We start from the raw sequence: 60,606 nt of genomic DNA on the forward strand, positions 1-60,606 counted from the left end.
AATTTATCTATTGATTTGTGGTTAATATTGGTTCTCACGGTTACCACAAACTAATTAGTTCTCATTTGATTAGGCCCATATATATATATGGGCCCATTCAAGGGAGAACTGAGTTGTTTGTGGTAACTGTGAGAACCAATATCAACCAATCATTTTAATACATTAATTATTACATTTAAACAAATTTAAAAGGGCATTTCAGTCAATTCYTAAATTAAAATTAAACTTTAATTTTTAAATTAGAAGCGTTTCATAATATATAATTAATATTGATTTACATTCCAAAATTATACAATGATATTCAGAATGATATAAATCCAGGTTTTTTTCTCATCCATCTTTGTATACTGTGTTCAACCTCATTTGTATCACAGTGTGTTATCCAAATTTATTATCATCACAACGTTTAGTGTACTTACTTTGTATATGTATTAGTTGTTCAGCTTTGTAATATGTTTGTGGTACCCTGTGGTATTTAATTTATGAACCTACTTTTTTTTATCGCTATACCACCACGATAACTGCGGCTGCAAATCAAGGTCCTGACAGCATTTTCTGCAATCGACCATTAACTGCTTAAATATTTCATAATAACTACTCGCATGTGGCTTTTCATTATTTTTCTGGACCATTTCATTTGACTGATAATATGGCTGACACCCGGTAAGTAATGGCATTAGGTGGTCAACACAGAGAAGAATCCATGAAAAATAAAGTGGCAATTGACAAAAGCAAAGAGTTGCACCTGAAGAGTGGTCAGTATTCAACAAAATGAAGCACAAGGGGTTGAGCAAGTTGCACTTGTGGTGTGATACATTGTGGTACCCTAACAGTGTTTGTGTTTTCTCAGGCAACAATCGGTAGCACAGTTCTCATGTATTATAGATGTGGTTTCATGTGGTACCAATAACTGTTTTGTTTCATGTGATACATTACCATGCACAAGTAGTTCTAATTGGTTACATAYCACAATGTACCACACCACATGGTACCACAAACATGTTACACAGATGATCATAAGTTGTTGGTACAACAGTTCTTATGTATTACAACTGTGGTTTCATGTGGTACCAACAAAGTTCTCATGTATTACAACTNTGGTTTCATGTGGTACCAACAAAGTTCTCATGTATTACAACTGTGGTTTCATGTCAAAACACATTATATTTGTATCAAGAAATACAAATATTTATGTGTGATTATAATTACAATGTATGATATTGCTTCCAGTATGTTGTTTTATACATTATATTTGCATTAAACATATGCTTTACATCTAATTCAGATCATCTTATGTGATGTTGTTTCTCCTGTAGATACATTACCCATTTTAGAGAAAGCTAATGTTCCAGATGAAGAACAAATGAATGGAGGTCATTACAGAAGTAAAGCTGAGCTAAGAAAAAAAATAGAAGAATGAAAAATGGGCCTGGGAGAAACCAATCAACAGGTGGCAGGGTGGATAAATGTGAAGGGTTCTCATCCAAACAGTTTTGACCAAGTCCTTCTTGATGCTCCCTGTTCTGCTCTTGGATTGAGACCACGCTTATTTGCTGGAGAGGTAAGGCGGTTTTCTTAAACAAAGTGTATGATTCTAATTAGAATGTAGCACAACAAATGGTGCCCCAAACATTTCAATCACGCTAAAAAAATTACTTCAAAAGTTACTATCATACAATCCAACTCTCAACCAAATTGTCCTGAAACTACAAAAGTTTTAACTTGATCATGAATACAAAGCCATGTTTTGCAAGAAATTAAGAACCTAAACACAATTTAGCACACCATTTTCTGTCTAGACAAATATTATGACAAATGCTAAATGTTATCACAATGTATCACACCATTCCAACCTAAAACTGATGATTTAAACCTAAAATCGTGTTAGGGAATGTAATAAGATGATATCTGTTTTTTTGATAGCTATAATATCAACATCGTCTTCAACATCGTCGTCTAGGTCAATGGGTTGGTTTTCTTTATTTGAGAACTTAAACATCGACTTCGCCTTTAACCTATCGCTCCTTCTTCCTGTACCATTCCACATTACAGAAACAAGGGTTACTGTATTATTCATATTGAAAATGAAGAACATAAATCGATTATACCTATTCCTTCGTCATCCTCCATCGTTTATGTATATACTTGCATTTGCGATTACTCTTGCGATAGGAAAGTATCTTCACCATATTTGGATTAGAATTGAACGAGAATATTAACGGATTTGAGCGCGGGCTCAATAAAATAAAATACAAAAATGACCATCTTGCCCTTATTCATATAATATCATTAAATGACAATATTTATTTATAGAAATAGAATAATTAAGATTCTTTCTTAATCTTACCCATTGATTTTTTTAATATATGGTTGAGATTGGTTCTCACAGTTACCACAAACAATTTAGTTCTCATTTGATTAAGCCCCTATATATATATAATAGAGAGAGAGAGAGAGAGAGACTTGGGATAGGGTCAAATGATCGTAACCCGATTACAAATCAATACCTATGATTTGAGTCTTTTACAACTCGATTACACATCGGATGGTTTCGTATTGGGTTATTTTCGGTTGGGTTGGATGGTTGATCGGGTTGTTCGCGTTATTATTCACCCCTACTTAGTTCGACAACATTGTATAAGAATAACTTATAGTGAGTTTGCGATCAATTTAAGAGAATCACATTTTATTCTCTTCAGTAACATAAGTAAAACCCTAGAAAAAGAACAATGAGAAAGCCCGAGCTTTTGGACGTGAACGGAAGGAGGATAAAGGTAGGAAAGTCGTTGCAAGCTTGAGGAAGAATTAAAGGTACAATTAGACGCCAAACTCGTACTGTTTTTTATCAGTCTATAGCATACGTAGTCAAGGATGTGAGTAACGTGATAATGGGATCGAGACAGAGGCCAAAAGGCCGCTAATTCAACCATTTTGAGTGTTATCTATGTTGTTGAAAATAGAAGATGAAATCCACGATTAAAGCATGAATTGTTGGTTAAATCATTACTCACCCACTATTAAAGTCTAATTATTCGTTGGTTGACTCTTGATACCTCATAAATCAAAAGCGATCCAGAACGCGATGTCGCGTACACGATAGGGATAGTGATAGGTCATGCAACACTAGATGTGTTGAAAGTTGTATCCGAACAGAGATTAACCCGTCCCTTATGTTTGAGGGGTATTACAGTTACCCAATTATCAAATTATTAAATCCAAAACTAATAATAAATGAAAACTTGATTTCACATTGGATTTTGATGTCGTGTATGATCGCATGGGCCACACGAGACCAACTCGGGCCTGACTTGATCCTTGACACGCTTCCAAAATTGATTTTCCATATTCTAATTTGCCTTTGTTTAACATTCAATATAAACTAAATATGCCCGCAACAAACTCAACTTAGCCGCTAACAACGGTTATCAAAAATTAATCGGGTATGTCTCGGTTACTTTATTGAACGAGGATTTTAAAAATAAAAAAATAGCGAAAAACCGAGAATTTCATGAAGTTATTTCTTATGCATTACAAATCCTTCATCATTTTGAAAATTATTCTATATCCACCGTTGACTAAAAAATATTGTCCATTTGACCATGCAAATGCAATAGTAGTTTACCTTCCGCACCTAATTTCCAAACAGAAAAAACATTTATTCTTATTTTTTTACAAATTATTAAATGCTTTTTATTAATAAATATAATTAAAAGGTCCAAATGCAAGTTTATGTAGTAAAAAAGTGATGGACGTAGTTCTGGTATGAGATTTTCCTTAAAAAATAATAATATTATTCAAATAAAATATTTAATTTATTTAAACATGTAAATATGTTCCACCATGAATAACGTCCACGTGTCCAGTTTCTATTTTTTAAGACGTGTAAACTTTTCATATTAGGCGACGTTGGTCACCACCCTCCCTCTACTCACCACCATAAACACACACTCTTCTTCTCCATGGACTCTCAAATTTCTCCGAACAACTTCTTCCTTCTTCCTTCTTCCACATTTTCATCTCGTATCCGTTTTCCGATCGCCAGAGTGACGGTGGCTGTCGAACCATGCCTCGTATAGTGGCGGAGAACGTGGTGGATAGTATGGGGTCGTTTTATGAACGGGGACAAGTTGCGGCTTCTCGGTCTCTCGGAGAGCTTCTCAAGTACGTCGGAGACATAAGGAAGGAGGCGAATAGTGAAGAGACGCCGGCTCATCGTGTTTTGGAGATGAGCGAAACTAGCAGCGAGCCTAGATCGTTACCGTTTGTTTTGAAGTTCGATAATCTGACGTACAGTGTGAAACTTAAAAGGAAGATGGCGGTTCCGGCTTTATTTGGTCAACGGGAGAGGTTAGGTGGTTCGTCGATGGATCCGGTTGGAAGAGAGAATATGTTTTCGAGGAGTAAGGTTTTGTTGAATGATATCTCCGGTCAAGCCAGGGACGGCGAGTTAATGGCGGTGCTAGGTGCTAGTGGATCTGGAAAATCAACTTTGATCGATGCTTTGGCGAATCGGATCGCAAAAGGAAGCTTGAAAGGAACGGTGACGTTGAACGGCGAACAATTGGAATCCAGATTGCTGAAGGTGATTTCAGCTTACGTGATGCAGGATGATCTCTTATTTCCGATGTTAACCGTCGAAGAAACTTTGATGTTCGCCGCCGAGTTCCGCCTCCCTCGAACATTCTCGAAATCTAAAAAGAAGCTGAGAGTGCAAGCTCTCATCGATCAATTAGGGCTTCGAAACGCCGCCAAAACGGTCATAGGCGATGAAGGTCACAGAGGAGTTTCAGGCGGAGAACGCCGGCGAGTCTCGATCGGAATCGATATCATTCACGATCCGATTATCCTGTTTCTGGACGAACCGACGTCAGGGCTTGATTCAACCAGTGCTTACATGGTGGTGAAGGTTTTGCAACGGATTGCACAGAGCGGCAGCATTGTGATAATGTCCGTACACCAGCCGAGCTACCGTCTTCTCGGACTACTCGACCGCCTTTTGTTTCTTTCCCGTGGACAGACCGTCTACAATGGATCTCCGTCGGATCTCCCGTTATTCTTCTCCGATTTTGGCCATCCGATTCCCGATAAGGAGAACCGGACGGAGTTCGCACTCGATTTGATCAGAGAACTCGAAGGTACTCCCGGAGGAACCAGAAGCCTAGTCGAATTCAACAAAACATGGCAAAACCTGAAGCGATCTCACAACACCACAACCACCGGCAACGAAACCCCCACCCATGGCTTAACCCTCAAAGAAGCAATCAGCGCAAGCATATCGAGAGGGAAATTAGTCTCCGGCGCCGGCGCCAACAACGGCAATAACCCAACCTCTATGGTGCCAACATTTGCCAATCCAATGTGGATGGAAATGGCGGTTTTATCGAAACGATCTTTCACCAATTCACGGAGAATGCCGGAGCTATTCGGTATCCGATTGGCGGCGGTAACAGTTACCGGTTTCATATTAGCCACCGTGTTCTGGAACCTCGATAGTTCCCCAAGAGGCGTTCAAGAACGATTAGGGTTCTTCGCGTTCGCCATGTCCACAACATTCTACACCTGCGCCGACGCCTTGCCGGTCTTCCTCCAAGAACGTTACATTTTCATGAGAGAAACCGCCTACAACGCTTACCGGCGATCTTCATACGTACTTTCCCACTCACTCGTCGCTATCCCATCTCTCATTTTCCTCTCACTCGCATTCGCCGCCATCACTTTCTGGGCGGTGGGACTCGCCGGCGGTGTTTCTGGTTTCCTCTTCTACTTCTTTGTAATACTGGCCTCATTCTGGGCAGGCAGCTCATTCGTCACATTTCTCTCCGGCATCGTCCCTCACGTCATGCTCGGTTACACCATTGTCGTCGCGATTCTAGCTTACTTCCTTCTCTTCAGTGGATTCTTCATCACTCGTGATCGAATCCCCGGTTACTGGATTTGGTTTCACTACATGTCTCTGGTGAAATACCCTTACGAAGCTGTTCTACAAAACGAATTCGACGATCCCGTCAAATGTTTCGTTCGAGGAACTCAGATCTTCGACAACAGCCCTCTCGCCGCCGTGGATAACGCCGTGAAAGTGAAACTGCTACAAAGCATGAGCGGATCATTGGGAGTAAATATCAGCGGCAGCACTTGTCTGACCACCGGCGTCGATATACTGAAACAACAAGGGATTACCGATCTGAGCAAATGGAGTTGCCTGTGGGTGACAGTGGCTTGGGGATTCTTTTTCAGGATTCTGTTCTATTTCTCCTTGTTGCTAGGAAGCAAAAATAAAAGGACGTAAAGTGTAAGAACTTAAATCTTGGTGGACTTATATGTAACTTCTTTGCTTTTCTCTTTGGCGGGAAGGAAAAAACTTAAATAATTTATTTTTTTTGGTTTAATGTTGTAATATATAATGAGACTCTATATGATGATATAAATTGTTAATTTGAATGTTTATGTCATGATCAACGAAATTGATGCAAGAAATACTATGAATTAAGCATGTTTAAACATTAATATAGCATGTTATAAGGACCCCGCTGCAAAAATAGTTGAAGAAAACATGTTAGAATCGATCGAGAGTGGCCTAAAATGGCTACATACTGGAACTGGTTGACTCTCGATACACCATAAACGACATTCTCATACACAGGGACCAAAAGTCGTTATCTATTCTAACTTAATCTATTTATTATGAAAAAAAGTAAATTAAACCACAAGGGTGGTGCCTGATTGGTTTGAGCTTGGCTCCAAAGGTCAAAAGTACAAGGAGGTCTCATGTTCAAATTCAGTGAGGAATAAAAATCCTTTTGTGACCACGGAGGTTCAAATGCGATGACTCCGGGTTATCTACAAAACAGGTGGTCGCCCTGAGATTAGTCGGCTTACATAGCGGGTTGGATATCCAAGTTAATAAAAAAAGTAAATTATAGTGTCCATTCTTTGGATTCTGGTATTATGGTTTTTTTCTCGTTTATCAACTTCGTTTATAAAATAAATTGTGATACCCATTTTATTTTGATTTAGTCCCTCCCCTGACAACATCAATCTTTTTATAGTTGCATAAACGACATTTTTATGTTTTTATTTTCGATCTAATTTGTCATCGTACTTTTTACGCAACATCCCTTTTCTTCCTTTTTGCAATCCATTTTCACATATCATCTTTCTGATAATCTCTCCACAAAGTCGTTTCATTTACGTCATAAAAATAGATCGTTATATAAGCTACACTGTTTGTTGACTGCAAAGCTCATGATTTCATTGCAAAAACATAATACGAAGATGATGCAGTAAGGAGGGTTTTGTTGGTCGACAATTGCAAGGAAAATTTCATTCCCGACCGTGGATGAAAAAAACATAGCAAGAGTGGAAGACTTTAGAATTATAAATATTTAACTTAAATGCTAACCCGTCCCATACCGGATTGCGTTACAAATTTATTTGTCATAGATATTTGAACATGAATATTGAACTACCACACATTGTCTAATTAAATCAAATTCTCTCTCGATACGTTCCTCAAAAAATCCGAGTCGGATGGATTCTTCCCCAACTAACAAAAAGATCTTGGGGAAATTGCCACATATGAAATCGAGCACAATTTTGCTAAAATGGACTAGGCAAGTCTCTATGTGTGCCTTTTTTCTTTGTCCAACTTGAAACCTCCTGTCTCGGAAATGCATACTATAGTCAGCTTATAAAGCTCAGTGAGTTTTATGGTTTGTGTGAATAAAATAATTTCACGTCATTCATACCAACTTGTAAGCTTTGTACCAAATAATATGCATTTTCTAAAAACCATGCAACATTGAAACAAAAGATATCTCATAAACTGTCTATCGGGTATGGGTCATTTAGTCACCGCATTCACTGGGTTATTCGACCTGCACCTGTCTGGACGCCTATTATGGGGTCGTGCCACTTATCATGTGATTTACTGGTCAAATGTCCACCTGTTAAAACTAATCATAAAACTTTGATATGAAATATCATGTTAGAGTTATTTGAAAACAAAATAAACACATAATATGCAACTGATAATAAAATAACATACATGTAAAATATATTGTATCATGTATGTAAACTAAAACATCGTGCATACATTATACAATAACTCTAACATTAATATATTGTATCATGTATGTAAACTAAAACATCGTGCATACATGATACAATAACTCTAAAGCTCTCGTCCCATATAGCATTAAATGCAATCTTCATCTTAACCGGATCCAAGTTAGACCTGAGAACTGCACCCGTTTGACCCGGATCCGTGTTTTTGACCCAACATAGGGCTGTCGAAGGTAGCAACTTCTTCAGGTCATTTGGCCTCGTTTTTGGCCCGTTTTCGTTGATTCTTTTTTCTAAAACTCTAGAAGATGATTTTCCTCAACCATAAGAACAAGAATAAATGAAAACCATCAAGTATTGAGTCTCATTTCTCATTTAAGGTTCAGGTCCAAAAACCATTCGAAAATTGTAAAGAACTCGAAAAACGAAGCTAACCATATGAGTATTTTTCGGTAAACTTTGGTGAACAAAGTTTTGGAACATCACCACATCGTCGTCGTTAGGGGTGTAAACGATACGAGACAACTCGCGAGCTACTCGAGATCGACTCGGTCAAAGCTCGGTCAACACTCGACTCGAATAAGGCTCGGCTGAAACTCGAGCTCGACTCGACATATTAACAAGTCGAGTCAAACTACCAAATACTCGACTCAAAAAACTCGTGAGATACTCGATTATTATATATATAATTGGTTTTAAAATATAATCAGTTTTTATAATAAAATTTGTAAAAATGTAAATAATAAAAATGTCTTATATTTTTAGATATTTGAACAAAATTATGTATTTTTTAATTATAAAAACTAATCAATTATTTTTTATTAAAATCACAATTAAAAAAAAGACAAAAAAAAACTATAAAAATGTTGGTGAAATTGTCCCGTTGGAAAAGAGATAGTAAAGGAAGGGAGAAATATGTTATAAAAAGAGACGGAGGTGAATGAAATTTCTAACTTTATCTTTTTGATAATAAAGTTTCAAGTGGATCCCTTTAGTTTTATAAAAACTAAGAGAACACCTGTAAGTCTTAAAATTTATAAGAAGACTCTAAAATTTCATAAATTTCAATGGGTGAGCTTGGTTCGAGTTTGAGTTCGAGTTTGATTCGAGTTGCAGTTCGAGCTCGAGTTCGAGTTTAAAAAATTGAGTTCGAGTCGAGTTTAGTTTTTAATTACCCGTGAGCTTTCGAGTCGAGTTCGAGCTTGAGAAATGACTATCGAGTTCGAGTCGAGTATATTGATACTCGAGCTCGACTCGCATCATTTACACCCCTAGTCGTCGTCTCCTGGCTCAAATAACAAACAACTGGAACTGGAATCATTTTTATGAAATAACCTAAAGGACTACGTAAACTTAACTTTTTCGCAACACGTTTAACCAAACCAAATGTGTTATTGGCGAAAACAAATGTAATATACATGTGAGGGCTGCTAACCACATATACTCTATGGCATCATTTATCGCCTGGAATGAACCGCCGCTTTTAACATACACAGAACCATTATCACTTTGACATGATTTCATATTTGTGTTTAAGGGTTGTGATGATAAATTGTGTTTAAGAGTTAAGGGTTGTGAAGTTAGATTGTTTTTAAGGATTAATAATTGTAAAAGTAGAAGTGTTTGATTTTATAGAGAAAACTACAACATTTATATAGGACCAAAATCTCCCCCCATGCCTCGAAAACACTCATGAATTTTCAAATTGGTGTGTCATAGGATGTCCTCCCTAGAGGACAACATAGGAGTCAAAATCGCCTCTGGGGGTCGATCTGGGGGCATGTGGGGGGCGATTTGGCTTTTCAGGTATAATATCTGATTTTTGTTCCCCAAATCATATTCATATGAGACCCCTTCGTACTTTTATAGTCAAATCATGGTCAAATATCCCTCCGGGAGCGATTGGTTATTTCATGAAAAATGGTTATTTTGTTAATATAGCCCGTGTAAAGAATTCAAAGAACAAAGACTAATTCAAAGACCAAGCATCTCCAAGGACCAAATCTTGTTTCAGTTTCAGTTCCAGTTCTTCACCATTTCTGATTTCGTTTCAGCTACATAGTAACACAGGGACCAGATCTTGTTCAGTTTCAGCTACATAGGACCAAATCTACATACATTGCGCTACATCCATCTCTGTTTTTTGATTTTGTTTTTAGCTTTGAATTTGGGTTTTGATTTCCTTCTCGATTTTGGGTTTTAACATTGTTTCAATTTCGTGTTTAGGTTTTAAATTGAGTTTGAATCTTGTTTCGTTTTCGATTTAGGTTGTAGTTTTGAATCTGGGTTTCGATTTCATTCCCCATTTTCACCTGAGTTTCGATTTTAACCTGGGTTTTTTTGTTCGATTATGATTTGCGGTTTGTTCTTTGAATTCGATTTAGGTTTTTGATCTGGATATAGTTCTTGTAAATGAATTTGAGCAAAATTGTTATTGAATGGTCTTTGATGTTTTTCAAATCTTAGAGTTCTTGATATTCTTATTCATAATGGTGAAGAACTTCCATGGAGCTAATAATGGAGATGACGGCCAAGAACCTCCATGGAGGTGATGGAGATGGTGATCAAGTTATGGATATGGTGATGATGCTAATATGAAAAAAGGAAAATAATAAACCACTAGTAAAGAAAAATATAATCAAACAATCAAAAAAAATAAAAAATAAAAAAACCAAAATATCCTCGAATTAATTGGGTTAACAGATTTTTTTTATTTCATTAGAGGGAGAGACTCAATTAGTGCGAAAATGTAAACCAGAGGTCCTGTATATCGGTATATGTATTATTTTGATTTTGGGAGCACTGCAGGTAGAAAGTATAAACCGACCAAATCAGTAATTTACTCGTTGGTTTTTTATTTATATAAACGTTTTATTGTATTCAATTAAGTATATTTATGCGATTTTTAATTATAGTTTTATTATGTTCAACCTATTTCATAATTTTATTAACAAATTATGTTGCAAAATAAACATTATAAGCGAAAATGCAAAAAAGATTAATTTTGTATGCGCCCATCATAACGCTTCAAGAGTAAACTACGATTTTCGTCCCTATAGTTTGTTGTTTATAACGGTTTCTGTTCCTAGTCTTTAAAAATGGTTTTTTCATCCTTGTGATTTGCAATTTATTTATCTTTTCGTCCTCCTGCCCAGCATTGTTAGAAAAGTCCATTAAGTCAGGGATAAGTTGGTGAACATCAACGTCTGGGTGAACGATAACATCTCTAGTAAACCGGTGTTCGTCTCCTAGCTCCCGTCCCCATCAATTCTTAAAGAACAAAAAGTCAAAGTGAAAGTTCGATTTAAACACAAACTCAAAGACCCAAATCCAAATCTATGAATAACATAAAAACCTTATCACTACTGGTATAATCTTGAACAAGTGTAAATCTTGTTTTATTTTGATGTGATTTCCTTTATCTGGAAGACATCCAATGAATTCTTTGTTTGGGTTAAACCCGAACTGCTGAGTTTGGAGGGTTTTGATGAAATTGAAGGCTGAGAGACTGCTAATGGTGAATGAAGAGAGGTAGAGAAAGGCGGAGATTCAGATGTTGCCTTTTAATGGAACTATTAAGAGGTAAACAAACAACCCATTAATTTAGTATGAATTTTCTAACAATAATGAAGTAATGAAAACTAATTTGCAAAACTAGACCAATTTTGTTTATTTTTTAAATAAAAACCCCCATTTTTTCAAAACAAATGAGAACTAGCTTATGTTTACAAACTATTCTAAAAACGGAAACCATGTTTGCAGAAAAAACGCTACAAAAGTTTCACCATAAACAAAAAGTAAATTTCTTTAAAACAAAAACCAATCTTAAAACCCTAAATTTGACCCCAAATTGATGTTCTCTTTCACCAATTTCATCATCCTTCATTTATCGTAATCTTTCCTTCCATATCTCCAAAGATCACAATAAAGCTTTGGTTTCGGTGTTTAGCGACATACAAGCCTACCCCTCACGACCCTCACGAAGTCCTGGCCTAAGTCCAAAATCCGCTATAGCGTACAACCTCACGCCCTGATGCAATCGTGCTTCCTGGCGAAGGTGATTAATTGTTGACTGTCTGTATGCATTTTCAGGGTTTAGTGATTTTTTTCCCTATAAACTAGGTAATGTTGTATTATAGTTTTGAATCCAAGTAAAGGGCATTACTAGGTGACTAGTAGTCTAATATCCGTCAACTTAATCTTTACTTATCACTTCACAAATGAAAACATCATATGGTACCTACAATGACAAAGTTGCTTATAGATTAATTCGTCCCTTCAATAATATTACAGTAAACTTATGTTACCAGTATTAAAATTTAATGTACAAATCAACAATGCATACAAAATCTTTCAGTTTTTGTAATACTCCTATTTACCCCTTTTGTGAACAATAAGAATGGACGTTCGAAGGGTTTTCGGAAACACATATTATCCTTTCCATATGAACGTAACAAGTTTTGGAAACCCACAAATTTTATCTCAATTTAAAAAAAATATAAATTATGTTAAATATAATTAATTTTTTTTATAAGCATTTTAACGAACGGGTATTTTTTCAGAGAATACCCCGGGAGCAGGGTCCGTGCGCACGCTAAAAATTGAGGGATGTTATGAGATATTTAAAAAGTAAAGGTGCACCAAATGAAATATGATTTTTTTATTAATCTGGATATCCAACCCGTTATGCGAGCCGACTAATCATAAGACGACTACCTGCTTTACAGATAGCCCATAGTCACTACATTTGAACCTCCGTGGCCACAAGAAGATTTTTATTTCTCATTGGATTTAAACTTGAGACCTCCTGATACTTTTAACCTTTGGAGTCAAGCTCAAACCAATCAAGTATCACTCATGTGGTTTCAAATCTGATTCTTTTCTATGTTAATTTCAAGGGATATCGAAGGACCAAAACTGTAAATTTTGATTTTTTAAAAAGCACCAAATGAGATAGGGGATGGACTCTGGAGGGGTTCGAAATTTCAAACAAACAACGCCGACTCGTTGCTTCTACGCAGCAGCGCTGTTCTCTCGATTCGCACTCTCTCAGGCTCCGACGCCGCCGCTCAAAATTAATCGCCAGCTCTCAGTCTCGACTCTCACTCTCTTAGGCTCTCACACTCACTCCGTCACTCTCTCAATCTCTCATTCAGGTATTGTCCCAAAATCTAAATCGAATTTAACATTTTGCCCTAAATTTGTTATTAGTCATTTGCTCTAAATTTATTAGCTATAATGTTATACGATTATGTTTACATGATTTCATTGATTTGTTTACATGATTTATATTGATCTGTTTACATGATTTATTTGTTTGTTTTGAGTTTTTACATTTGAGTAATTGAGTTTTATCTGGCCTATATTTTTGCCCTAGATTTGCCTTATGTATGTTAATTTGATGTTAATTTACTAACTTTTATTTTCAATTTTCTCAACCTTAGTTGTTGTCTTGTTGATGTTAGTTTGTTTAATCATCTAGGGTTCTCTGAATTGGGTTAGTTAATTTTAACTTGCAAAACATTGTATTTAGTACTAAAATCCTAGATGTACAAGGAAACAAAATTAGAAACCTAGAAAAGAAAAAGTAAAAGATAACTAGAATCAAATCGAAGTTGAGAACTTTTACGAAATCAACCCAAAAAACCGAATAAGTCTCTCGAAATAAGAAAAAAAGTTGAAAAAAACCCTTGGAATCAACCAAAAAACTTAAAAAATCCCTTGAAGTCAAAATTCGGCTAAAAACACGTCGAGCGGCTTTGCGGGCATTTGATCCAATTTAAAAGTATGTTTCTTTTAGTGTATGTTCTATTGGTCTAGTGATTTCTGCAAGTGTTATTTAGTGTTCTAAACACTTGTAAGAGGACCACCTTGCCGGAAATTTCTGACTCCATCCCGTCAAGTAAAGCCCCATGCGAACTCGGTTGAAGCTTTCTTTCTATGGGTTTTAATTCCTTCTAGTTTTAGGTATGTAATTCCCAAAATTGTGACTCTGATTGCATGTGTGTAGTTAGTTTTTTTTTTTTTTTTTTAATATTCATGTTGATCGGTGTAGTGTGGTATGTGGAGTTTTAGGATTGCCCTTGTATGAAATGAAATCCTTGTGAGTAAAGTTTAAAAAACATACATTCTGAGAGTTGTAACTTCTACATTGGAACACCTATTCCTTTAAAATGTTGGTTATCCATTTGGCTAGATTGTTTTGATCTAACATAAGATAGAGGTGGGCACGGCAAAAGACAGAGAGAAAGCAGTACACCGAGGGGTTGATTTGAGGAGGGCATATGCGGACTAAATGGCTTTGTTATTTGCTTGTATGGTTTTGATGTCAAATATGGTTTTTTTTTTTTTATGGCAAAGTTGTAAGGTACTGCAAGTGAGTTTGATGGTAGATTTGTGTAGATTTTATCTTAATTTTAGTTTGATATGAGTTTGGAGTACTTATTCATTGAAGATCTTAACCTCATACTACTGAAATTCAACTCTGTCCACTGAGTGACATATTTCCACTATTGTTTTAGTGACAGGGACATTGAGGAAATAATGGAGAGACAAAGGGACAAAAACGGAGATAGGAGTGACGATGAAGATCATAAATATAGGAGAAGAGATGGAGATAAGTTTAGGAGTGAACGTGATAGTCAGGATAGAAGGATCAACAAGAGTGATGAGGAAGATATAAATGGTAGGAGGGGCCGAGATAGGAACAGGGATCGGAGGATTGATGATGAAGTTGTTATTGATAGGAGAGATAGGAACAGGAAAAGGAGTGACGATGAAGATGCAAACGACAGGAGAAGAGATCGGCATGGGGATAAAAGGAATGCTGCTGGTTATGCTGATGATAGGAGGAGAAATATGAACAGGGATGATACTAGGAGCAGAGATAGAAACAGGGATGGACGGAGTGATGATGAAAATGCTAATGATAAATGGAGGAAAGATAGAAACAAGGATAAAGAGATTGATGCTGAAGATGATAATGCCAGGAGAAGAGGTAGGAGCAGGGATTTAAGGGGTGATGAAGAAGATGGTAATGATAGGAGGAACAAGCAAATGGATGAAGACAGGAGGAAAAGAGGTAAGAACAAGGACATAAGGAGTGATGAAGAAGATGGTAATGATAGGAGCAACAGGAAAAAGAGTGAAGACAGGAAAAGAAGTGATGAACATGATCAGAGTGGTGAAGAAGTTGGTGAAATTAGGAAAGCAGGGAAAAAGCACGAGGAAAGGAGTGATGAGGAAGATGGTGAAATCAGGAAGAGAGGGAGGAAGGGAAAGCATGAGGGCAGGAGTGATAACGAAGATGGTGAAATCAGAAAGAGAGGGAGAAAGGGAAAACATGAGGACATGAGTGATGATGAAGATGGTGAAATCAGGAAGAGAGGGAGAAAGGGAAAGCATGAGGGCAGGAGTGATGAGGAAGATGGTGAAATCAGGAAGAGAGGGAGAAAGGGTAGGGATAGAAGGAGTGATGATGAAGATGATAGTAAGGACAGGAGGAGAAGGGACAGGAATAAGGATGCAAAGGTGGATGAAGGCCCACGGTTTCAAAAGCTGGCCGAAATGCAAGAAAGCATGACCAACTTAGGGAAGAGTGGAGGAGTTTACATTCCTCCATTTAAGTTGGCTCGTATGATGAATGAAGTTCAAGATAAAAGTAGCATGGAATATCAAAGAATGACATGGGATGCATTAAGAAAGAGTATAAATGGGTTAGTCAACAAGGTCAATGCAACAAATATCAAGAATATCATCCCTGAGTTGTTTGCTGAAAATTTGATCAGGGGAAGAGGACTATTTTGTCGATCCTGTATGAAGTCCCAAATGGCTTCTCCTGGTTTTACAGACGTTTTTGCAGCGCTGGTTGCAGTTGTAAACACCAAATTCCCTGAAGTGGGAGACCTTCTACTGAGGAGGATTATTTTGCAGCTTCAAAGGGCATATAAGCGAAATGACAAGGTGCACATTATCTTCTTTCTCCTCTCTTGGTTTTATCTCTCATCTTTTGTGAGATTGAGTTTTAATGGTTGCTTAGTGTTTGATTACATTGGTCTTTTGTGTTTTTGCAGCCTCAATTGCTTGCTGCGGTTAAGTTTATAGCCCATTTGGTCAACCAGCAGATAGTTCATGAGCTTATTGCTCTTGAACTACTCACAACTCTGTTAGAAAATCCAACTGATGATAGTGTGGAGGTTGCTGTTGGTTTTGTTACTGAATGTGGATCCATACTTCAGGATCTAAGTCCCCGAGGTTTGCATGGTGAGTTAATTTATTGTCATTTTGTTTTACCCTTATCTTTTGAGAATATAAGCTCAATTGTCCGTTTATTCATTTTATTTCATATGACTAGAACCTGGTTTTACAACCATATGCAGTATCATATTGTCATTGACATTATTTGACATATTTCATGCTTTGTTTTATCCAGGTATTTTTGAGCGCTTTCGTGGAATTCTTCATGAGGGAGAGATAGACAAAAGGGTGCAGTTCTTGATTGAAGGTCTCTTTGCACTCAGAAAGGCCAAGTTTCAGGTTAAAATCTTTTAGAGCATTGGCATGTTATGCATTATGTTACCATTTATAAGTTATATATTTTCAATCTGCTACACCTGCTTACTGAGTTTAATTATGCAGGGGCATCCAGCTGTTCGTCCAGAGTTGGACCTTGTTGAGCTGGAAGATCAGTTAACACATGAAGTATCGCTTCTGGATAAGATCGATCCAGAGATTTCCTTAGGTACATAAAAATATATGGATAATGTTTATTTTCCAAGTGTTACAATATGTGGGTCTTACGGTTTTTTTGTGCATTTTAGATATTTTCAAGTTGGATCCTAGTTTCATCGAGAACGAAAAGCGCTATGAAGACTTGAAGAAAACCATTCTTGGTGATGAATCTGAAGAAGAAGAAGAGGGTGGTGAGGATTCAGATGACGAGGAAGATGAATCTTCGGAAGAAGAGGATGAGGAGCAGATGAGAATTAGGGATGAGACAGAGACAAATCTTGTCAATCTCCGGAGAACCATATACTTGACAATTATGTCTAGTGTTGATTTTGAGGAAGCTGGTCATAAACTTCTGAAAATCAAACTGGAGCCAGGACAGGAGGTAAGAAAGAAGTATTTCATAAATGAGATATGCTAACTTCTGCTTGTGCATTTGATAGGCCTAAATTGGTTATTAGAGGGTAGTTTTCTTATTTGCATATTTCTGTGAGTATATGAGTAGGATGGATGTGAATGGGATTCTCATGCGTATTTTTTATTACAAACAGCAATTACCCAGTGAACATCCATATGACCGATATCTAGGATAGCTCTATCTCTTGGATATAGGTCTTTATTTGTTCCTTAACTTCGATTATTGGTAGTTTGTTCTATTTTCTGCACATTTATCAATATATTCCTGTCTGGTTCCCTTCAGCATTGTATTACCCATCTTTGTTTCTTTGATGCATGTCATCTAGGATATTTATGAGGCATGCTTTTGTATTATCTTTCATTTCTCTCTCTCTCTCAAGTCTTCTTTTTGCCAGAGGGTTAAAAATATGGTGGATTTGGTGGGCGTGTAAGAGGGAGGGGAGGTTGTGCCTGTGGTTTGATCTTTTGGGTAGACGATGGAAAGAATGGCATGAGGGAATGGATGACATCCTGAATCTTTTAGAGATGGGAAATATTTTGTTTTATTTACTTAACCTTTTCATTTAAGTGAATAATTAAGAATGTGTTTGGATAGTATGATCTTCATTTCCTGCTTCTGGATTTTTTTTTCTTGGCATCTTGTTAAGCTTGAATGTTTTTATAATTTTTTTATCATCATTTGAAGTACTATTATTTCACAAAATCAGAAAATTGACAAAGCTATGTGGTATATGCAGATGGAACTGTGTATAATGTTATTAGAGTGCTGCAGTCAGGAAAGAACTTACCTTCGTTACTATGGCCTTTTGGGACAGCGGTTTTGTATGATCAACAAAGTCTACCAAGAAAATTTTGAGAAATGTTTTGTGCAGCAATACTCTATGATCCATAGACTCGAGACGAATAAGCTGCGTAACGTGGCCAAGTTTTTTGCACATTTACTTGGGACTGATGCTTTGCCTTGGCATGTTTTGGCTTATATTCGGCTGACTGAGGAGGACACAACTTCCTCTTCCCGAATTTTCATCAAGATTCTTTTCCAGGTGAGTGATTACGGTCTTCATGACTTGTCATCGTATATCTAAATCTGATACTATTTGACATCTTTCATTGATTGATTATTACACGGCTGAATGTAAACCCTGATGTACATACAATAAGATTTTGACCCACGTACACCACTACCACCTTTACTGATGCATGCTTACAAGTATTGCTACTATCATGGGTTCTTTGGATAAATGATCTTACTTGAGTTTTCAATTAGGAGCATGACCTTTTAATTTTTTTTAAAGCTCAATGACGTTCATCCGACATTTCCCTGGTTCAAAACAGTCTGCTCTCGTAAAAACTTAAAAATACACTAGAGGATCATTTTGCAAAACACGCTTCTGGAAAAGGTCATTTATCCCGTACTTATGATATTCTGTAAATGCATATGGACAAGCGGAACTTGCATCATCATACATAATTTGTAATTTGATCCATAAAGAGGGTTAAGCCCGTCAGACAAGAAGGTCCGTATACATCATACCCTTCCTAGACTACGCAATGTAGGATATATCGGATATGTTTAGTTTGGTTATTCATACCTTTTCATCTGTATGTGTGTTTTTCTGTGTGGTGAAAATGAAAAAGTTCATTGATTGTTTGTTCCTTAACTGAAAGCCTATCTTACAAGCTGCTAAGGCCGATTTCCATGTTATATGGTACAGGAGCTGTCTGAACATCTCGGCATTGGTCTCTTGAATGAGCGTCTCAGTGAGCCCACGATGCAGGCGGATTTTGAATCCATCTTCCCACGAGACAACCCCAAGAATACCCGGTTTTCAATCAACTTTTTCACATCCATTGGGCTCGGTGGGATCACAGAGAACTTGAGAGAGTATCTGAAGAACATGCCGCGTCTCATCATGCAACAAAAGCCAGCTTCTGAGTCAGACGATTCAGATTCTTCTAGTTCAGGATCTGGATCGTCAAGCTCAGATGAAAGCAGCGATAGCGATAGTGATAGCGAGAGTGATCACAAGCGTAGCAAGCGCCGGAAGAGACGTTGAGACCTGATTACATCACTGCGAGCTGTTTTGTTCATCTGCCTTTTCTTATGTTGTGAGTTGGAGATCGTTTCCTAATCTAGTTTTGAACATTTTTAGATGAAGAGAAGAAAGATAATACTGGGCAAGACCATGATTTGTATCTATGAAGCCACTGTGAGTGTAATCTGTAATAGATTTGTGATTTTGTTTAATAGATAGCAGAGATTGCTGTATTTGTTCTTGTTTGTTTTTCTTTTCTTTACAATACCATTATATTCAATAAGTTTTACACAAAATCACAATTACATTTGTTAATTCATATTTATGTGGGTGTGTTTATACAAGAATGATGATTTTTTTGATTAATCTAGATATCCAACCCGCTATGCGAGCCAACTAATCCCAGGAAGACCACCTGCTTTTCAGATGGCCTGGAGTCACCGGCTTGCCGCATTTGAACCTTCGTGACCACAAGGGGATTTTTATTCCTGTTTGGATTTGAACCTGGAACCTCTTGGTACTTTTGACCTTTGGAGCCAAGCTTAAACTAACCAGGCACCATTCTTGTGGTTGAATGATGATTGTTTGCAACAACTCGCATATGACTGGGTCAAAATTCGACATTTATGGGCTGTTTATCAAGCACTTCTCCATAAAAGTCTATCATCGTCTGTTACTTTATCAGGTAACATTCTCAGTCATCAAAATGGATAACTGTAAGAATTTTCTCTCTCAGGTTATTGGTTTTTATTATACCCATCAGGTAATATCCTCAATCTTTGGATACGTTGTTCTCGTTTCCATTGAAGCAAAGTTTTCCTCACTCTAGGAACTATGGCCGTAGCAATAATGATTGTATTTTAGTTTACCAAATGGACAAAAAGGATATGAGATAATTTTATCTGTATTTTGAAGCGACACAAGAAATCTTCAAATTTTGTATTTTGGAGGGAAAAGAGGTTTACTATTTTTCACTTACTATAAAGTGGATAGTACGTTAAATCAGTATTTTTTTTAAAAGTTTGTTGAAGTATTAAATGTATTGAAATATGTTAATAATAAAATGAACAACATAACATTTAAAATTGATAAACCGTTGAAGTTAAAATACAAGAATGATGACTATTTGCAATGAGTCAAATATGTTTGGGTAAAAAAAAATGTACATGTAAGAGTCATTTACCAAACGTTTACTGGTGAATATGACAAGGAATTAGAATATCAAGGGATCTTTGTTAGCAGCTTAATGAGTCTCACAGCTTATTCGGTCAACAACTATACATGTTTGTTTGATGGTAAATTAATGATATAAAAAAGGTGGCTTATTCAAAAACTTATTACGGGTTTATGCTAAAAGTTTTGAACGTTTTTATTAGTTACAAACATTAAAATGGGTAATCGAATCCGCTATAGAGACCTATTGCTTAAAGTGAACAAGAAGTCTACTTAACTTCGTTGATATTGCTTTTGTTGAAACCGTTAATGTTCTATCGATGCATCAAATATGTTTTTTTTATTGATGTAATAAGAAAAGAGTACAAAAAGTGATGTTGGTCGATGATGGAAATCGACCAATCCATTATCAACATGCAACACTGATGCGTATGTAAAGTCGAAACTTAACACACACAATTGCAAACCTCCACAGTACCTCTGTACTCGTCGAACCACCAAGAACGCAATCGGAATACCTAGACCAATTGACTATGTTTACTGGACGCACCACCCACAAAGACAATCTCTCAAACTTGCAAACGAACCCTCGCTTACAAGAACGAGTTCACCCGAACTAACCATATTGCATTATGTAAAACAATAAAAAAAACGTTTTGATTCATTCAAAAAATCTGACTTTATTTCATTAAAGTACACGTGCTTAAATAGCGTAAAATAATCATAAAAAGAAAACTATACATGGAGGAGGACTCTAATTCCCACATGCTTATCTTATACCTGAAAAGGAAAACTGCTAAAATCTATCAATTAAATCTAAGCTCAAACCTGGTAAAAACGACCTCAAGTGAAGCCCAAAAATCTACAAAAGCAATGAAATTTTGATCTTCAAGTGAATTGGTTTAAGTGCGGAATCATATAAAAATCTACAACTCTTGAATTCAGCTCATATTGTGAACTTAAAGCTCCAAAACTAAAATCCAACTCGATATTCTCTTTATAAATATTGAGTAGATTCTCGAAGCTCACTTCATTTAATTCCGCACCAAACACTAGACTCATCTTTTAATGATGGTTCGGCGCATATGCAAATCGTTGATAGATTTTTTTTATTAACCTGGATATCCAACCTGATATACGAGCCGACTAATCCCAGGGCGACTACTTGCTTTGTAGATAGCCCGGAGTCATCGCATTTGAACCTCCGTGGCCACGATGGGATTTTTATTCCTTTTTGGATTTGAACCTGAAACCTCCTGGTACTTTTGACCTTTAGAGCCAAGCTCAAACCAATCGTTGATAGACTTTTTTTGGGTGAATTCCAAAGAGTTTGCATATGTTACTCTTGGTACAATTGAAGCAAAGTTTCCCTCCCTCAAGGAACTAAGGGCTTAGTGATAATGATTGTATTACAGTTTACCAAATGGAAAAAATAGTGATCTTCGAGTTTTTTTTACATTAAGGGGTCGTTTACCAAACACTTATCCAGTAAAGGTTTATCGGTAAATTTAACACTATCATTTACTTGCCGGATAAGATTTTAGTCCACTAAAACGGTATCGTACGCAACAATTTATCTGGTAAGCGCTTACCGTGGTAAGAGTTGTCGCCCTCACTTACCGGGTAAGACTCGTGGTCATTGTCTCGCTCTTACCAGGTAAGATTTTTGATCCTTACCATATTCATACGGTAAAGTAAAATGACTTGGTGTCACTTATCCAAATAAGCGTTTGGTAAACGGCCCCTAACTTAATTTTTAAAAATTCTATAATGAATAAATGATGAGAGATTAAAATTTCTATGAATTTTGAGATAAATTTATCGAAAAGTTTATTGAAGTATTTTACATGTTATGGAGAAGATCGATCATAAAATCAAAGGGCATTTGGTCTAACGATATCTGAGCCTTTTGTCTTCTAGGAGGTCAGGTTTCAAACCTCACCAATGGTGAGAAGGGTATGTGAGTTTGTTTGTTGCATTTGCCGTATATAAAATATATATTATATACTTCAAAGAAAAAAAAGATAGATCATAAAATTACTTGTTATGAAGAAGATAGATTATAAAATTACTATATTATTGAAAAGTTTGTTGCAGTACTAAATGTATCAAATATTTTAATGATAAAATTAAGAGTAAAATGTGCGAAATAGCAACATACTTTTACAAATTTTCTTATTACAGTAATGTATTTTAAAAAAAATTTATTAGAGCATCGTGCTTTCAAAAATTTACCCGTTATAGCATTGGGTAACCTTTTAAATTAAATTTACCCATTATATCAGGTTTCTTTGTCATTTCATCGTCCACGTAGGTTGTACACATGTACGATAGTGCTGACATGACATTTCTTATTATAACATTGTACTTTCAAAAATACTTTATTATAACATCACCAATTTCTATTACAACATTGTACTTTTAGGTTTAATATTTTTATCATTTAAACATTGTAAATTTAATCAAACTGAAACTGATTTTATATTTTTATCATTTAAACGATTCATCTCTCGGCACATAAAACTGATTTCATAAATTACTTTCAGACCTTTTAAGAAACGTTGTAACTAATTAAGTAGTTGTTTGCTAATGTTTGTTGGAAAAGAATTGAATGAGTCAATTGCTGCCAGATAGGAACTCATTAAATAACGCTCCGTAACGCAATGAGTTCTTAGCCTACAAAGTTGATAAATACCTTAGTCAAATGGGTAATCATGAGTTAACTTGAGATTTGAAATGGAATAATTGTAATTTCCATGATCTGATCAGTCAAGCAGGCATACATTCACACACGACACAAATAGACGTCAATTAATACAGAAGTTGTGGTGAGAAAAGAAGGTACCCATCAGTGGCTGACAAGCAATTCTTTACAACATTTCTTACAAGGCCTGAAAGTAATTTACGAAATCAGTTTTATGTGTCGAGAGATGAATCGTTTAAATGATAAAAATATTAAAAACCAGTTTCAATTGGATTAAATTTACAATGTTTAAATGATAAAAATATTAACCTTAAAAGTACAATGTTGTAATAAACATTGATGATATTATAATAAAGTAATTTTGAAAATACAATGTTATAATAAGAAATGTCATGTCAGCACTATCGTACATGTGGACAGCTTACATGGACAATGAGTAGCAAAGAAACCTGGTATAATGAGTAAACTTAATTTAAAAGGTTACCCAATGCTATAAGTAGGGGTGCTCAAAAACCCGATCAACCCAACCCAACCCAACGTGAAATAACCCAACCCGAAGCAATCCGATGTCTAATCGAGTTATAAAATTGTCAAACCGTAGGTATTGGGTTGATATTGAGTTACTATTATTTGAACTCAACCCAACCCAATAAACCCGTTATCCTTTTAGTTCTTGGAGCTAATATGATTGTTGAGTTTCTATTAATATATACATTAGACAATTACACTATCATGTATGCTTTTCACATACACATATTTTCAATCTATTCACATATCTATATAACTCATTCGTATATATGTTCAGTGTTCAGTAACCGTGAACATATATATGTAAATTGAGAAAATTAACTGAATGTGAAAATATTTTAAAAGTACAATGCTGTAATAAGAAAAACTGAAAATAAAATGTTATAATAAAAAATTTTATAAAAATAAATTGTTATTTCGCACATTTTGCTCTAAAATTAATATCAATATCTCTAAAATTGAAAAAAACTATAAGATGACCCGCCACATCAATTTTGAATTATTTGTTTTGTTTTCAAATCGGGTTAAGAGATCCGGATTCGCCATTTTCAGCAACTCCCATCGGGTTATATGGTTGTGTTCTATTCCCCAAATTGGGTAAGAATTGTTTTTAACCCATTTAAATCTAATAAATAAATAATTAATTAATTAAATTATGTAAATCAAACGCCATTTTCTATTTGTATTAGTCAAGAAGACTTATTGCATTTTGAATTTCACTTGCGACATATAGAAACTCAAGTTTTGCAAGCACTTTTCTTTATAAGTTTCGTACAGGTTTAGGGGACGCTGTCCGTAGCACCTGGCAACGAGACGAAGACGTTTGGTTCCTTTTAAGGAATAAGAATGAAGATGAAAATGAGAATGCAGCAGAATAGAAATAAGCAACACATTCACGATGTTTGATTAAACCAATATAATCATAAAAAAATGTATTATATAATATTTTTAATTGAATATGAAAATTATTGGGTTTAAAATAATAAAACCAGCCAAACACGATATAATCCTCATTCTAAATCCTTAAGAGATTTTCGTAACCATTAAGTTGTCATTTTTTTTTGCAAAACAACTCATACCTCTTACTCAGTAAGAGGTTCCCTCTTAATTTCAGCATTAAGAGCGATCCAAAGAGCCCCTAACCCTTGATAAAACCACATATACGGATCTTGCAAGGATCCACGCTGCTTGATCGGGTCACAATTTAAGATTCCCTTTTTCTCTTTACGCCACGCAGACACACACACACACACACTCTTTCTCTCTCTAGAATCGAGCTTTGAATTGCATGTAACGGTACGGAAACAGAGAGCGAGAGAGAGAGTTCAGAGCCGACTGACGGAGGGTTTCTGTGTAAGTTAAATGTGTATCTCTCGGTTTCAATTTCTGGATATTTGCTTGTTTTAGGTCTGTCTTAAATCATCAAAGATGTTTCTTTTGGTTTGGTTTTGTTCTGTTCTGTTTTGATGCGGATGCAACTTCCATCTAATTTGAACCTAGTTTTATGCCTTACAAGTGTTTGTTAATTCTACCCATTACAAATTCACAAATATTTGAACTGGGTTTCTTTTTACAGTACATGGGGACTACTGTTTTCTCTAATTTTGGAAGAGATGGAGTATCTTGGGGTTTTCTTGTGGAAATTCCAAATTATTATTTAGCGACTGGTGATGTACTTCTCATTAGATGGATGCATGTTTACGAACTTCGATTTCATCGCTTGGCAGCAGAATTGAGCACGAGTAGCTCAACTTTTGAAACTAATGAGCTTGATTCTGACTTCATATTCCAATTTCAATGATCCAAGCACCAATTCATGCAATTTCCTTGTGTGGAATTAGGGTTCATTCTAGGGTTTCAGGTCTTAAGTTATCTCTTTATAGCAGTTACACACAAATGGCACTAAACCCACATTAATCTTCTCTCTCTCTCTCTCTCTCTCCTCTACTTGGGGTGCTTGTTAAGATGAATTAGTTTTGAATGTTGCTGATTTTCCTAGGCCAATTTATGATCTACATGTGAGATTGTCAGTTAGAATAGTTGCTTACACATGTTTGACTGCATTATACAAGGGAAAATGTAAAAAGAATTTGTTGGTTATTCAATTTCGGTTTTTTGTAGACATTTAACACCCATTTGGGAAATTTGGATCCCCTTTTATGTCTTTGTTGTTTCTTAGGGTTTTGTTCTTTACAAAGCTTGTAATGCTAGAAACGACAATTTTAGTTTCTTGATAAAATTCTGTGTGATTAAGGTCTTGTTTTTAAGATCACCCAAAATTCGTGCATCACACCTTTTCAATCCGGGACCTAATTTCATATAATGTGGTAAGGCAGCCTTGCAACAAATGACTTTGCAGTCCTGGACTTTGTTCAACATAATGGAAGTTTAGATTCTTTGTAGGGCGTAAAATAACCATTTCCTAAGATAACTTGTCGCACCGAACTTCACAATGACTCCCTCATTTATAGTGAGAAGTAGGTCAGTGACACTGTTTGTCATGCAGAAAAGAATAGAACCAGGTATCATATTGTTCTTGCTGATGTTAAACTATATCAGGGTGACATTATGATATATTCTGCAGTTCTTAAACATCAAAACCAACATGTTTTTCATAATTGGTAGAGTGATCAAATATTTTATATGTTTTCATTGGTGTGATTTTGTCAACATGTGTGCTGTTTACTTCTAAACAACTAAAATTCTGAGTATTACAGCTTATGATGAAGGTTTGAGCTTCTCTAAGAATCTAATATATCTCCGAAGGAATGAGGCTAGTAGAATTATGAATGTAGCCAGCCTTCTTATGCTTTCTGTATTATTGATTGACCGTCACTTAATTTGGTTCCTCCTGCCCCTTTTTTATTTATAACCTGTTCTATAACGTTCATAATTTGTGTAAGTTCATGTTTTACTGTCTCCACTAAAGGAATCATTGCTAATGTTCTTTTCGTGATTTACCATATCACTTGTGCCAACTATCATTTGCATCATCGTTTTTCTTGCCAGGTTGCATGTGATTCACTATGAAGAGGACCATGCCATTTGCTTTAGATATATCATCGGATGATGATGATGAACCTTCTCCATCCAACGGAACCAAAAATCTTGCTGGTGGCAAGCGACCAAAAAGTGAGACTGCAATTATCAATCCTGCCAAAAAAGTAGAAACTGAAGGTAATTTCTTCACCTGCTTCTTCTCTTAGACCTATATATACTTAAAAGGGTAAAAAGATGCAGCCAATGTTTTTTTTCTTTTTGAAGTATATAATATTTATATACGGCAAATGCAACAAATAAACTCACACACCCTCCTCACCGTTGGTGAGGTTTGAACCCTTGACCTCCTAGGAGGCCAAGGACTACGATACCGCTAGGCCGAAAGCCCTTTGGTGAGATGCAGCCAATGTTACCATACACATTTAGCAAATCGTTTCATATCTCTAGTTATTGTGACAGCAGCATTGGGGTGGTTGAGATTTACCTTTTTTAAGTTATGAACCTTTTTAACATATTAGAAATCTTCCAAATGACTTTTCTTTTCCACTGATACAATTACTATAAAATGATTCTAGAAGTTACCTCTGAATTAAGAGAAGCCAATTGATAAACACAAATCGATATTTTTGATGTTTTCAGAATTTCATATATTAGTTGGTCTAAGGAATTGCTCTCAATGTTAGACAAATTAGTTCATCTGGATGAAGACCATAATTCTAATCAGCACACCCACTATTTTGTTTTTTCTATCATATTAGGTCAATAATCTTGAAGTTATGGGTTTGCATTTGAGCTCATTACTGTCTTTGATTCTTTAGATCCCTTGAGTAATTAAGCTACAAAGATAGTGCTTGATTTTGCAAAAACTTTTGGATCTGGCTAAATTAATCTTTTGTCGGAAAAAGGGTTGATCTGTATCATCTTGACTTGGTTATTCTTCCTCTGCTTCTTCAATAGTACACATGCATTTGGTACGCGGATGGGACAAAGACCGAACAAAATGTGGAAGGTTTTAGGGTTTTAATTTGATGGGTAGTTTAGTATTTTACCAACCTTGTCACATCTCTCTGATTTTTGTTCTACCTATTTTGGTGACTCAGTCACATCTTTCAACCAGTCTAATGTCACACGGACAAGAAGTTTTTGTCCCCACGTACCAAATGCACCTAATTAAGTAGGGTCTTTAAGATGACTAAGAAATCTTGCATTGATGCAGAATTATTGACCAAAAGTGCAAAAATGTATCAAGAGTACATGCAGCAGATCCCAATTCCGGCACAGCGTGGGACAGTCATCCCGTTTGCCACATGGAAAGATCTAGCCACATCCATGAAACAGTTGTACCAGCAGCCGCTCCATTACCTGACCAACATTCGTATGAAAGAGTGGGATGAAATGGCGAGTGACGAAGGTGCAGCAGCATTAGACACCATAATTCATCCGTGTAAAGCGGAAACTAACGTCTGGCTGATGGAAGAAGTTCACAGGCTGACATCGTCTTATCAGTTTCTTGCTAAACTATGGTTAGCTGATCCAAAGTACCATGCTTCCATTGATAAGGTTTTCCCCCAATTATGAAGCTGCCTGCTTATTTCTCATGTAATCCTTCTTTACTAATTGGCATGTTTAGTTTAGTTTAGTTTTAGTTTAGTTTGCGTAATCAGGGTTTACAATATCAGAATTCTCTTGAGGAAATTTCTTATTGTGCTTTATCTGCAACTTTTTCTTGTTTGTTTTTCAATAATCCACCACATTCCTTGAAATCAAGTGGTTTTTGGGTGTTGGGCTACTGAAAATGTTTATAGGGCCGATGTTTTCATCAGTTTTTTATTGTGAAAATAAAAGTACGCTTACTGAATTAACATGGCAAGCAACGAAAGTGTTACCTGGTTGATAACTCTTACTGTTGAACACTTACCGAGTAAGATTGTTACATATGATGCTATTTTGATGATCAAGAATCTTACCCGTCGGTTCGGTCCGGTTCCCGTTACTGCTTACCCATTGACAGATTTCTTTTGTTGAAACGTTGTTAAGCTGATTTAGGGCATATGCGTCAGTTATTTGGTGGGTAACATGAGGAAAGGGATAAAACTTTATGCCAATGTATTTGACGTCAGATGGGTAAAAATGTCATTGTCATTTTTCAGTTGCATGGATAAAATAAAAATATTAATAGCATGTTTATATTATTATAATTCACATTTGTCTTTTTTTTTTTTTTTTATTAACTTGGATATTGAACCCACTATGCGAGCCGACTAATTCCAGGACGACTAACTGCTTTGCAGATAGCTCGGAGTCACCACATTTGAACCTCCGTGGCCACAAAGGGATTTTTATTCCTCCGTAGATTTGAACCTGAGACCTTCTTGTACTTTTGACTATTAGAGTCAAGCTCAAACCAATCAGGCACCATCCTTATGGTTCACATTTGTCTTTTTTTTTACTTTTTGAAAAGAAGGATGTAATAAAAATCATCATTAATAATGACTTAAAATTAATGATTTATATCAGTTAATTTAATTAAAAAATTAGATGAAAGTGGTGGTTTTTATATAGAAGTAGAAATACATGATTTATGATAGGGATTAGGGAATATTTTATAAAATGAAGCTGATTGTTAGACACAGTTAGTGATGACCAAATCGGCCCGGCCTGATCCAGAACCGCCTGAAGACCGGTTATGGAACCGAAAACCGAGACCAGTTGGTGTTTTTGGTAGTTTCGTGGGACCGATTATGGCCAGTTATGAGAAAGCTTGGAACTGATTAGGCCCGGCCCAGGACCGGTTTTTGGCCATCACTAATCAACTATAAGCCTATGCGCCCTTAGCATGTTTTTCTAACGCTTAAACTTGTAATAATCAGATGTAAGTTGTTGATGAATTTTGATTACTAAAACTAATACCACCATATCCATTTCTTTCGTAACCAATTTTATTATGTGAAACTCAATATTTAACTCTTCAATTTTGATTTATGGTAGGTAGGTATGCTTTTCAACATAAAGCCAAATACCAAAATTTTCAGACTTTTGCAAAAGCAACTACTAGATCAACCTTACAACAAAACTATTGCAAACCACCACACGGTTCATATTCATCCATCATCAATGTGCCAAATACATGGCACGCTCTCGTTGGTTCCCCGGTTCGTAATATAAAATAAACCGAACTTGTCCCTATACGTTATCACAACCGTCTAACATCATGAAATAGACCCTTACTACCAAAATCTAAATAACTACAGCCCCATTTCTACTGTTTTACACAAAATGTCCGGTTAGAGTCGGTCACACAATCCATGTGGTTCAATCATTTGTCACCTGAAGATTTACGTATATAAACAACAAACGGATAATACTCTGGTGATTCGTAATAAAGTATATAACACTTCTCAAAATACAATATAGAGCTCAGGAATCTGGTTTGTATCAAATCTACAAGCAATGAAACATAATAAAACTGTGCCTCATATGTCACAGCAAATTAACATCAAAAAATTATTCAATTTTATATTACGTTGTTTTTCCTCGGTAGAACAAAAACATCAACATGAGGACGACATTTGAACGACCAACGGAAATCTATAGCAGCATATATAGTATGTGGCAAAATATAAGAAAACTTGGTAAAAAAACAGCAGCTTCGGGTGTGAAGTGAGGGGGTTGAAGCCGGCTGTCGTTAAGGTTTTTTTTTAAGAGTTTACATCAGCATTACTTTCGATATCTTCTTCATATACACAACCAATGACCATACAGCTAGCCCAGCCGATACGTAAAGTAAAGCAACACCAGATGCTCCCAGAAGCCCTACCTCTGTAAAACTGCATTTTTGTGCTCCAACATCAATTATTTCTCATATTTAGGGTCCACTTTTGAATTTGACTAGTATGCTCGGATATGTTTTTATTTCTGTTCTAATCGATTTTGGAAGTTATGTAAGCTAGCATATGACGATCCGAAAGTCAAAACGTGGACTTGTTTAGTGAAAAGCAAGAAGAAACGGATGATTGCAAACAAACCTGTTATCTCTAACTGCAAGAAGAATGGTTAATGAAGTCATTTGTGTGGCTGTTTTCCACTTCCCCAAATTATTTACAGCAACAGCCTGCAAATCATGCGTTATTATTTTAAGAGACTAGGGAGAAACGCGATGCGCAGTTATCCAAAAGTAATCAAATAAAATCGCTGTTGATAGAAAAATACCTCTGAAAGTTTATTACCCTGAGAAGCAGCCCACTCTCTAACTGCAGACATTGTTATCTGGAATAGGTTGTAAGATGTTCATCAGATACTTGCAGATCATGAAGTTCTTTAAATTACCAAAAAGATGCGGATGCAGGGAAAAGTTTTCAGCTAAAATTTTATGTTCAACAGAAAAATCATCAAAGTCAGAAGAAAATGCAAGATGCAAAAGGAAGTTATGATTCAGCACAGGATCCTGCAGCAAAAAAAAAGGATTTTAAAGATTCCAAAACAACAAAAATGGGACTTTGACACAATGGTGAATGATCATAGAATTTAGATATGACCACAAATCTGTGGTGCAAGCAGTTGCATAGTAATCATAGTACAAAGTACCGAGTCATAGAGGTTTTATCACGTATTCAGAATGACTGTCATATCTTACATATAGTCCCTCCGTCCCCAAAAAAATGCGACATGTTCCTTTTTAGGTTGTCTAAAAAACGCAAAACATACTTTTGCGGTAAGGGGATTTGAGCCATTTGATCAATAGTCAACATTTTTATTGAACTATGTATCATGTTAAACATTGCATACAATTAGCCCTATGATATAGAAGCAACAGCAAAATTGAGATTAATTTCATGTTCGAAAGAACAGATAAAACACACAAAAAAAAAAAAGTTATAGCACAGTTACAATGTCCTAATTGTTCATCACAAATGCAAGGAAAGGTTGATTGCAGAATCCATTTTCCTAACATTTGCATTGCCAAGTGAATCGGTGGAAAACAAAAGTTTCAACCCCTTAGATGCATGATATTTCAGGGGTCTTCTAAGGCTATGTTTGGCAAACTAGCTGATAAGTTGGCTATTGGCTGAAAAGCTAGTTGATCGCTAGTAAGATAGTTGTTAGCCGGTAAACTAGTCATGTTTGGTAAAAACTAGCTTATCGATGTAAAAAAACTAGTCAAGTTTGGGAGAAAAGTGAAAAATTCCCCCAGAGCTTATCGAACCACTACCTAAAATACCTTTTCAAAAAGCTAGTTTATGGTTCCATCAATTGAGGCTTTTTCAATAAGCTCAAACTAAGAGAAGAGGTGGCAAGGGACACACATGTAGGATAGGAATTGAGGCACATGGGTGTAATCATGTATATTTGTTAGTAGAATATGGGGATGATTTTTGGTTCAAAATTATAAGCATTTTTAAACAGTTCAACCACACTCAAAAAGCATCCAACCATAAATTAAAGTGATTAGCGCATCTATTGAGCAAGTTAATCCATGTCAAATGGACTCAAGCTTGTAAAAAAGAAATCAAATTTTCACATCAGATTTTAGACCACATCACATGACTACTTATTATATAGTTAAGCTGCAACCTTTCAGGGCTGCCAAAACTGAACACATCAGTAACCAACTTCAAGCACCTCAAAGCATGGCTTCATAGCAGATGGTTATATAGGTCTTGGCATGGTCATATAGTTATCTTGACAGACCATTTCAGGAAGAAAAACGGAAGCACTTCGTAGTCAAATTACCAAGTAACAAAGTCCTATGGTATGTGGTTAGTGGTTACCAACTTGACAAACATTAAAAAAAATGAGAGAAGGAAACATGCTGAAGGAAGCCCTTAAGACGAAGGGAATATACTCCAAATCCTATGTGAGCCTTTTCAAGATCATACATACTATAACAAGCAAAATAAGAAACCAAGATATTTATATGTTGTATAACTCAAACCCAATCAACCAAATCTAACAGGGTCGGCATAGTAGAATACTTGAGACTGAATTCAAGTTGCAACTGAAGACCACTAGGAACAAGACCTTCATTAAATTATTTTTTATATAGCGGTTCAAAACTCTAATTTTATCATCTATGAGAGGAGCAAAAATGTACCATCCGGCATGTACTTATGCGGGTTGGTCATAAAATGAAGAAAATAAAGGATCCATCATGAACAAATGAAATTAAAGACTAGCCACAAAATGAGATGCAAGATGTCAAAACAAAAGGTATACCAAAACATATTGATTTGTTTCTTAAATTACTAAAATTTGAGAGGAATGCGTTCCAAAAATAATACAGTCAAAATAGAGAGAAAAAAACACCAAATCCTTAAAATGTGTGTACTTCAGACCTCAGAGTCACTACCAAGTTCTAAATTGCTGCCAATGCAGAACTACAGGGAAAAGCAGAAGACATGACAATTCATTTTCCATGCCATTGAATAATTTTACTGATCAGAAACTCTCCTGTAAGTTCAACAAAAGCACACAAAGACAACACAGAGGCGATGACTGGTGCAAATGCTACAACAATCTTAGAATTGGATGGTCCAAAATCAGCTTTATACCAACATGTACATCAAAACAAAGCACATATCTCAAATGCATCATCTTAAGATCATACTTGTTGAAAAGGGTTTATGCATGCTTACAGATACATATTGTGGAAGAAAACAAAAAAATGGCACCACATATACATGTGGCATGTGACATGTGCCAATAGACAAACAAGTAATTGCCTAACCCGCAATTCCTTTGTTATGCTAAAAGCCTATTAATTGGTTCACATAGAGAGAGAAAGAAAGAAGAAACATCAATGTGTCAAATTCTAGTTATTAGGAAAAGAAGGGAATCAGACTGTGTTTGGCAGCTTTGCCATGTTATGTATGCCAGTTTTGAGCCAATCTCAAATATTTCATTCTGCAATGTGTGCAGCGCTTTCTAGCCAACATTCTCATTATTATCATAGTTACAAATGATAGTGTATCGCTTCCAAGTTAGCCATCAGCAGCTTTACTTTTTAATCAGCATTAACTAGCCACTGACCTAACTGCAAGCTGATACAACACGTGTTAAATTGTTGTGCTGCAGTTTCACCAATTAATAGCCTATAGAAGAAAAGGGAACAATACCATGAAAAAAGATGAGTAAATGATACACCCAAATATGCCCTCTAATTGAAATTTTACATGGTTAGATAACTGACTATCCTGCATCTGCATGAAAATGTGTTAAGCTCGGGGATTACCTCTCTGCCAATTACTGCAATTGATGGTACAGTCAATAACCAAGGCAATTGTCCAATCATAGCAGCTTCTGGAGGTTTTGTACATAACAAGACCAAGGTAGTGGCAACCATAAGCTGCACCCAGTAGCACAAATAATTAAATGAAGATAGAGAAGATGCCCCAAAGTGTTATATAAAGGTGTATCTAGTAAACTAAACAGGAAAACCATGAAAAATATAATATCCAACAGTAACATCTAACTACTTCCTAGAAAAGCAACAGCTTATAAAAAGAGGGTATAATGAAAATTACAGATTTTAATGTCCAAATAAGCAATCAAGTAAAGACATACCTTATCAGCCACTGGATCTAAAAATGCGCCAAATGCGGTTCCTAGGTTCATCTAAAATGCATCAAAGGGAGATCAATTAATTTAGAAATGAAATTCGCTTATCTTCTTTTTAATGTTTAAACATATGAATCCATACTTTTCGTGCAAGATACCCATCAAGCCAGTCTGTAATTGCTGCAGCAATGAAGATGCTTGTGGTAGCAGTTGTCCCCAGCCGACTATTCATATAAAAAGCTAATGAAATTCAAAATAAAGCATGTTAGTATCATTAGACGAACAATACATACAACAGGAATCATAAAACATCCACTACAGTAAATAATAAGCAGTAATCTTACTTCCAGCTGGTTATTTGAGTCTTATCAAAACCAAATTCCAGAAGTAAAATAGTTCATGCAATTTCAACTATCAGAGCAGTCAAGCAGTTAAACTGAAGTCAAAATATGCATCCATATGAATAGTTGATTTAAAAGCCAGCCTGTCTTGACTTTCATAACTTCCACAGATTATCATTTATCATCAACAACACAGAAACTAATAGCAGAATGCTGCAGCTTAGGAAAACATATAAGTAGCTTCCCTGAGCAGAAAAGATTCTCTTATATGAATAGTTCATATCCGCAAAATGGCTCCAAATTGCATAAATTAGAGTAACAAAAAAAATTTCATCTACAGACTACATACATTACGAAATATTTGCAGCAATTGCAATAAACAACAATCTATACGGAGACGATAATTGAACATAATCCAACATCGTTCTTGAATCAAACCCAATAGAACCTAAAAAATAAAAGTTTAGAAACAAATGAATTATTTGAACCTATGATTTATAGGAAAGTAAAGATCTCCGACGGGTTGCCTCACTTCCTTGCCATCTGATATCTACAACATTTTCCATTTACATAAATTTATCTAATTGCATATCTATCAAACAAACGTTCACAACATGTCCACAATTTTATGAAATATCATAACATCCTTCGATCTTGGAGCCCAAATTCTGTTGTCCTGTAAGATCGAAACGCATAAATATTGACAAAGAGATGAGGGAGGACGTACTGCTAACGAGAACAGGAATGGCCGCAACCCGTCCGATTGTTAAGATCGTAGGCAACGTGAGGAATTTAGTCGACGTATTTTGTTTAGAAGCCGGAGATTTTAGGTTACGGTGGTTGTCCGACGACAATGTAGACATGACAGCGGCGCCGCGATCATTCTCCGTTGTCCATTTGTCATCTCTGTTATCATTGTTTACGGATCCCATACTGACTCTACCACCACCGTTAAACGGCTTTCCTCCTTTATCTTTGGATGAATACCTCAAATTATTCTGACCACGAAACCCTAGTCTGTTATTACTGTTATTATCGTTGCTATTATTATCGTACACTGGGGTTGCACAGGTTGTAGTCCTCCACCAGCTCGAGCACATCGCAGGTGGCGTCCTAGATCTCCCGGTGGCGATTGCGTAGCCAAGCCACCAGTATTGGCGCCGGTGGTGGAGGTGGAGAGAAGAAGATATGGAGGTGAGTTTGAGGAGGTTGAAGGGCATGGTGTTATTGTGTGTGGATGGGACGATTAAATAGGATGCGCACCCGTCGCTTATGTTAGCATCAAAAGCGATGCACGGGGCTTACGTTAGCAGTTTGGTACAGATATCTCGTCAATTCAACTCGTTCACCGGCAAATTATCTCGTCTCGTCTTTCTACACCAACTATCCTTTCCTTTCCAGTGTACTATCAATTAAGCGTAAAGTACAACTCTTTATTTATTTTATTATTATTATTTTTTTAAAACTCAATTATTTTTTAATTATATATATTTCAAGCAAAATATCTGACTTTCGTTCACATCTCTCATTACCACATTTGCTCGAAAGAAAAAATAATGTTTTAATATAATAATTTGACTAATATTTTAATATATTTTAGTACAAAAAAATTATTAATTTCATGAATATTTTACAAAAAATTTCCTAAGTGAGAGATTGTTTACCAAATGCTTACCCGAATAAACGCTTACTAAATCACATTACCTCACCGGATAAATATGATAAGAACCAAGAATCTTACCCGGTAAAAGCAAGACAAGAACCAAGAGTCTTACCCGGTAAATGAAGGCAACGACTCTTATCACAGTAAGTGTTTACCGGGTAAATTGTTGCATACGATGTCATTTTGATGAACTAAAATCTTACTCGATAAGTAAATGATAGTGTTAATTTTTGTCGATGAACACTTACCGGGTAAATGTTTGGTAAACGGCCCCTAAATAATCATGTTATATTTTCCGAAACAAAAATTATGTATTATTTACATCTTATATTAATTAAATTGGCTAGTGGAAAAGTAAATAATAATTTAATAAGAATAATGTTGGTTATTTCAGTTGTTATTAATTGTTTGTTAAATATTTTGACTGAAATTTGAAAACAGGTGTTTTATTGTAACGATTATATAAGTAAAAGCACCGACAAATATTAAGGTCCAACAACGTTTTTTTTGCATTATAAAAGCATGAAATTAAATATTTAGATTACTCGATGATTTATGAATCTAAATCATGTGATTATGTGTCAACCACTGAATTATTAGGTTGTTAGTAGGTAGGCGATAAGAAAAAAAATGCAACCCTTCGATATCGACTCTTGTATCTTAAAGAATTGTCTTTAATTACAAGGTAAATGGACTACTGTAGTCAAAATAGCTGTAACAAAAAAGCAGTATGAAGTTCCAACCTGCTAGTAGACGTGTTTGATTTTTATTTGTTTAAATACGTTTATCACGTGTTTTTATCAGGTTGTATTTTTTTATTCATCGATGGTTCTTAAGCAATAGGCATATCGAGATCCTTTTGTTTTATTATTATTCAGCAGCGTACGTATTAAATAACCCAGAAAAATCCCGCAGATACCCTTTAAAAGAGTATAGGTATTATCGTATCAACATCGTCATTTAGTTAAAAGGAATGTCATGCTTTTGTGCTTTTTAAACTAATTCAGTACTAAATTAGTATGTGAAAAGGTCGTGGCGTTGAAAGCAATCGTAGGGTTCTTGATCACCACTTGTTAGTGCTATAACGAGGCTTTTGTCCAAAGTGACAAAAGTCTTTTGCATGGTTAAAAAGAGATCATGTTAGATGTTTGTCAAATCCCCCAAAAGATCACGTACACATTGTTGTCAGACGAAATTATCTCCTCAAAGATCTCTAGATAATTTTAATGGAGTTTATGGGTTTTTCGCAGGCTGAACTCTTTGAAAAACCCACAATCAACCGGCTCGATTCTGTCATCACTTATCACCATCTGTATTATGTCTTTTTTGCCATCACAGTTCGTCTTTATACACCTATTCATACGATACATAATGTATTTTTACATATAACATCAATATACAACAGTTTTTGTTTATCTCAGACAACGTTTATTTATTCTTTTAAGAAAAATACTGACATATTTTAAAATTTTAGGAAAAAGTGTTAACTAAAATAGATGAAAATATTTATGACATAGGACGAGAACTAGAGGTCGTTTCCCAAACGCTTATTCGGGTAAGCGCTTACCAAGTCACGTTATCTCACCGGATAATAGGGTAAGAACCAAAAATCTTACCTGGTAAGAGCGAAACAAGGATCAAGAGTCTTACCTGGTAAGTGAGAGCGACGACTCTTACCACGGTAAGCACTTACCAGGTAAATTATTGCATGCAATGTCGTTTTGGTGGTCTAAAATCTTACACGGTATGTAAATAATAGTGTTAAATTTTATTGGTAAGCACTTACCGGGTAACTATTTGGTAAACTACCCTTTAAAGTTTGTAAGGTGTGATCATCTTGATATTGGGAAGACGAGCCAGAGGACAAGTTATGGGGTTTATCATTTTGACAGAAATTGGAATTTTATTAATAGTTGAGGGGGCAAATTAGAAATATTAGCAGAATCACATGAACAGCACGTGCTTTTAAAATAGAGGTGCAAGAGGTCTTTCCGTTTTGGATTCCGTCATAGTTTAGAAACCCTAAATAAACCCTCCATTCCATAGCCATAAGTGTGATCGGTAAAATGGATCGGCCGGCGAGTTTTCTCGACGAAGCTCTAAGTCTCGACGACGGAGACTCTAATAATCTGCAGCCATGGATAGGACGTGTGGTTCTGGTGGAGGATTGCGTCGAAACTAATGGCGCGTTCGTGCTACACCACCTAATAAAACGGTTTCTCTCACCCAATCTTTCGTCCTCCGATAGTATCGTCATCTTCGTGGCATTCGCTCAACCTTTTTCTCACTATGACCGCATCCTCCGTAAGATGGTAGATCCTCTCTCTCTCTCTCTAAATTTTGGCGTGACTATTTTTGTTCTGTCGTTGCTAGACGTGGATAGAGAAAATGTCAAAAAAGTTGTCATTTGTTATGATTAATGCGTGGTGCTAATGCATTAATGTTTGAATCACCACACATTTTGATGCTTAGCACTTACACGTGTGTGTGGATGATTACTCCCCGGAACGCTGAATTAGTTTTGAACTTTTCAGGTCCAAATGTCTTATAGACAAGATTGAAATCCGTAATTGATATGGATGGTTATAATTTATAGGAAAAATTGCTTACCCTAGTGAAATTTATTATAAACGTTACTAATATAACATGTTGGATTTTGTAACCTTTCTTTATCAATTCTGAACTTGAAAAAGGAAAGATGGTAGTTTTGATCTCAAAGTTCAGAAGTTTATCTTTTTATTTAGAAAGGGAGTTTAACCATGTTATCACATATAGGATTATAAACCAAATGATCAATCTGACCTTAGTATTAGAAACCATAGTACCTGTATGGAGATAACACACCTGAATTCTAAGACTGGTGGAGTATGCTGATATGAGACGGTAGGAAATCTAACAAAATCATCCAGGGGGGAAGGGAATTTAAATGTGAGATCAATTATTGCTGCAAGCCTATGAGATGGCACCTTAAACTCCAAAAGAGATCAAGGAAACAGGAAATTGACTTGCGAGCAATGATGTATTTTTTGACCCACCATCTTTGTCTTTAGTCTCCTATGTTTTTGAGTCATCTTGGCTTCAAAGTTCTTCTCGTTCTATTTGCATAAGTTGTGACAATTTACTGTCAAATATCAAGATGATATGCCGCTCGAAGAGGTGGAAGAGATGGTACCTGAGCAACTGGGGTTGAGGCTGAAGTTTTAGGTTTTATTGATGAAGGAATTATCTTTGGACATCTGTAAGTTCCAATGGAAATGCAGTTCCTTTAGGAGATAGACAAGGGGAAGGTGTGCCATCAAAGGAGGCTAAGCGAGATATAGGAGATATGGATTGGCGAGATTTGGTAACAGGGTTAGAGTTGGCGTGGGTTGGTGGTTTGGGTTTTGCTGAACTGGTGTAAGAAATACTTTGTAATGGGTTGAGGTTGGGATCATTGATCACCAGTTGAAACGGTGATTGGACAGGAGGGTTGATGAAACTTGAATTTGAAAAAATTGTTTGAAAAGGAGGTTGACCATTTGGGTGAACCAAATGGTGATGAAGGATGGTTGGACAATGGTCTTTCATGGTAAGGGGACTATACCAGGATCCTAAATTGTAATCTTTCATGAGTGTTCTTTTTTGAAGTATATAATATTGACGACAAATACTCACACACACACTCCTCATCTTTGGTGAGGTTTGAACCTCTGTGAAGACATGTGCCATGAAGGTCTTTGTTTGTGATTGCAGAGTACTGGAGGAATGGAGGTTGGATGTAGATCGATGAGAAATAAATGGTTTGGATGATGAAGGGTATGGTCGATTTAGGGCAGGAGACAGTGGTGGGAGGAGAAGGTGTTTTTATACAACAGGCTGATATTGTTGGTTACCTGGGTGCTATGGCATGTGCCATAGGGATTCCAATGTCTCCCACCTGCTGCACCTGGGTAGCCCACCTAGCCAGAAGGCTGCAGATATTTAGTTGCAATGGTTTATGCACTTAGGTTGACTTTGCATTGCAAACTGGTGATTTAGTTGTTAGATTCACGCATGGTGTGAGGCCGGTTCTGATTTATAGGGGTGGGGCAGGTCCAGACAGACCAAACCTAAGAACTGAACCATATCTTTTGGTTCTAGATTTTTCAAAAATTGATCAGCTTAGTGGTTTTGTTTATTTTTCAAACTTATGTTTTAGGTTTATATTTTTCAAATTAAAATAAACCTGTATTTGGTAAACGGTCTGTTTTGGGACTGAAACGTTAGATCAGTTTGGATATTGGTCTCATTAAATTTATTTTCAGGGGCTCGTCTTGTCTGGCTCCAACCCGATGCACAACCTACATTGAATTTACATCTAGGGTTAATTAATAAAATAGGAGTGCTAGGAGAAGTTCATTGTTGCAATACGATGATGTGCTTGGGTTGTGCCTTCTGAAACAACTTTCCTGTGCCTTGTTATATTGCATTATACGTTAGAAGTTATGCGAACAACTTATGTGAAAATCATTGATTATTCAGATTTGTTGATGTGACAGGGTTGCAACTTAGTTGTGCAAAGGGAGAATAAAAGATTGATATTTTTTGACATGCTTATGCTGGAGTGTCCAGGTGAGAATATCAGGTAAACATTGTGCTGCTACCTAATTACTGCTTTATATGTTAATCTTCTAAAGGCAACTTGAGATCTGGATTAAGATACATCTGTGGAGGTTCTTTTGTCGACCAGTACTATTCTGAATGTCAGCCAAGCATCATTCTCTTACCAATTTGACATATCTTGTATCTTGTTTCAGTTGGTATTCTGTGAGGTGGCATAATTGGTGAGTTTGGATGGGTTGGGTTGTATTGGGTTTGATCCGCAAACACCTTTTTCTTCATTTCTTGAATTTATGAACAGTTTGTGTTAAATACGAATACGAGTACTATAATTACAATAGCAAAATTTTATATAAAGAGATTTAGGAGATTGTATGCATTCAAATTGACTTTCAACCTGAACCATTTTACCCATTTCCTTTTTTAGCAGAACCTTGTAATTTGACCCATTAGAGATAAAATATAACTCGACCCATTTATAGGTAAATGGGTCGAAATTTTCACCTCTGGTATCTGTTATATATATGTCAACTATGGAACATGGTTACCTTTTATTTTGCAAGCATGGGTTGATGTGTCAAAAGTATATGTAATTAAGTGATCTATATTTTATGTATAATTAATATTTTTATTAAGTAGTATTTAGGTTTGACCTGTGGATGAGCAGATGACGGGGTTGAAGATGGAATAATTGCTTTGTACGGGAACATTCAGAAAGCTGTGGAAGCAGTTAGTTCGTTAAACAAGAACATTACAATTATGATTGATGATATTTCCCTTCTGGAGGTGGCTGCTAACGGTTCTACAAAAGATGTCCTAGATTTTATGCATTACTGCCATACATTAACAACACAGTTTGTAAGACACAGTTATATTTTTCTTTTGATTTTATTTTATGACACACCACCACGTTGATCCGAATGTTTCAATTTCGTTTTGTTTTCACAGGCGTGTACGATAATTACAGTTATTCACGAGGACATCTATTCAAGTGCAGATCACTTTACCCTTCCTTTACAAATGGAGCACCTTGCAGACATCAAGATAAAGGCAGAGCCTTTGGTTACTGGTTTGGCAGCAGATGTTCATGGACAGGTACTTGCCAAATTTTTATAAAGAACTCATAAACACCAAAAAGAAAGTAAAATACGTTATCACCCTCAAGGGGTCATTCACCAACACAAATTGGGTAACCTCCTACTGAAAATGGTTGTTTACCAAGTGTCTCTGGTAACGCTCTGACTGAAGCATTGACGGAGTCAGAAGGCAACCCCTTTCTTACTAGGTCAGCAGCTCGGTCGGCATATATTAGGTCAGGTGTGTTGGTAAAGAGCATCCCTTCTTACCGGGTAAGCACCTCTTACCCAGTAAGAGGTGTCAGCAGTTGGTAAATCTGAGCTTGTCAACTAATGAAACTAGTTGACCCACATTTGTAAGTCGTTATCTCATGCAGTTGACGATATTGAACAAGGGAAGTAGTGACGGATTAGGGAGGTGGAAGAGCAAGATTCGTAATTTCCATTACAGGGTCAAGGAAAACAGTGTCGAATATTTCTATCCAGGTGGTCGAACTTGAAAAGATGCACACACCATTCCAGTCGAAAATGTTCTCTTACGGATGGCATGTAAGCTCTTAACATAAACATTTCATAATTTAGACTACCTGTAACTCTAATGGTCTCTGCATACCAAATGTTTAAATTCATCAGAGACGGTACCATCGATTTTCTCGTTTCTGCTTCCAATTCGTCGATCTCCGTTTACGGCCACATGGCATATTTCTATTACAAAGTTGCCATTTTTTATTTTCGAATGCTAGTTCTTTTTGCCCAAAAGGTTTTGTAACATGTCGAAATATTTGATTATTGTAAATACATATTCCTACGTGATTTGATTTCGTTATAAGATTGAATCATATCGTATCTTTTATCAAAGATTATGGACATGAGAAAAAAGAAAGATAAACGTAATTATTAATTGAAAGACCAAAAAACTGTACCATTAATGCATTGGATAAATGAATTAAAACTGTTTTATGAATAAAAAAAACGTACGACTTGTGTTTATCATTGAAATCACGACTAATTACATATTATATTTAGGGGGTGTTTGGGATTGCTTATAAAAACAACTTATTGACTTATTCCAGTGTGGTACCGGTAATAAGCATTTTTGAGTGTTTGGATAAACAACTTATACCGGTGTCAAATCGGTAATAAAGAGTTTTTGAAGAAGTTAAACCCTTCTGACTTGTAATAAGTTGATAAGTGCTTTTGTAGAAAAACATAAGTTGTTTCAAATAAGCAATTCCAAACACCCTCATATTATTACAATTTGTGATGATAACGAGTCGAAACCATGCTCCTTTCCCTCATATAAATCTCTCGATCAAGATGTAAACACACAAATCTCAAAGATCTCATGAGATGTAAACACCAAACCTTAATCTGGATGCTATAAAACTTGGCAACTCGACGTGCTTCAAACAAGGATCAGCGGACGATGTAGTTCATGAACGTTTGCTATTAAGCTTTTCGTATGAAATCGTCTATGTAATGATTTTTGGCAGGTGATGGATGTTATATACCTCCGATATTTGATCGCCTTTAGCCGGGATAAGGTAATACCAACTTGGCTATCACCATTATTGAATTTCTTGGTTATAGTATGAACTGAATCTTTCATTTTTCTTGATTTCCTTTGATTCATATATGAATTTTGATGTGTATACAAACAGAGACTATATAGATTTAGAAGACTTGTAACAGAAGACTTTCTATTAAATAGAAAAAAGATCATCTCTGACAATAGTTCAAGAACATGAAAGTAAAGAACAAACTGCATGGAAGGCTTTTCTCTAGAAGAAAGCTCTCCAAGATCAAACAATATCTAAGCAACGACAACCGAAACTGAACCCAAAAAAACATTATTAGGTAGAGAGTTTAGGATCGAAAGCAATCTAGGAATCAAAAGAAAACTTACTGCTAGAAACGGGGGGACTATGTTCTTAATGTTTAAGATTCAGTTGAATTTCATCCTTCCAATCCTTTCATCGTGTCCCCTCGAATCATGTAATGTACCTTACCCTTCATATCTACACGCAACGGCTAATCTTGATCTACTACTTATTTCATATCAGAAACAAAACCGTTACGAATCTGCATCCTCGTTATTCATCCCATTAGCCCCATGTCGAACAAATTGCCCACGAACCCGTGGTCTCTGTTCTGCTAGCTTCTTCCTGCTTTGGTATCGCACCTTCAAAATGGATCAAACAAAATATGTTTAATTTCACTGTAATCAAACGGGTACACTTAATGTAATAAACTCAAGACCATCGGGTTTTTCTTTCTTGGTAACCATGGTGGGAAAATCCCTAGTGGCTCTAAGGAGACTCAAATTGGCGATTTGTGGAAAGGAGCCCCGAGGTCTGACCTCTATTTGCCAGTGGAGCTGGCCTTCAAGGTTGGATCATTGGTTGTTTGATGTTTCTGCAAGTATTTGTTAAATGAGAACTAATACCTTTTTCTCAAAGCATCTTTCTTTCCTCTTCTGGCGGAATTTGTTAAGGACAGCCTCTCGGTGTGTTACGCGATCTTGATCCACACCACTCCCTCGTCCACTGCCACTTCCGCTGCCATCTTCGGCATTGCCTTTTCTGGCGTCACCATTATCACTCGCAATCGCACCACCTTCAACCACTGGAGCAGAGCTGGTTCCCTTTTGCCCACTGCTGCCATTTTCTCCATTGCTCTTGTTGTTGCTTCCTGAGGCACTGCCATAATTAGCGGCATTTCCTTCATCTGACGCGGTCAAGATGTTAGACACCATGTTCTTTAGAGATCCATCATCAGGGTTCATCAATTTCTGTTGCTGCATTTTATGAACATGGTGGTGATGGTGGTGGTAGTGGTGGTGATGGTGGCGGACATGAACCTGCTGCTGTACGCCCTTTGGTTGTCCCGTGGCATTCTTAGCAGTTTCACCCTCAGCGGCACCAGGAATAAGTGGTTGAAGGGTGGAAGCATGGTTGTGATGAACCGCTATGGTGGAACCATTTGGAGCTGCTTTGTCATCAGCTAGAGCATCCGGTTTGGTGAAAGCATTGTTGGTGGTGGAGCCCATATCGTCACTGCCATTGGAACGTTGATTAGGGGTCCCATTTGAGTTAGATTGTTTCTTATCCGGTTTTGCTGCTTCTGAGCTGATATCTAGCGGTGAGCAGCTGCCTACAATCCCAGTTGGAGCTTGATTGACATTTGATACAGTGTTATACCTGCGTAATAATGAGCATCAGATCGCAAATCCAATGCCAACATTCATTGATATAAATGAAATTGATCGAACCAACTATTTATGAATTATTCATGATGAATATAAGGAATAATGAATATGTTGATGTTCATGACGAATATAATGAATTATGAATATGCTGCTGTGCATGATGAATAATATTAATGAATGTCTAAAAGATATATTCATCATGAACAATTGGTTCTCATGACTATTCAATTCATGATGAATATCATGAATAACGACAATGCATGATACTCATTGAGGAATATTGAGGTATATTCATAATGAATAGTTGGTTCTAAAATGAACTTTCCTGTCAGATAACATACCTTGAGAAGGCTGAAAGTCCTGAATGTCGTAAAACATTTCGCTCTTGAGCACTAGCGTCAGCAGCATCCTCCATGTCTCTTGGCCTCTTCAAACTGAGCTCAAGGGCGGGCGATTCCTTGGAATAGTAATTAGACTTATCTTCAATGTTTATGTTCTTGAGCAACTGGTTTGCTTTTGCTACAGCTTCCATATGAGCATTACTTATCTTGGTGGCACCAAGAGCTTCAGTCCTTGGTGCACTATTCGTGCAACCAAGTTGCATACTAGTATCCAACTCATCGTCCGCTTTCTTAGGGTTAAATTCACAAAACTTTTCTTTCCCTTTTTTGTCTGCATCTTCAATAGGCACTCCAATCTCCAAGTCTTTCCCCATTTCAACAATTTCTGCAATAGCAAACCATAAATATTAGCACAATTAGGATGCTTTTGACTGAAAGAGAATCCATAAATATTAATCGATTGCAAAGTATTACCTAGTTTTTCATCCTCTGTGGCATGCTCTTTTCTGGCAGCCGTTCCTTGCCAATGGTTCTTGGATGTTTCAGGCCTTGCAGCAGGAATGCAAATGCTATCACGGGGATTTGGTAATTTGTCCCAAGAAGACTTTGCTTGGGAGCTATCAACTTCTACAACTCTCTTCGACCAAGAACTCTAAATAACAAGAAAAATTACAGCGTTCAGTGAAAATTCAGCAACTTGAAGTTTGCTCTATACACAATTTATTGGTACAAATAGCAAATTTCTTATATGAAATAGTGTTCGAGTTAAATACTTTTCAATGATGACAAAATAAGATAATCATGTCGTCGAAATCCATATCAACGATTCTTTCTCGTGATGATAATGTCCAAATAAGTAACTTTAGATTCAGAGTTGCCAAATGTAACAATTTTTTCATGAGATAGAGGGAGTATTATCTAGTTTAGGTTCGATACTTGGGCTATGGTTGACCAACTAGTTGACAAGCTAGCTTTTGGCTAATAAGCTAGCTGATAAACTAGTCATGTTTGGTAAAAACTAGCTATAAGCTAGATGACAATGTAAAATGACCTAAAAGGACATAAGCTAGTTGATATCTAGTCGTGCTTGGTAAAAACTAGGTGATAAGCTAGACGATGATGTAAAATGACCTAAAAGGACATAAGCTAGCTGATAAACTATTTATGTTCGGTAAAAACTAGTTGATAAGCAAGATGACAACTTAAAAAGACCTAAAGGGACATGTTGAAAAATTAATTGGAAAAATACAAGAGGCATAAAATTGGAAAAAGGTGAAAAATGACCCTGGAGCTTATTGAAGAGCTACTTGAAGTAACGTTTCAGTAACCCCAGCTAGCTAATGGTTGCCAAACATGGACTTGATCACTTGCTGGTTGCTTCATAAGCATAAGTATAAACAAGTGCAAAATTAAGAAGAAATTCGATAAACTGAAAAATTACCTGAGTTCCACTTCCATTGTCGCTCCCATCCTTGGCAGTCAAATCTATGCTTATATCATCATCACTGTTATCGCTGTTCTCGTCCGACTCTTGATTGCTTCTTGATTTTGTAGATTTGCGAGTCTGTATACCACTCTCACTCCCACTACCGCTAGACTGCTGAAAACACGAGAAATTAAAGCAAAAACAAAAGAAAGAGGTTTTAGATGGCGATTTTTGTTTCAAAATTTGACATGGACAGATGAGCATATTGGAGAAGTAGCTCAAATCCAGTACACTCCACCCCACAAAAAATTAACATACGAAATCAGAACACACCTGAAGCCGAAGTCCAAAACTGGTCCGTTTTTAATGATACATAAACCATAATAACTAAATTAACTCACACTGTGACATTTCCTCCACACATGCTGCCAGAGGTTTTTTAGCTCATTCTTTCGAATAGGCTTGACTAAAAAGTCAACTGCACCTTTGGATAAACAATTAAAGACTATACCCATAGAGTCATCGGATGACATCACTGCACGTAAAACTCGTTAAGCACAACAGTTACATATATGATAAACCATTGGAATTAGATCAATTGAAGTTGTAAGAATTCAAGAAGAGAATAGGGAAGCTACTTACTTATAACTGGGAGATTCTTGCGAGTCATGTGGTTCGTGATCTTGGATAAGAGACCAATACCCGATAAATATGGCATCATGACCTCAGTTAAAACAAGATCGATTTGTTTGTCTGGATCAATCAACACTTTCCATGCTTCTAGACCGTTTGCTACAGCAGTAACTGCCATGGAGTAATTAACATATGGTCAATAAATTTTAAGAAACAGAAAATAGTAACAAATTGATCAAGAAAGTGAGCAAATTGTTTATATGAATAAGGCATGCTAATTTTTTCTGTAATACAGTCTATGATCGATTTTGGTTCTTTTTAGGGAGAGAGAGAACATTGCAATTTATAAAAATTAAAAATTGGGTATAGAAATTTATAACTAATTGCATCTTTATACAAAGAATAAAGACAAGGCAACACAAGAAATTTTTTTCCTCGATAATTAGGCTGATATGATACACCAAGTAAAAGTGAAAGCAAGATAAGATTTTAGATTAAGTATGTGTTTATTTGATCTATTTAAGATTTATTATGAGATGATCTGTCTCTCCTATGTCCCCGGGGATTTAGTCTAGCAGGTAAGAAGGTGTACATCCTTGCAGAATATGTCTATCTTATTCTTTCAGTTTAGACTTAATACACACACACAGAGACACACACATGTAAGTACACCTCCATATCCTTTTGAATAGTTGAATCCTAGCATCAACATATCATGCACCAGTATCCTTTCAACATAGGAGGTAGCTGGTTATAACTATATGGCGGAGGGAATATCCTCAAAGGGACACCATAGGATTTTATCATAACTGCTCTGTGCGTAGTAACTAGTGATTATTAGCTTCACATAGTCTTCAGGATAGAATAATTGCATAGCAAGTCAAATGGTGTTGAATGACTATAAAACTACCATTTCTATGCTTTGCTAAACGAAACTATGAACATCCCATCTAAGGGAAATGCTCGATGTAAAAGCCTTGCTCAAAAATCCGACCAAGTAATAATTACTTGACATATTATACCATACATAAAAAGGAATAAAGATTGTTCTAGCCCAAGTTTGCCATATATGTACCAAAAGCATTTAATGGCAATATAAATAGTTATAGACCTTCGTAGCTGCAATTACGGAGCAGAGCACTGACAACATGACGAGTTGAATCATCATTTTCGACCAGAAGCACCTTGAGAGACCTAAGAGGCAGAAACCTCTCCCATTGAACCAGTGGTCCTTGAGGTTGTTGATGTGGTCTATGCAGATCATTATGAGGCTGCTGGACCAACTCTATTCGTCTACCACTGTTAACGTCCTCATTGATCCTTGACTCATCTTCTTCTGACAGCCCTTGGCCATCAAACGGAGATCCATTTCTTGCACCCTTTAGTTCATCACGATCATGGTGATCGAGTTCCGCCAACCCTTTAGTTGCCGGAACAAGAGTCTTCAAACCAACACTCCTCATTAACAATATTCGAAGAGATTATTAGTATACAAGGGGCTGGTTTGGGAAACCAAAGCAAGTTCTTTCTTGGTTGAAAGCGGGCACATAACGTTTTCTCCAAGTAACGATCTTTTTGAGTAACCCTTCAAATAATCCTACACAAAAGATATGAGAAAATCAGAAAACATATAAAATACTCCAAAACCATAATTACATAATAGAACAGAAGTAATTTTTCTCGATCGGTTGGCTATTATCGTCAATTTTCCATTCTTTTTTCCTTATAGCAAGAGCGAGAAACCAAAAAGCTAAAGATACTTTCAAGTGAGAACCCATTTCCACCAGCCACCACCTATCAACCACCACCATATCTTGCTTATTTTCCACCTTCCAATTTCTCAACCAAGTTAAGCTTTATTTAGTGAAAATGGAAACAGGAGCATGTGGATCTTACAAAGAAACTATACATAACTCTTGAAACAAATCCTAAATCCCATCAGATTTGTATAGAGTTCAACGTATCTACGATAAATCAAAATATTTCTCAAATCATATATCCACCATGTTTCCCAATATTAAACAAAATCTCAGAAAAAACAAACCTATGGACTTAGTTTTAAATTTCAATAATACTTCAAGCAACTGATTCACCATGATTGAAAAAGGAAAACCTCTAGATCAAACATTAAAAGCCAACTCAGGTTCATATATGATTTCATCATCAAACCACAAAAACCACATCCACTACCAGATTCCTAATACTGACACATACTTCACTCTGCAGAAAAACAAGAAAACTCTCAAATCCCCCTCCATTTTTAGTCAAATGAAATCTCAATAAAATTAACCCAGAAAAATAATTTTAAGCTTCCATACAACCCATTTACAGTAATTTATAAGAACAAAACCCTAAACACCCTTCAGATTCTTTAAGAAATCATCATAAAACTAAAAAGCAACCAGATTTAAAAATATAAAATGCTAATTTCAATCTACAAAGAAGGGAACACTTCTAAAATCATCCATCCGCCAAAAATCTGAGTAAAAATAGCCTAAGAAATCTTATTAAGCTTCCATGGTACTTCAATTAGACTCGATTACTCAAGAATAATCACATTACCGTAGATGCCGGAGAAATAAGGAAAGAGCTTTGACTCAAAGCTCAAATCCACAAAATTCGGTAAGATTATCCGTACACCAACACCACCTGACAGAAAAATCTCGAAAGCTTCGATTTGATTTATCGATGTAATGATTTTGAACTTAAAGAAATCATCCCAGATGAAGATTTATATATAGGGTTTGTTAGGTTATCTCTAAAAGTAAAGGGGGTTTCGTATCTTCTACTGGTTGAGGGAGAGGTCGTCAGGAAGATATTATACTCGCTTCGATGACGTGGATAAATCAAGGGCCAAGAAGGTGCCATGTCAGTGTCCACGTTTGATGACACGTAGGACGTAGAGAGGAAATCAATATACGGGCTGAGAGTTGTTTTGGGGCGGATTGCGGATCCTGTAGGATCATTTTAGATCCGATTTTTGTGGACACGTGGTGCCTTGTGAGATGAGTTAAAGGTTCTTCAGACCTTTTTGTTTCTGGGGACCCACCAAATTAACGGAAGGATAACGGAGACGTCTTTTTCTGTTCGGTTAAGTTGGAGAAACCGTGAGATTTAAAGACGGAAATACCCCTCGCAGAAAGCGGGTATATCTGAAATACCATTGACACACCATATCCGGTTTTAGACCGGCGATTTGCACAAGAAACGGTTCAGCTCGGTCGATTAGTGTATAATTGTTAATAACAATAAGAAATTAAATTTTCTGAAAAATATGTTCACCTAAGAAAGTTTGCAAGAAAAATAATTAGAAATATATGATTATTAATTAAGGGGATGCCTGAGATTGTTTATAAAAATATTTTATTGACTTATTCCAATGTGACATCATTAATAAACATTTTTGAGCGTTTAGATAAATAGTTTATGCCAGTGCGAAACCGGTAATAAAGAGTTTTTAAAGAAGTTAAACCACTATAATTTATAATAAGGACTTTTGTAGAAAAACATAAGTTGTTTCAAATAAGCAATCCCAAACACCCCTTACATGTGTTGTATGTAAGAAAATGAGTATGTTTGTATTATAAAATCACAACTTCAAGTATCTAGTTGTATGATTAGTTTATTATCTAGTTGTATGATTAGTTTCTTTAAATGTGTTTTTATACAGTAATTTATCCAAAATTGAACTGAATAAAAGTATGTTATTTTTATACAGTCTGCTCACTGATAATTTATAATAATGATAACAATCAATAGCTAACTCCAGTTTTGAGATATATTATAAGATAGAATTTTATAAATTTTGTGGGTCTATCTTGAAATCAAATAAGAATCAGTATATGTACATATGCATGCCAATTGACCTTTTGCCTCCCAGAATCCCGTTACAAGTTAAACGAAATTATGAAATCAATAAAAAAAAATATATTAACATTTTCATTAAAAATAATAAAAATGAACGGGAAAAAGTTTGGAAAATACAACACCATGGTAATAGGCCCTAAAAATTTGAATGATCATAAGTTCAAATCCAATGAGGAATAAAAATCTTTTTGTGGTCACGGAGGTTCAAATGCGGTGACTCCGGGTTATCTGCAAAGCAGGTGGTCGTCCTGAAATTAATCGGCTCGTATAACGGGTTAGATATCCAAGTTAATAATATTTTTAATGATCCAATAAAAGTAATGTTAGGAAATTGAGTTGATGGATACCAATTAAATCTAAATGTGGTATTCACATGTTTTTATCATTTTTATACTTTGATTGGCCCCTCAAATGCCACATACATCCTAATTGTTTTCTATATCTTTTTTTTTCTATTTGAGTTAATGTTGCTAACATGCTTTGTTTTTAAAGTTGGTGAAAGATTATTGATATTTTTTTTTAATTATATAATTTAAAATTATGAGATATTTATGAGGGATTAATTTTATATTATGATATATTATTATATTGTAAGTGCCAATGATTTGTTTATGTAGGATCTGAATCATTGGTTATTTACAATCGAATGGTAATAAACAAGTGAGTGTAACAGATGGTTGTTTGCTACAGATTTGAATATATTTGTTCTTTTTTGTTTTGGTTACAATCTGGGTTTGACTCGTTTCTTGTAATACAAACAATTCATGGAGTATTGTGCTTGTGATGCTCGATATCGTAGAGTTGTTTCTGATTTTTCAACGTCAAACACGATATTGGTACCTATGAAGTCAAAATCATTAACAACAAGGGTTGTGCCTGATTAGTTTGAGCTTGACTCCAAAGGTCAAAAGTACCAGGAGGTCTCAGGTTCAAATACAAATGGGGAATAAAAATCCCATTGTGGCCACAGAGGTTCAAATGCGGTGACTCCGGGCTATCTGCAAAGCAGAGCAGGTGGTCGTCTTGGGATTAGTCATCTCGCATAGCAGGTTGGATATCCAGGTGAATAAAAAAAAGTTAACATACCATAAATTTTGTTTTTTTTATATATTTTAGATGTGACAAGTTTTAGAGGGTTGACAAATACACCGTGAATTTTTTTATTATATGTCAATCATTTGAGCAATATAATGTATGGTCTTCTTTTATCCGTAGTCATGACTAGGATGCACATGGACAAATCCTAAAAAAGAAACAGTCTGGCTAACATGATCTGGAAAAAACTTCAACCTGTCTATATGTGACAAGGTTAAGACCAGACCCAAATTGATGCTTTGACCTGGTATGAGACTAGTTCAAAAAAAAAGCAGCTCTTGATATGGTTTGGTCTGGGAAGAGAAGTCTGGTATGGTATGGTATGGTATGGTATGTTCAAAAAAGAACGATCCAAGCTTTATCCGATTCAAAAAGTGGTTGTTTTCTATTTATTGTGAATAAGAAAAACCTTGTTGAAACAGGTCCAACTTAATCCAAACTGATGACATCATAAACCAGTCTTTATCTATATCAACATCCACATTGTTGGGATCGGTCAAATATGAATCTCTAATCCCAACAACTTAAAACCATTAAAATCTTGATCAAATTCAACCGAGCATCAACGTTTTCACACATTTTTACTGTTTTACATATACCTTATTATCGACCATGTTGAATGTGTTTATGGAAAAAAAACCCAACAGCTAAATTTTATACTGACACTTTGTAAAAGCATCTCAGATACATACATAATTTCATAAGGTTTAAAACACGTGATTAATTATATGAAGTTATAAATGAAAGCATATTAGGTTTTATGTAGATTTTAGAAAGCATGTGAAGTAACATTCACATGGAGTTATTTTGTGTCACACAAAAGATTTGGGGCATCAATTGTGTGGCCAAGAGACCATTTGCTAAGATTGGTGAGACATTGGGAGGCACAAAATGCCCTCCAATCATTTCTTATTCAAATGTCAAATAGGTTTCTTATTATCGGGTAAGTGTTTATCGGTAAAATTTAACATTATTATTTACTTATCGGGTAAGATTTTAATCCACAAAAACGACATGGTATGCAACAATTTATCCGGTAAGCGCCTACCGTGATAAGAGTCGTCGCATTCACTTACCGGGTAAGACTCTTGGTCATTGTCTTGCTTTTACCAGGTAAGATTCTTGGTCTTTACCATATTCATCCGGTGAGGTAATGTTACTTGGTAAGCGCTTACCCAGGTAAGAGTTTGGTAAACGGCCCCTTACACCATTTCAAATATTTTGGTATTAAAACTTAAAACTTTTGATTATTTGTTATATATGTGCATATAAATGTTTAAATATTGTGTTAATTAATTATTCGAAAATTATTCATGAGAAGGTATGATAATTGTCATCCGATTACGGATATAGGCTCGATAACGTAATGGATACTGTACACACGTTTTTAGTTTCATGTGGGGTCGATCGTGATTGTTAAGTTTTCTTGATTTTTGTTTTATTAGTTGTGTACGATTCAGCATGATATAAAATGTTCGTAAATTAACCACAAGGGTGATGTCTGATTGGTTTGAGCTTGACTCCAAAGGTCAAAAGTACCAAGAGATCCCAGGTTCAAATCCAAGTACGAATAAAAATCCCTTTGTGGCCACGAAGATTCAAACGCGGTGACTTCAGGCTATCTGCAAAGCAGGTGGTCGCCCTGTGACTAGTTGGCTCGCATAGCGGGTTGGATATCCAGGTTAGCTGTTTTAGCCGCCTACCGGCCAACTAGGCTAAAACTTTTTCGATCCACAGTATATCGTGCGCGAATCAACCGTCAGTGAGTAGAACGTATTGATTAATTTCTCAGGGACAACGATCACCCCAGATCAGCAGTCGGCAGCAACAGCAAAAAAGAGTTCGTAAATTGAGAATATGAATTTAATACAACTTCTCATTAAAAAAAATATAAATCTATAATTTATATTTGAATAAAATGAAAACTATAAATGGTGGTTGAACATATTTTGAACAAAAGGGCATTGCAACATTACATGGTTTTTAAGACGTTTAGATAAGACATTTTAGGAAACGTCTTACAAAAATTCCAATACGATGACTTCATTCTAGCATGTAACTTATTGCTACATTTTTCTATAAGACATTCAATTGTTAAGGGTTGTTTGGTTGGTTTTTCATTAAATCTTATATGGATAAAGATGTTTGTGTATTAATCTGTTTGTGTAGTTGAGAAGGTTTTTGTTTGGTACGGTGTTTTCAAAGATGGAAGGAGCATGTTTGGATTTTTTTTGGCTTTATGCATAAAGCTTCCCAGAAGCGTGCTGAAGCCACTTTCTATATCATTAAACTACTATCAAACAACACTGTTCAAAAAGGCACGTCATGGCGCGATATGGCACAAGACGTGTCTCCGCTGTTATGACATACAAATTTGTCGCCTTATGTCACGCCTTGAAAAACGTTGCATCCTCCCCGTAGCTTATAAGGCTTGACTTCACCGCCACACAACGCCTCGTCTCATGCCTTTTTGAACCTTGCCAAACAGTCATCTATAGTTGACTGAATAAATTGTGAGTCTCATTAAGCTCGTTAAACTGCAAAAAGCCTTAGTCATATATAACTTAAAAGTATAATTAAGGGGTTGTTCAATTATTTTTTTTGTAAGCCTTGTATGGATTAATTTGCATGTAAAGCTAAAGTTGTCTATGTAATGTAGATTTAGCAAAATTGTTGTTTAATTATTATACTGAATTAACAGTCTGATTGATATAAGTGATTATTTACCCTTTGATTTATTTAAATAATATTTATAGATCAAACAACATTTGCTGATCAAATTTTACAATACATCAGTAACGTTTGCACCAAGTTGTAGATCAACCAGAACAAACAAATTTTAGAATAACAACTTTGTAGGCAAATCATCAAACAACAACTATTTTGTAGAGCAATCTTATTACATCAAACACCCATATCAAGAACAACAAACAAATCAAATGAAACCAAGTTTTGAATCAATGAAACCCTAAAAGAACTTTAAATCGATGAAATTTACTAACCTCATTGAATCCCTCCAAAAACAACTTTTTGGCCGAATTCCAAAAAACTCATTGGAAGAATCCAATTTACATTCGACAACTTTATCGTCAAAGAAACCAACTTAAGAAATATCCCTCAAAGAAACCTAGACTTGAACACTCACTTCTAAAGTCCTAACGCGAACAATGTGTCGGTAAGGATGCAAATTTCTAGGAGTACAAGGATTTGGAATTGGCAGTCATGAAAGTTTGAGACTGGGGACTCTGCATAGAGTTTTATATTGTTCAAGTCTTGGTTTCTTTGAGGGATATTTCTTAGGTTGGTTTCTTTGACGATAAGGTTGGAAGATCAACACTAGATGAGGCATTGGAAGACAAAGACTGTCGACGACAAGGACTGGAAGCTAGATCAGCAATGACGAAGGGAGTAGAGGTGTGATTGATGGAGCAAAGGAGGCGTGTCTTTAAGGGAGGTTGTACAAACTTTAGGGCAAAAAAAGAAAAAAAGGTATATGTGGAAAATATTGTGTTGAATGTAGACAATGCCGCAACTGAACACCTTTGTGTGGCCGACCAAATAAACCAATATGACATATTCAACCCATTAAGCCACAAACGAACAACCTCTAAACCAAAAGGCCTTTGGCCTAGCAGTATCGTTGCCCTTGGCATTCTAGGAGGTCAGGGGTTCAAACCTCACCATAGGTGAGGAGGGTGTATGAGTTTATTTGTTGCATTTGTCGTATATAAATATTATATACTTCAAAAAAAAACGAACAACCTCTAAGTACCTTATTATGACGGTTAGAAACACCCTATCATGTGAATCTCCTTGTAGCAAAAGTATTGGAATTCAGGGACTTCAGATTATCTAAATGAATCAAGAGTATTCGAACAAGCTAAATGAAACAAAAACGTTTTAGATTTTTATTAGAACTACAAAATTTGGGATTAAACACCTAGAATAAAAGTTGATGAAATTTATAGGATATTTAAAGCATATTCTATTTTAATACGTGAAATTATAATAATCACATGTTGTTCAAAAATATTTAATTACTGATGAAATTCTTAAAACATACTTTAATATAAATATAATAGAATAATATTTTGAAACAAACCATTATCACCATATTTTAAAAAAAAAATACCGACAAATACTCCATGATTCAGACAGAGGGAGGGATCGAACATAATGTTACTCATCGTATCAAACCATGGTGAATAAAATTGGAGAGTTTTTTTTTTTTTTTTTTTGTAAGGGTGTCCGGGCCAAAGCCCGACTAATCCCCGACAAATTTGGAGGCTAAACATGGCCCCACTTAAATGTCGCCAACACTCCCCTCCCAGGGCTCGAACTTGGGTTCATGACTATGCCATGCCCAAGCCTTTACCACTAGGCTGGAAGGTCTTTGACTAAAATTGGAGAGTTGTTGTGATGTATCGTGTGAGAAAAAGGTCCAACTAAACTTGAAATACAAATTCTACAGGTAACCATTAGACCAATTGTGTTGTACGAGTTGAAGTGTTGGCGACAAGGAAAACCCACGAGAGAAAATGAAAAGTCGCGTAAATGAGAATACTTAGATGGACATGTGGTTAGACCATGTTAAAGTTAATACAAAACAAGGCGTTTCAAATAGAGTTGAAAGTTGCAAGTATCACAGAAAAATGGTAAGAGGAAAGATAATGGTGGTTGGATACGTTCGTATGAGACTGATGGCAACACCATTGAGCAGAGTGAAAATCGTGACGGTCGAAGTGGGGAGGAGAAGGGACAAGTCGAGAATGACGTGTGATAAGCAGCTGAAGATGGACATCGTGCCCTTAGATATTTCTCAGGGTATGGATCAACATCACGTCCCACGTGGATGCAATAGACTTGTGAACTCCTTATAAGTCCAAAGTTGTAGGCTACCAATAACGTCTATTATAGTTTTTCTTTTAATTCGAAGTTATTTGTAACACCCATACAATTCATTGAAATATGACTTGCAAAAAACTTTGAAATTCCATAAACAAATGTGCAACATAAACCTATAAAAGCAAATGTGCGACAGTTAAATACCAACAAACAATAGGATTAAACTTAACAATCTACTAATCTAATAGATTGAACTATATACAATCGTGTGCTACTAATCGTCAAAAGTTCAACTTTGCCTCACAAGACAACCCCAAAAATGACGTTTCTCCCAATGCTTCTAGACAACACCAACGTCACATTTCAAGCTGCTTCAGTCCCACAGCTAAAGGAACCTGATATAAATGTCATTTTAAGAAAAGATGTTAAGCATACTCTAATGAGTTAAAACAATTATATATTTGAAATAATAATCAAACATATCGAAAGATGTAGAACAAATGATATTTACTCAAAAATGGTACATTGGTACGTAAGGGAATAATCTCCCAAACGTGGTCAAACCTGACAATCATACACATAGCATCTTTCAATGACAGGAGACCTGTTTCCATTCGATGTAGCGGGAACACAAAAATAGTGCCACGTAACAATGTACATCAAGATTAAATCTCAAATATTACGACTTCATTGCACACCCAATATGGCATCACCTCAAGCCCTCAAATGACTTTAGTGTCTACTCCTAAGAGTTTCACCTCAATGTTATTGAATCGTAGTGCCTGCCCATTAGCTAGCTAAGTCTCACCTCGGGGATCTCGTTCAGATTTTAGCGTCTACTTGCTAGTATTAAGATAGGAATCAGTATATCCTATTTGATAACGCCGATTCCTCAACCCTCATGCATAAGGGTAGTAATACCACAAACACCAAGCTTGGAACTTTGACAATATAAGGAAAGTGCATAAACCCCCAAGTTACGAATAAAGGCATTTCACAGATATCCATAATAACCTTATCTTCACAACTTTATATACGTGTTACTCATATGTATCACAAGGTAAAACATGAATTATGTAACTGCATTTAAAACACCCAAATATTAAGTGACCCTTCGTTTATGTCAAGCTACTTTCGTGATAATGGGTGAATAGCTTTATAATCGAAGTTTTTTTTTATTAACCTGGATATCCAACCCCGCTATGTGAGCCGACTAATCTCAGGGCGACCACCTGCTTTGCAGATAGCCCAGAGTCACCGCATTTTAACCTCCGTGCCCACAATGTGATTTTTATTCCTCCTTGGATTTGAACTTGGAACCTCCTGGTACTTTTGACCTTTGGAACCAAGCTCAAACCAATCAGACACCACCCTTGTGTTGTTTATAATCGAAGTTATTAGGCTCAAAGGGATGAAAACCCCCTTAATATTATGAGATAAAACCAAGAAAGGTCAAAATCCCCCAAATCATCATATTTATATAATGTTGTTGGAACAATCATGTAATAAGTTTGTAAAAGTGTAAGAATAATCAATTTTCATCATGTATACAGAAGAATAAAGTAGAATGAACTCACCTTGATAGGTTTTATTGAGAAAAACCTAAATAACCCAAATCAAAGAACCCTGAATGTGAATGAGTTTAAGCTTGATCTATGACAATCCCTTGGCTTTTAATGCTTTTTCCAAACCCTTGGAATCAGTAATAAATTCCTTATGATAGACAAATGATGGGAGAGAGAGAGAGGAGAAGAAATGAAGAAGGATGGTGAAGCAAACGAGTTGAAAAGAGGCAGAAATCGGCTTTAAACGCCCACAGTAGCCGCCCGCGACTTGGGTCGGCCGGAAAATCGCGCGTTCCAACATACCAAGCGCAATAATGAGTTATGTGGCTTGAGCGGTGACACTAGGTCGCGCGTCAGGTTGCAGGAAACCTGTTTTCGTGCGATTTTCTCTGTTTTTCGAACTTTTCTCATGCAAGAAGCTCCAGATCATTTTAATTAATAAAAACGTAAAATCCAGCACACAAATGGGCTCAAGAGGATCAAATGGATCATTAATTTAAGAGTATTACATTATTAGACCAGGTTGTTGCTTTGGGCTTGAGGCGTTATAGATGGTATCAGATTTTATTGTTGTACCATCAGGATAGTTGGGAAAACCTCATCGAGCACGACAATTCCTAGAGGGGGCATTTTTTTTATCTTAGGCAAATTCCACATCATCAATGAACAAGAAAGAAGATTTTTGGAAGGACTGACGAGGATGTCAGGGATTTAAATGAGAGAGCTTATAACAACCCTCCCACTTGGATATAGAAATAGACTTATGGTATTCATATAAGTTCAAAGTTGTGGGATACTAATAACTTCTACCATGTTTTAAGTTGAATTCGAATTTATTGGGCCAGTTTGTTGCTTTGGGCATAAGGCTTACACATGAACTCTGATAAGAGTATTTGAGATGCATAACGGACACATAATTAAGGTAGTAGACTAGGTGTAAGGACATAGTGTGGATGAAGAAAAAGAAGAGTCAAAGAAATTGAGGGCATAATAGGATCTGAAAGTCTTACAGTATGATGAAGATATGTGTGATCTTCCTTCATTTTCTATGTTTCAATTTGTCTCTTTTTACTACTTATGTTGTCTTGATCCTTTTTTTTCATTTTTTCACACAAACAGAGTTTTCCCAAAAACAGATGATCTACTCTTTAGGGTAGATGACACATCTCTGTATATCCCTTTGAGAGACTACCCTCTAGAGATACATCAATTATTATTATGGTACATCAGTTTGAAAACAGTCTGAAATACCCTTTAAAAAAAGAATGTTTTTTTTTTCAATTTAGAAACAAACATTTTCTTTATTGAAAAACTAAATAAAAACAAAATTATATTATAAAAAAATCAAAAAAATCCAAGAAAAAAGTATGTGAAGGACAAAAGATTATAAAGTGAAGGTTGAAAAATTAAAGGTTCAATTTTTGTGTGAATTTGTGATTGGTTATGTAATGGATGAGTTGTGAAACTCACTTTGAATATTATATTTTATTCCCATTATTTGTTGAAATTTGCTCTTTGCATCTTATTATGCTCTTCTTTTTATTAGTGGCATAGGTTTCATCCCATCTTTCAACCCCTTTTTTATGAACCAACAAAAAAAGGAACATTTTTCATGGTCCTTCCCATTCACTTGTGACCTCTCTTTCAAACTACCCAAGTGTATTTATGGATGAGTTTTCATGGAATCCTAATTTATGTCAAATGGATATATATATATATATATATATATATATGTTTTCATGGAATCCTAATTTATGTCAAATGGATA

The 60,606-nt window shown here is 36.0% G+C and overlaps 6 protein-coding genes across 7 annotated transcripts; 4 read left to right on the forward strand and 2 right to left on the reverse strand.

Moving 5' to 3' along the window:
• The first annotated feature begins 4,063 nt into the window (after window positions 1-4,063).
• LOC112525955 (ABC transporter G family member 6-like) lies at window positions 4,064-6,325 on the forward strand. Its single transcript, XM_025136290.1, has one exon. It carries the CDS (start codon window positions 4,064-4,066, stop codon window positions 6,284-6,286), a length of 2,223 nt encoding a protein of 740 aa, XP_024992058.1. The 3' UTR covers window positions 6,287-6,325.
• Window positions 6,326-13,030: 6,705 nt separating this feature from the next.
• On the forward strand, window positions 13,031-19,474 carry LOC112525845 (pre-mRNA-splicing factor CWC22 homolog). Its single transcript, XM_025136136.1, has 8 exons — window positions 13,031-13,217; window positions 14,583-16,023; window positions 16,134-16,323; window positions 16,493-16,596; window positions 16,699-16,801; window positions 16,881-17,173; window positions 17,943-18,248; window positions 18,921-19,474. Exons 2-8 carry the CDS (start codon window positions 14,605-14,607, stop codon window positions 19,260-19,262), a joined length of 2,757 nt encoding a protein of 918 aa, XP_024991904.1. The 5' UTR covers window positions 13,031-13,217; window positions 14,583-14,604; the 3' UTR covers window positions 19,263-19,474.
• A 5,394-nt stretch (window positions 19,475-24,868) lies between these two features.
• Window positions 24,869-28,413, forward strand: LOC112525297 (protein RDM1). Its single transcript, XM_025135369.1, has 3 exons — window positions 24,869-24,999; window positions 26,656-26,823; window positions 27,863-28,413. The coding sequence occupies exons 2-3, from the start codon at window positions 26,673-26,675 to the stop codon at window positions 28,222-28,224; spliced, it is 513 nt and encodes a 170-aa protein (XP_024991137.1). The 5' UTR covers window positions 24,869-24,999; window positions 26,656-26,672; the 3' UTR covers window positions 28,225-28,413.
• A 1,579-nt stretch (window positions 28,414-29,992) lies between these two features.
• Window positions 29,993-35,761, reverse strand: LOC112526080 (CDP-diacylglycerol--glycerol-3-phosphate 3-phosphatidyltransferase 2-like). The gene is made up of 7 exons (XM_025136469.1): window positions 35,269-35,761; window positions 34,343-34,440; window positions 34,207-34,257; window positions 33,875-33,988; window positions 30,856-30,912; window positions 30,672-30,757; window positions 29,993-30,473 (listed from the first exon to the last, which is right to left on the reverse strand). The coding sequence occupies exons 1-7, from the start codon at window positions 35,759-35,761 to the stop codon at window positions 30,353-30,355; spliced, it is 1,020 nt and encodes a 339-aa protein (XP_024992237.1). The 3' UTR covers window positions 29,993-30,352.
• Window positions 35,762-38,177: 2,416 nt separating this feature from the next.
• On the forward strand, window positions 38,178-42,661 carry LOC112525154 (elongator complex protein 6). Its single transcript, XM_025135139.1, has 5 exons — window positions 38,178-38,516; window positions 40,722-40,794; window positions 41,450-41,640; window positions 41,731-41,877; window positions 42,236-42,661. The coding sequence occupies exons 1-5, from the start codon at window positions 38,271-38,273 to the stop codon at window positions 42,356-42,358; spliced, it is 780 nt and encodes a 259-aa protein (XP_024990907.1). The 5' UTR covers window positions 38,178-38,270; the 3' UTR covers window positions 42,359-42,661.
• Window positions 42,662-43,544: 883 nt separating this feature from the next.
• LOC112524537 (two-component response regulator-like PRR73) lies at window positions 43,545-50,250 on the reverse strand. 2 transcript variants are annotated; one of them, XM_025134394.1, is made up of 9 exons: window positions 50,029-50,250; window positions 48,578-49,063; window positions 47,476-47,637; window positions 47,235-47,368; window positions 46,849-47,004; window positions 45,882-46,059; window positions 45,408-45,792; window positions 44,305-45,058; window positions 43,545-44,040 (listed from the first exon to the last, which is right to left on the reverse strand). In XM_025134394.1, exons 2-9 carry the CDS (start codon window positions 48,927-48,929, stop codon window positions 43,933-43,935), a joined length of 2,229 nt encoding a protein of 742 aa, XP_024990162.1. In that variant the 5' UTR covers window positions 48,930-49,063; window positions 50,029-50,250; the 3' UTR covers window positions 43,545-43,932. The 2 variants fall into 2 exon arrangements, with proteins under 2 accessions (XP_024990162.1, XP_024990161.1); XM_025134393.1 differs by having other exon boundaries at window positions 46,849-47,007.
• Window positions 50,251-60,606: the final 10,356 nt, after the last annotated feature.

The sequence above is a fragment of the Cynara cardunculus genome (genome assembly GCF_001531365.2).
Source record: "Cynara cardunculus var. scolymus isolate 2C chromosome LG 13, CcrdV1, whole genome shotgun sequence".
Lineage (NCBI taxonomy): Eukaryota > Viridiplantae > Streptophyta > Magnoliopsida > Asterales > Asteraceae > Cynara > Cynara cardunculus.

Bases quoted from the DNA above. Each gene is read 5' to 3' on its own strand.
- LOC112525955 (XM_025136290.1), top strand. From the start codon at position 4,064: ATGCCTCGTATAGTGGCGGAGAACGTGGTGGATAGTATGGGGTCGTTT.
- LOC112525845 (XM_025136136.1), top strand. From the start codon at position 14,605: ATGGAGAGACAAAGGGACAAAAACGGAGATAGGAGTGACGATGAAGAT. The intron at 16,024-16,133 runs GTGCACATTATC...GTGTTTTTGCAG, and splicing joins CATATAAGCGAAATGACAAG to CCTCAATTGCTTGCTGCGGT. The intron at 18,249-18,920 runs GTGAGTGATTAC...TATATGGTACAG, and splicing joins TCATCAAGATTCTTTTCCAG to GAGCTGTCTGAACATCTCGG.
- LOC112525297 (XM_025135369.1), top strand. From the start codon at position 26,673: ATGAAGAGGACCATGCCATTTGCTTTAGATATATCATCGGATGATGAT. The intron at 26,824-27,862 runs GTAATTTCTTCA...GCATTGATGCAG, and splicing joins CAAAAAAGTAGAAACTGAAG to AATTATTGACCAAAAGTGCA.
- LOC112526080 (XM_025136469.1), bottom strand. From the start codon at position 35,761: ATGCCCTTCAACCTCCTCAAACTCACCTCCATATCTTCTTCTCTCCAC. The intron at 34,441-35,268 runs GTACGTCCTCCC...GAATTTCATTAG, and splicing joins CATTCCTGTTCTCGTTAGCA to CTTTTTATATGAATAGTCGG. The intron at 30,474-30,671 runs GTTTGTTTGCAA...ACAAAAATGCAG, and splicing joins CTTGCAGTTAGAGATAACAG to TTTTACAGAGGTAGGGCTTC.
- LOC112525154 (XM_025135139.1), top strand. From the start codon at position 38,271: ATGGATCGGCCGGCGAGTTTTCTCGACGAAGCTCTAAGTCTCGACGAC. The intron at 38,517-40,721 runs GTAGATCCTCTC...TTGATGTGACAG, and splicing joins ACCGCATCCTCCGTAAGATG to GGTTGCAACTTAGTTGTGCA. The intron at 41,641-41,730 runs GTAAGACACAGT...TTGTTTTCACAG, and splicing joins ATACATTAACAACACAGTTT to GCGTGTACGATAATTACAGT.
- LOC112524537 (XM_025134393.1), bottom strand. From the start codon at position 48,929: ATGAGGAGTGTTGGTTTGAAGACTCTTGTTCCGGCAACTAAAGGGTTG. The intron at 46,060-46,848 runs GTAATTTTTCAG...CTTGTTATTTAG, and splicing joins ACAATGGAAGTGGAACTCAG to AGTTCTTGGTCGAAGAGAGT. The intron at 45,059-45,407 runs GTATGTTATCTG...ATTATTACGCAG, and splicing joins GGACTTTCAGCCTTCTCAAG to GTATAACACTGTATCAAATG.